Genomic DNA, 72,089 nt, shown 5'->3' on the forward strand with positions numbered 1-72,089 from the left:
TGTAGCACTTCTCAGGGGCCTATACCTACAAAAAAGGCATGAGTTTGGTTGGCATAATTTATGGTTATTGGATGAAAATAGAGGAAAATTTACTGACGCTTCACTCTGCATCATCCACCACAACTGGGAGTCTCAAGCGTAAGATTAGAACCAATTTTGTTGGTCAAGAGACTGTCTACACCATATCTCCCAATCTCAGAAAGCACATCTAGAGGACAGTACTCTAAGGAATTTAGAATAGCCCAAGAACCAGGAAGAAGCTACACTAGAGTCAGGTTCATGTTTCAGTCTATATTGCTGGTGGGTTTTGGTGAGTTTCATGCTGTATCACTTAGCAAACACAAGGCTTCGTACTCACAAGATTCAGATATGGCACAGTCAGGAATTAGCCTGCTATTAACCAGATTATGAGGTCCTTTTTATGTACTGATGGTAAGATCCTATTATTGTAGGCCACACTTACATGTGTCACTAAATAAAAAGTAGAGCTGGTGCCTATCAAGAGCCTTCAACTCTCCTGATTACTCTTTATGGTAGTGGAAGGTACTCTGCTTACAACCAGAAGAAAAAGCTAAAAACTAACCCAGTTGCAAAACCTGTGATCTCCAACAGTGACCTGCCTACAAGATATACTAGTGAAAGTGTAGCACAAATGTTCAGAGTGTGACTCTCCATTCTCTGATTAGATTTAAGGCTCCCTCCCTGGGATGGAACACATATCTTATATTGTTTGGGTAGCCAAGAACCTGAGATTGGCTAGGACATGGGCCTGTGGGAAATCAAACATGGTTCTGCCAAAGGAATGTGTCAAATAAAATTACTTTTACTGGTATTCTGCTATAACCAAAGATTATTTCTCAGTTAGCCACCATTAGAGAAGCTTCCTCCTACAGGAAATGAGAATTAAAAAAGAGACCCACACCTGGGAAATGGCTGAGAACGAGAGGCATTGGAACAGTCCTTTCTAAGTTATATGTCTTCATCAAACCCCTCCTTTCAGGGCCAAGGAAACTTTGTGAAAGAGGAGGCAGAATGATTATAAATTTCTGTGGGAATGGAAAACACCACCAAGGAAGTTCTCTTCCAGACACATCAGGACAGATGCACATACAAGCTAACAGAGACTGTGGCAGCATGCACAAGCCTGTAAAAGCCCAAGCCAGACGGAGTCCCTGTGTCAAAAAGAGGAGGTAAACACTATCCCCTATGTCTAATCAAGAAGCTGTCTCCAACTGATATCTGCTTTCAAAGAAAAATTCATTTTTCTCCAGTGGAGTCTCACTGGAAATATTAAGAAAAAAAAAATTAAGGGGATAAATGTTACCGTAGTTTCCTCTTGTAGACACTTGTTAAAACCTTGTGTGGCAATGTTTTAAGCTTTGTAAGCCATTTATGTTCATATATATTTCAAAATTCGGGAGTGATTTGTCAGTATTTTAGATTGTAAATCTAATTTTCATAACAAGTTAATTATTCCTACTCTGTTTAAAAGCCCTCTTACAAAGTACCTTCAATCAGCAGTTACTTTTCTTTAGGGGTAAGAACATTTAACATGAGATGTACTATCATAAAAGTTTTTAATGTACAACATAGCATTGGTAATTAAAAGTGCAATGCTGATGCTGAGCCTGATGGCCAACTGATGGGCAGAGTGAATGGAATTCTATGTAAGAAGTGGGAAATAGTAAGAGATGGAGGGGACGGGAACTCCACAAGGAGAGCAACAGAACAAGATAATTTGAACACAGGGAACTTCCCAGAGACTCATACTCCAACCAAGGACTATTCATGGAGATGACCTGGAACCCCTGCACAGGTGTAGCCCATGGCAGTTCAGTGTCCAAGTGGGTTACATAGTAATGGGAAGAGGGAATGCCTCTGACATAATTTGATTGGCCTGCTCATTGATCACTTCCTCCTGAGGGGGGAGCAGCCTTACCAGGCCACAGTAGAGGACAATGCAGCCACTTTTGATGAGAACTGATAGACTAAGATCAGAAAGAAGAGGAGAACCTCCCCTATCAGTGGACTTGGGGAGTGGCATGCATGCAGAAAGGGGAGGGAGGGTGGGATCGGCAGGGGAGGAGGGAGGGGCTTATGGGGGGATACAAAATGAATAAAGTGTAATTAATAAAAATAATAATAATAATAAAAGATTTAAAAAAGAAAAAAAAGTGCAATGCTACACACACACACACACACACACACACACAAACAAGCCCCATGTTTAGTTGTAGATGCCAGATGCCAACTATTTCTGTGGACTTTTTATTCCATCAGGCTTTGTTCATGCAGTTTTCAATATTTTTTTTACAATAATTCTATTTTATTCACTTTGAATCCCAGCTGTAGCCATAGCCTCCTCCCTCATTCCCTCCTAATCCTACCCTTTCTGCCTCATCACCTCCCTGCCTCTCTCCAAGTCCACTGATGGGGAGGTACCTCCCCTTTCATCTGGCCCTAGCTTATCAGGTCTCATCAGGACTGGCTGCAATGCCCTCCTCTTTGTCCTTGCAAGGCTACTCCTCCCTCAGGGGGAGGGGAGGTCAAAGAGCCAGCCACTGAGTTCATGTTAGAGACAGTCCCTCTTCCCCTTACTAGGGAACCCACTTGGACACTGAGCTGCCATAGGCTACATCTGAGCAGGGGTTCTAAATTATATCCATGAATTGTCCTTGGTTGGACTATCAGTCTCAGAAAAGACCCCTGGGCCCAGATTTTTTGGTTCTGTTGCTCTCTTTGTGGAGCTCCTGTATTCTCCATGTCTTACTAACCACCTCTTCTTTCATAAGATTCCCTGCACTCTGCCCAAACTTTGGTTATTAGTTTCAGCATCTGCTTTGGTACACTACTAGGTAGAGTCTTTCAGAGGCCCTCAGTGGTAGGCTCCTGTCCTTTTTCTGCATTTTAAATTTTGCCCTACTGGTCTTTTACATACATACTATGGATTCCTGCTTTTTGCTCTTACCAGCTTTTTGTTTCTTTGGTTTGGTTTTGGGCTATTTTCTCTTTCTGTCTTTTTCTCTCTCTGTTTCTTGTATTTTTTCTTTGTTTTTATTCTTGTTTGTTTGGAAATTTTTGTTTGCTCATTTGTTCTCTAAACAGAGAGTGAAAGAATAGGCATGGGATTGCATGGATGAGGAGGATATAAAAGAAATTTGGGTAGACGAAAATATGATCAGACTATATTGGAAGCATATACTAGAAGATACCTAGGTGGTTGTGGCTCAGCTTTCAAAGAGAATACTCCAACTTCAGACCATACAGCACAGTGAGGTTTTTGTTTGTTTGTCTGTTTGTTTTTCTTACTCAGGGTAGGACAGACTATCTTTGTCCTAGACTATCTTTGTTAATGCAGGGCTCCGGTAACCTAACTGGTTTTACCCTAATTGTTCCCATCTCTGGGTTTGTCTGTGCACAGGGCCACTAGGATAACTCAGTGCCAGGTGAGCACACACAACTCTATCTTCTGAGCTATTCTAGCTTGGATTAATGGTAGAATATTTTTTTACAGAAGTCATAGGTTATGAGGTCCAAGCCACATTAAGAAGCTCATACAGATGTAGTATTTGGGACTTAACCTAACATTGTGCTAGTTTAGGTGAAAGTATAATGAAATGTTGTGATCTGGTGAGTTTGTGTGTGAGAAAGGCTGCTCTATCAAAATGGCCAAAGACAGAAACAGTGAAGTTTCTTAATACATAAGAGAACTGTAGGAGAGTTTTCTTAGTGTACCTGGCTTATAGAAAGGCCATAAGCCTTTCTTGGGCTCTGTCCTTGACAGCACACACAGCTCCACTCAACAGCCATTGCTGTTCTTGTCAGCTTTCCGATGATACTGGCATCTCTATAGTGCAAGGCTGTTTCCTGCAACTACTGTGCATCTTCACCCATAGCCTCTCCTGGGGCTCTCTTTAGGGACTCTGATGCTGTCACAGGGTGCTAAGCCTCAGCTTCTCCTCTTGAAGCTATTAAGACTGAGGCGGCTTCTCCTGAAACTGAGGGTGCACTTTCACCAATGGCTCTTCATGATCTCTCATAGTGTTAAGCCTCAGCTGCTCTCCATGACCTCTTTATGCCTTTGAGCACAAGGTAAAGTCCTGGTTCCCTCCGGATCATAGCTTCTGTGCTGTGAACCTGAGAAATCACCTCCCAGAAGATTTTACCTAAATGATACTTCTGTCTTCTTAAAAACGGGAAATTCTTCAGCCCAATCTGACAAGAACTGAGAATTCTTAATTCAAAATATCAAGTGCTACTACTAGTGTCTTTAAGAGATCCCAGATTGCTTCTGAATCTCCGCAAGTCAAGCCTCCACCATTTGCAACTCTCCCAACTTTCCTATCATCCACACTCCCCAAGAACAGCCCAGTGAGCTCTGAAACTCAATGGCTTTAGACCCCAAATTCAAATGTTACTCAAATCCTACCAAAAACACATAGTCATGTCTTTTATATCAATAACTTAATAAACTGGTATCAATATATGCTGTGATAAAACGCCAAAACCAACTTGCAGAAGAAAGTGTTTATTTCCTCTGACAGCTGCCATGTTCCATACTCTCTGTCATAAAGAAAAGTCAGGTAGCACAAGAGAAGAACCTAGAGGCAAGAGGCAGGAGCTAAAGCAGAGTTCACGGAGGAGCATGCTTATTGGGTTGCTCCGGACAGCTGACTCTGCATTTTTACATCATCCACAACTACTTGCCCACAGGTATCACAACCCCTCAGTGAGCTGAGCTCCTCTATCCATCATTAATCTCAAAATGTCCTACAGACTTATCTACAGGCCAATCTGTATGGAAGTATTTTCTCAACCGGTGTCACTCTTCCCATTTAAGTCTAATGAGTCAAGTTGAAAAAAAGCAAATTCTAGCCAGGACATGAGGGTATCAGGGAAGAATATGAAAACATCATTTTTGTGATTGTGATGGAGCTACTCTGACATGGTAAACCTGTAGGTTGATCATGTAAATGTGAGAACAGAGAAAGTTCATTATAATTGACCGTATTTGAGACATCTACACAGAAGAATGGCAGTAAAGCTGCCTCTAGCAACAGCTCACAATGCAGCAGTCAGAGATGGACAGCAGGGGCTTCCACCACCTCGCACATGAGGAGTACACGTAAACACGATCAGCTGCCTGGCTACGCCAGCCGACATAAATAGAAAATATGGGCCCTCTACTGGCTCATCCCATAATAACCCAGAGAATTAGCTAGGCTGGCATTATACCAGTCTCTGTCCAGTTTCTCCCATGACCATATTAGAAACAAAACCAGACAAATAGACAGACAGACAGTCAGGTAGACAGACAATGGACTCAACTGTTTTGTTTTGTTTTTCCTGTCTTGGTAATCACTGCCATTCTCTGGAGTGTCTATTTTTTTTTCCATAATCGCTCTTTTTCTCCTCAATTTTCCACTGTGCCTCAATTTTTATTAATGAAAGCTGATTCCACATTACATACTTTCAGGTAATTCTGTGTCTTTAATTTTTATTGAAGTGAGACAGAAAACTCAGGTTGTTCTCAGGTTGGTGTTTGGGAAAGTTTGAATGTGCTTTACTTAGGACAGATGAGTCTAGGAAAAAAATCTCCTCATCTTTTGAAAACTTTCCAGCAACAACCTGATTTGACTATTATGTGCAGTATAAATGCTTCAAACATTACATGATGCCCCAATGAAACATTTATTTTTGTCTTTTCTGTAAGATTAAAATACAATTTAAAGAATTTTAAGTTTTTGATCTTTGATCTTAGCTATTCTGATGGGTGTAAGGTGAAATCTCAGGGTCATTTTGATTTGCATTTCCCTAATGGCTAATGAGGTTGAACATTTCTTTAAGTGTTTCTCTGCCATTCGATATTCCTGTACTGAGAATTCTCTGTTTAGCTCTGTTCCCCATTTTTAATTGGATTACTTTGTTGGTGTTTAACTTCTTAAGTTCTTGGTATATTCTGTATATTAGTCCTCTGTCATGCATGGACAGGACCTAAAACTCAGAAGAAGCCCATTGACTCAGTCTCCAAGTGTGTTCCCTAGTAAGGGTGGAGCAGAGGCTGTCTCTGCCATGAACTCAATGGATGGCTCTCTGATCACCTCCCCCTGGAGATGTAGCCTTGCCAGGCCACAGAGGAAGACAATGCATCCAGTCTTGATGAGACATGATAGACTAGGTCAGATGGAAGGGGAGGAGGACCTCCCCTATCAGCAGACTAGGGGAGGGGCATAAGGAGAGAAGGGGGGAGTGGGAGAGAGAGGAGACCAGGGAGGGGGCCACAGCTGGGATACAAAGTGAATAAATTGTAGTAAATAATAATAAAAATATTGATATATTAAAGAAAATTTATAGTTGTAAATGTAATAGATGTTTTCATTTTTATAAGATTTCTAATTAATTCATCCTATCTTTGATTATGATGATCATTATGTTCAATATTCACTAGTTTCATAAGTTTTTTTTACATATATTTTAGTGTTCAAAGTTACTGTGACAAATATCTAGTATTTCATTTTATTCTTCAAAAAGTAAGTGAGAAAGATTCTTTGGTCTATCAAAGAATGTGTATATAGATGTTTATATATATGTGTACATATATGTATATATATATATATATATATATAGGTATATCTCAGTGGTGCTCAACCTTCCTAATGCTGCAACCATTAATGCAGCTCTTCTTCCTTGTGGCTACCGCCAACCATAAAACTTTTTCCACTGCTATTTCATAACTGTAATTATGCTACTGTGATGTATAGTAATATAAATAACTGTTTTCTTCTGGTTTTTGCAACCCCTGTGAAAGGGTCATTTGAACTCCAAATGAGTCCTATCCCACAGGTTGTTGTGTACATGTATACATGTATATATTGTATATATCATATATATGCAAAAAATACAAATTTTGACTTTTTCTCATTTTCTTCTCTTTCTTCTTTCTTTCTCCTTAACCTCTTCTTCCCCTCTTTTTTTGTTCATGATTCTCTAACATGTATTTTCACAGGCAAAATTTTAGATTAAAAAATCAGTGTAGGCTATACTTACAAAATTACTTACAAAGTGTGTGGAATGGTGTGGTGGTTTGAATGAGAATGGCCACCGTAGGCTCATACCTTTGAATGCTTGGTTACCAGTTGGGAAGACCACATAGGAAGGATTCAAGTGTGTGGACTTGTTGGAGAAGGTATGTCACTGAGAGCGGGCTTTGAGGTTTCAAAGCACAAATCAGGTATATTCTCATTCACTCTCGGTTTCCATCCTGCAGATAATATGTATGTTACAATCTACTGTTCCATTGACATGCTCACATGATGATCATGAACTAATCATTTGAAACTTTAAGCAAGCTCCAAATTAAATGCTTTCTTTTAAAGTTTTCATTTCAACAGTGGCACAAAGCTTGTGGGAGTAATCAACAAATAACAGATTTGAATACATACTCACTCTAAGAGATGGAACACATACTCAACCTTGCTCCGGTGTCCAAGAACTGGAGAATAGACAGGCTAGGTACCAAAGTAAAACAAAATACTAATGTTAAAGGAACATAGGAACATAATGACCCCTAAAGGCTTACTGCTATCCTTAGCTATATCAGATAATGTTAAGTTGGAATCTTTGTTGTTTTGTTTAACCATATAGGTCCTTTCAGTGTGCATTATGGCTTCTGGCTTTCTATTTGTGTGAAAGTCTTGTGTTGTAAACCATGTGTATCTGTGTCTATATGTGTTTCTTGAGTTTATCTTTTTCTCTTTTGGTTGTTTTAGTATATTCTTATTTATCTTATTTTATTATCATTATGTAGATGTTTGTTTGCTTTCTAAAGAGACAGACCAGATGAGCTGTGATTCTAGGTGGAGGGGAGGTGGGGAGAAACTGAATATGAGTAGCAAGAAGGGAAACTGTATCCAGAATATATTGAATAAAAATTTTTATTTTCATCAAAAGAAAAATAATTTAAAAAATGCGTTGTTTTGGTCATAGTGTTTCGTTACAGTAATGGAACATAAGCTAATACAAATGGAGAAAAAAAATAAATGCATATGTGATGTCAAACGTGAACATGACACTTTCTGGTATTTCAGAGTTATATCTTATGCAAATGTAAGCAAATTCTATTGTGTTTCCAACTAGCTAAAATAATAGTAACAACATTTGCAACACAAGCAAGAGGAAATGACTGCTCTCGGGACACTTTTATACATCTCAGACCCTGATGATGATTGCAATAGGTTGGCTCATGTATTCTCATGGGAACACTGTGAAGAGGGTTTTCTTGTTAGCTCTGGTACTAACCCTTGACTAATATTGCCCAAAAATTGATAATATGGTTTGACCCAATATACAGCTTCAGAGGCAGTATACATAACAACTCAGCTGAATTGCTTTGCATGACACTTAATTTTTATAATATATCAATAAATATTAATAATATCAGCTATGAATCTATACATGTATGCTTATGTGTGAAGTACGTATGCTTATGTGTATATGAGCAGTACAGCCTGGAACTGAGATTCCAAATTTTGTGATCAGTTCTGTTATAAACTCAGCGCAATTTCCAAAGAAGATCTTTGGAATGTGTCCCTTTTCTGTGTTTTGTAGAATTGCCTGCAAAATTACCCTCAGCACACAGTTTCCAAGCATATGTATTGCACTCTTACTGATTGTAAATGCTACAAATTTTATGCTTCTGAGCCTAGTGATCTTTATTTATAAAGTGCATACTTCTCTTTTATTTAGTATATTCTTAATTATATTTTTAAATACCAAATACCCCAAATACTTATCATTACTTCAAAATGGATTTCTCTATAAATTCTAATTGTTTTCATAGGAACAGAAACAACTAGAAAGTTAGACAGCCACTACAGTTGCTGTAGAAAGTTTAAATATCATTTTGTAAGTTTTGAATGTTATCTTTAAATGAGTTATACATTTCTACTGCCAGGAAAAGAAACAAGTGCTCTCAACTCGGTTAACTTTCAAGTAACACTTGTATCCACCTCCCAGAAATACAGATGTGTGGTAGGAGCATGAGAAAAGTTTACAGGATATTAAGCTTTTATGGTTAGAGACAAAACAACAGCTAACCACAGACACATGATACAAACACTTCAGATTTACTCTTCCTTTGTTCACCCCAAAGATTTTTTGTTTGTTTGTTTATTTTATTTTGTTTTGCAAATTATTTGTTCTGTTAATGTTAGCATATGCCAACAGAAATTTTTGGAAATAAATGGAAAAAAATTGGAATTCTAATTCTAAAGCCTTGATGCATCTCACCTGCCATCTTTGAAACTCTCGTTTATATAATTTTACTCACACCAAAGTTTAAAACAACCTCTTATACCTTATTTTCTGTTTATTGTAATTTATGAATAACATTTAGAAAGATTTTCTTCTTCTTGATTTAACAAATCTAATAGTCCTATCCTCCTATTTATTCAAAACTTTCATCAGTCTTTTTAAATACATTTAATCATTTTCTTGAAACAAACAAACAAAAAAAACTATTCCCAACAAATACAGGAAAATATTACTTTCTTAGCTCTCTTAGTTTTAGTTCTTTCTTCTTGAGAAGAATCTGTTTTTACATGTTTTCTAGCTGTTAACATTCTTTGCAAAAGTTCTCCCTTGGCAGGAATGTAGAAAAGTAATATCAGCGATAAGTAGCTGTGAGCAAACTCATTTATTTCAAAATCAGTCACAACCAAATATTGTAAAACTTTCAAGTTTCTTCTTCTGGAGAAATTCTACTTATAATACAGAGTCAAGCAATGACCTGGAGGAACTGGTAAAATTTATTAAATTCATTAAAGACAAGAGGCCGTGCCTTCAAAGAACCTCTACACCCAGAAAAAGACCTGTTACACCCAGGAAACCCAATAGCACCAAATATTCCTAGATAAACAAGTAGTTTGTGATGTGTGTATTCTCTTATAGCTCCTGGGCAAGGCTTATCACAACACAGAATTTTCCTTAATAAAAAATTATGTGTAAATTTTCTTAAGTCTCCAGCCTCAATATGTAACTTCAAAGATAGTAATTTGTGATGAATTTCATCATTCCCATACTTCATGTGACACTGACCAAGTAAAAGTTGATTCCACAGTCCTATGTTGTTATAGTCTTTATTATGGTAAACCAAATAACAATGGAGGCAAATTATCTCCAGGAATTTTACTCTATTATTTAATACTTTATTTTATTCCAACACGTGTGACCTCTAAAAGCTTTATACATGATTGACAATATAAAATGGGAGAGGAAGAGGGACAGACAGTGATGAGAAGAGTTTTCTTTTAGGAAAAAATTAAACCCTGTTCAAGTTGGAGCATACAATTCTTTGTTACCTAAGAACCTGTTTTACCTTATACCCCAGACTATCTTCTCAATTTTGAACACTTGCTTAAACATAATTCATTGAGCATTCTTGAATCAAGTGATATAAAATGCTATTCCACAGCCTAAAGGGACTTCCACCAAAATTAACCATCCTGTCTTAGTTAGCATTTCTATTGCTGTGATAAAACAACATGACTAAAAACAGCATTGGCAACAAAGAGTTTATTTCATCTTACCCTGTGTCATCATCGTCTGACACTGAGGAAGTCAGGGTGAACTCAAGCAGGGCAGGAACCTGGAGGCAGGAACTATGGGAAACGCCATAGAGAACTACTTATTCACTTTCTCCCCATCATTCACTCAGCCTACTTTACCATATCATTGGGAGCCACCTGCCCAAGGCAGGTACCACCTCATGTGAGATGGGTCTAAGCACATTAATTTTCTTTTTTCTTTTTTTTTTATTAATTACACTTTATTCATTTTGTATCCCCCCCATAAGCCCATCCCTCCTCCCCTGCCGATCCCACCCTCCCTCCCCTTTCTGCATGCATGCCACTCCCCAAGTCCACTGGTAGGGGAGGTTCTCCTCTTCTTTCTCATCTTGGTCTATCAGTTCTCATCAAAAGTGGCTACATTGTCATCTTCTGTGGCCTGGTAAGGCTGCTCCCCCCTCAGGGGGAAGTGATCAACGAGCAGGCCAATGAGATTATGTCAGAGGCAGTCCCATTACTATGTAACCCACTTGGACACTGAACTGCCATGGGCTACACCTGTGCAGGGGTTCACCACAGTTACGCGCATGGCAGTCTGGTAGGAGCACTTTTCCATTGTGGTTCTGTCTTCCAGAACGGAATAGTGTGAACCAAGAACCCAAAACTGGAGCCTGGCTTTGTAAGCAATGTCCTTTTATTAGTGCTGTTGCAGCACCCAAATTACAATCTACTTTTATACATTACAGCTATCAGTTGGTTTAAACTGCTCATGATGGTTTTCTATTACCAAATAAGGATTTTGTGTTTTACTGGAAGAATCTAAATTTGGTCTTCTAATTTGCCTTTCAATAACTAGTCTTACAATTCATTGTGAAAGCCACTTTTCCAGAGTATTTTTGCAAGACAGGATGTGATTTCAACTATATGTATTTTGATCATTATGTTTACTTTGTGGAATTATTTATATTTGAAATCTTATATTTCTCTATTACAAAAAAGCCATGATTACCGTTCAGAATATTTTAAAGGAGGTAAGCATAGTTTAGTTATTAGTGTTTAACTATACCCATAACGAATCCAAAAAAATTGTATGTCAATTCTTTTAATTGGATCCATTACATGGATACTTTATTTTGACAGTGAATACTATTCACGTTTAAGCAATAATTTTACTTTTCCTGCTTCTACATAACTAGATTACTCATCTTCTAGTACATTTTATTAACTGAATTTCACGAAATTCATGTTTTAAAGGTTCTACTACCTGAGGTCTAACATGTTAACAACTGTACTCTTCCTTACTAGATCATTACTCTTACCTGCTAATAGAATCTGTCTTAGATGAACAGGAATGTTACTAGCTCATACATTTCTAAGTCTAGAAATGCCCCCTACTAAATCGCTGAGACTTATATGAAAGGACTCTTTTCTCATTCATCTCAGAACTTTTCTTTGTTCATCATCAGCAGAATGCTGGGACTGAGGGCCATCCATTTTAATTTCAGAGCTCATCTCTTACCAAACTATATTGCACATTCACTGCTTGACTAAGAAGTTCAACAATACCTTGCCTACTTGTTTGGATTTACAAGTAGTTCAGTGGTATAAATAATACATGTTCCCTGAAAAGATTCGTGTCAAAGACTTGGTCTATAGTGGGAGGTCATAGACTCTTTAACATGTGGAAACTAATATAGATGTTAGTTGTTAAGCTTTCTCTGTTGCTGTGTTTATGTGCAGAACCTGATACTTTTCATGTGCACTGTCTTGAAGTGGTGTTTCACTAGTCAAATTGTCTATTGTTCCTGCTTTCATCAAATAAATGACAGTTATGTGACAATTTTTGAAAGCTCCTCCCTTGTTCTGTTCAACCTCTTCCCATTATCAATGATTTGGATATTGAATTCCTAAATCTTTATGAAGACTTTAACACAAGCTTCTGTGCAGTAAATATAAAGTCCCATATTTTAATTATTATAATTATGTTATAATATGTTACTAAATTTAATAATAAAGTATATATTTTAATTGTTTCTTTTGTTTTTGAAATAATAATTACATAATTTTCCCTCCATTTCCCTCTCTTCCCTTCAAAATCTTCCATACATACCTACTTATTTTCTTCTATTTAGTCTATATCATGTTACTTCTAGATAAATGTTTAGGGATGAGCATTTGGTGTTAAATAACCAATTGGTTCTCCTCCCCGAGGAAACCATTCTCTTGCTCTCCTTATTCCTTAGTTGCCTATAGTTTTGTGTTGTTTTATTTTTCTGTTTTTGTCCCTGTTCTCTCTCTCTCTCTTTCTCTCTCTTTCTCTCTCTCTCTCTCTCTCTCTCTCTCTCTCTCTCTCTGTGTGTGTGTGTGTGTAGTATTGTGCCTTCAGGGTCTTTTCCCCATGTACTTTGGCATGTTGATTATTATTATTATTGTTCAGCTCATGTTTAAACAGCCACGTTAGTGAGACTATCTGGGTGTAGCTTTTGATACATCTTTAAAAGCATATACTAGACTCTAGAAGCATGGGTGTACTTATGTATCTAAGGTCGATTGCAGTCTGAAGTGGTTTGTATTCTTTAACAACATTTACTCTGAATCCTTTCTACTCTTAGCACAGAAAACTTGCACTTGAACTTGGGACACTGATGACTATTCATTAAAATGATAAATAAGTTATCTATAAACCAGAAATTAGTGTCTTCATTTGCAGTGAGAATTGAGTCATAGAAATGAGAAATTACATTAACTTCTTGGAGTCCTTTTAATAACAAATACAAAAGTTACAAAGAGACTGCAGCTTGCTAAAAATAGAAGGAAAGCATGGGTATTGCCAGATCATTTTAACCAGCACTGTATTATTTTTTGGATCAGGGCACGTGACCTTATCGTGTCCTCAAGAGACTTAAACCTCTTTTTCATGTGTGGAAGTTGTTCTTGTTCCCAGGCTATTTAGCTAGTCCGAGACTAAGTAAATAAGTAAATACCCTGAAACTTTTTTTTAAAACTTGAACCATATAAAATATTTTTAGAGTGTAGATAGGTAATTATCTGACTTTAACTGAGAATATTTAAACTAGTCAAAATGTACTATATTAGGTTTTAAAGTTAATATATTAATTAATTAGTTCATTCAAAAATATTTATTAAGCAGAGAAATGTGCTAAGCACTGATAAAATCAATTAAGGCATGACATTAACACTTTTAAAGGTATTATTATAAGAGATATCAAGTATAGAATGACTCAGAAACTAGTTATGTAGTTATTCTTTAGAGATGGGATCACAGAAAGAGTTTATTACAACTATCTTCATTATTCTAAAGAGATACGAAGTGCTGTTATGCGATTGCAGTGCAAAAGACCCAGATTACCATTAGAAGTTAGATAAAACACTCCTGTAGAAGTGACTTTCAAGCTGAAACTTGTAGAATGAATAGCTGAATACTAATAAGAGCTGATGAAAGAGGCTTTGACAATGTAAAACAGGATCTCTAAGACATCACTTTAATGTCTTTTAAATGATGGAAAGCCAACTGTATCAGTTAGCACTCTCAACCCTGCTCTCCAAACACTATGTCAGAGGTGTCACTTGAAGTCAGAACTTTAAGAGAACTGTGTAAATAAGTAAATACCCTGAAACTTTTTTTTAAAACTTGAACCATATAAAATATTTTTACAGTGTAGATAGGTAATTATCTGACTCTGGTTTATCAGGTATCTTCAGGACTGGCTGCAAAGTCCTCCTCTGTGGCCTAGCAGGGCTGCTCCTCCCTCCGGGGAGGGGAGAGGTCAAAGAGCCTGCCATTGAGTGAAACTTAATAAATGGCTAGAAGGTAATCAATGACTGGATGGAGGGACTTAGTAGGTAGGCATCATGAACGGGCCTTTGATGTTGCTGTTATAGATTTTAGAATTGCTAAGATGGTATGTGAATATCTAGTGAAGTGTTTTGGCCAAATAAGAAGCAGTGCTTTGAAATTTTCACTTTGCTATGTAAAAAATGATGATGAGATGGGGTCAAGATTGGATAGAAATAATTATTACAATAGTTTAGAAAGAAAATACTGTGGTTTGTACAAGATGGAGAGAAATAATTGCATAAATAGATCTAGAATAAAGGCACCATAGAACACTTTCCCTCACTGTTTCTGACATGAACTCGATGGCAGGCTCTTTGACCTCCCCCACCCTCCCCCTGGGAGAAGCAGCCTTTCTAGGCCACAGAGGAGGACTTTGCAGCCAGTCCTGAAGACACCTGATAAACCAGTATCAGATGGAAGGGGAGGAGGTTCTCCCTTATCAGTGGACTTGGAAAGGGGCAGGGAGAAGATGAGGGAGGAAGGGTGGGATGGGGAGGGAAAGAGTTAGTGGGATACAGCAGGGATACAAAGATAACAAACTGTAACTAATATTAAAAAAAAACTAAAAATTAAAAAAAAAAAGAATACCATCCCTCCTATAGACTTCTGACACAGAAATTACTGCACCGGATCTTCTAAAGATGGCTATGAGTTTCCATTATGAATTGTCTGGTTTATGTATCTTATTTTTACTTTAAGGTGATGATGTCTTATCATATAAATTTCTATGAATTTGAATGTTGCTAACTCCCATAGAGTTACTGTAGAAGTTAATAATTTTGTTTTACGGACAGTTTTATCAATTATGAGCCACATAAACTGCAATAATGACCAAAATGGCAATGTATGTTCATGAGTGCCATAGTACCATGAATGTTATGAAATTAATCGACTCTTTTCTGGATTTAAAGCCCACTCCTCAGAAGGAAACATATGCATGCCAGTGTGAAAATGACTAAAAAAAACGTGGTCAAATAATTCACAGGTCCCATGATTCAAACAATTACTATTATTTTGCTAAATAGACATAGTTATCACACCAATCTCTAAATCTATATGTCTATGGCCATGGATTAATATAACCCTTCAGACCTCATCATGGAACTTTATTTTCAGTGATGGTTAATGCAGAATTTGTGTGTCCTTGACCTCTGACTCTTGCGCTCTGTTGCTGTCAGCATGTGGAGAAGCTAGGAAGCAGGTCTCTGGCTCCAGTGAGTACTGCAAGTATAACCAGAGGACAGCTGTTTTACTGAGTGATGGGGCTAGCTTATGTGGCTGGAATCAGGGGGTGAGACAGAAAAAAGGATGAGGGAGGAAATGCATCTAATTTGCATATGCATTCCTCACTGAAGACTGGCAAATATTAGCGACTCAGCAATTCAAATACTAAAGCTTACAAGAGGAGGCAGGAACTTTCCAAATGTAGCAGTTAGATTAGTAGGCTGCTAGTCACATGATTATTTTTCTTCTTTTTTTTTAATTTTATTTTTCTTTTTAGTTACATTTTGTTAACTCTGTGTCCCAGCTGTATCCTGCTCCCTCATTCCCTCCCCAACCCCACACTCCCTCCCTGGTCTCCTCCCTGCCCCTTTCCAAGTCCACTGATAGGGGAGGACCTCCTCCCCTTTCATTTGACCCTGTTTTATCAGGTATCTTCAGGGCTGGCTGCAAAGTCCTCCTCTGTGGCCTAACAGACTGCTCCTCCCCTGGGGGGGGGGGGGTGTCAAACATGATTTTTGAGAAGCCAGTTCTCTAGTGAGATAAACAGAAGCCTAACTGGCTTTACCATGACACTTTGTATGGAGTTGAGTAGGCCCAAGACTGATTTGGGTAAGGAGCTTCTCCACTCCTGTTGTGCTCTCTGAGAGAAATCCAGGGTTTGGACAGTGCTCTACCATCCTTCATCTGGCTTGGAAACTTACAGAAACTCACAAAAAGTTCAAGTGCAGAGAATAATTGACTATGGAGTACTCAGCCACAAATGGGGCATCAACAGCACAGTCCCCTCTCCAGGGTCGAAGACCACCTCAGAACAGGAAATGGGAAGATTGTTAGAGCCTGACGAGAACAAAGCAATGTCCTCTGACCATAACTGAGCTGATGCACTTAAAAGCTTAGTAGCTATAGTCTCCCACACAAGAACTGAACAAGATCAAGTAAAAATTCTAGAAAGGGGAAGAAACATGAACCTCATCTCTAACTGAGGAGATATAAAAACTATGAGGAACTGATGGCTTCTGGGTAAGAGAAAATCAGGTTCCTATAAGGTTTGCCTGCTTGGTTTGTCCACCTTCCAGTAGTTGGCTACTACACACAACTATGTACACAACACATATTGGAGTTGATGGACTATATGAGAAGAGGTTGAGAGGATAGGGAATTGGGTGTATGTAGGAAGAGTTAAAGGAAGAAGTTAAGGTATTATCAAATACATTGTATAAAATTTTCAAATAATTAATAAAAATATTTTAATTTTAATTTTTTTTAATTTTTATAATTACAGTTTATTCACTTTATAGCCCTCCCTCCCTCCTCCTCTCCTAATCCCATCCTCCCTCCCCCTTCTTCACCCATGCTCCTCCCCAAGTCCATTGATAAGTGAGGACTTCCTCCCCTTCCTTCTGATCTTAGTCTATCAGATCTCATCAGGAGTGGCTGCATTGTCTTCCTCTGTGGCCTGGTAAGGCTGCTCCCTCCTCAGGGGGAGGTGATCAAAGAGCCAGCAGCTGAGTTCATGTCAGATACAGTCCCTGCTCCCATTATTATGGAACCCACATGGACACTGAACTGCCATGGGCTACATCTGTGCATGGGTTCTAGGTTATCTCCATGAATGGTCCTAGGCTGGAGTATCAGTCTCAGAAAAGACCCCCGTGCCCAGATTTTTTTTTTGTTGTTGTTCTGTTGCTCTTCTTGTGGAGCTCCTGTCCTCTCCAGGTCTTACTATCTCCCCCTTCTTTCATAAGATTATCTGCACTCTGCCCAAAGTTTGGCTATGAGTCTCAGCACCTGCTTTGATACCCTGCAGGGTAGAGCATTTCAGACGCCCTCTGTGGTAGGCTCCTGTCCTGTTCCCTGTTTTCTTCTTCTTCTGATGTCCATCCTCTTTGCCTTTCTGAATGGGGATTGAGCATCTTAGCCAGAGTCCTTCTTCTTGATTAGTTTCTTCAGGTACACAGATTTTAGTATGTTTATCCTGTATTACATATCTAACATCCACTTATAAGTGAGTATTTTTTAAATAATAGTTTTGCTGGAATTGGTGGAATGTATGTAGGATGACAACAAGGACTTCACCTGGAGAATTTGAGGAAATCCTACCATACTGTGGAATCGCCTTAATCTTCGCCAACCCATCACAGCAACACCTCTTTTGTCTATCATAAAGTATATAATTTTGATCACATTCAGAGAAATATGTAAAGATGGCGATACAATCATGTTCAAGGCAGTACAGCCAAGTTCAAGGAATCAGAGCTTCTTTCCACAGAATAAGCAGTGTCATTATAAAATGTAATTGCATGTGAGGCTTTTGTTCTTAGTGGAAGGAGTGCCTAATAATTTTAGGTGTTATTTGAACAAGTCTGCATATTTCAAAGTTGGGAGTCCTTTTTAAAAATCGCAAAAATCTTCTTCAGGTGTATAGATTTCAGTATATTTATCTTATCTTATAGGTCTATTTAAGTGATTATATACCATGTGTGTCTTTCTGCTTCTGGAATACCTCACTCAGGATAATCTTTTCTAGATCCCACCATTTGCCTGCAAATTTCATGATTTCCTCGTTTTTAATTGCTTAGTAGTATTACATTGTGTAAAAGTACCACAATTTCTGTATCCATTCCTCAACTGAGAGACATCTGGGTTGTTTCCAGGTTCTGGCTATTACGAATAAAGTTGCTATAAACATGGTTGAGCAAAAGTCCTTGTTGTGTATTTGAGCATCTTTTGGATATGTGCCTAGGAGTGGTATATAGCTGGATCTTGAGGAAACACTATTCCTAATTGTCTGAGAAAGCGCCAGATTGATTTCCAAAGTGGTTGTACAAGTTTGCATTCCCACCAGCAATGGAGGAGGGTTCCCCTTTCTCCACAACCTCTCCAGCATGTGTTGTCACTTGAGTTTTTTATCTTAGCCATTCTGATGGGTGTAAAGTGAAATGTCAGGGTCGTTTTGATTTGCATCTCCCTGAGGGCTAAGCAAATTGAGCATTTCTTTAAGTGTTTTTCTGTCATTCTACCTAAAGAAGATAAGCAAGAAAGAGGACTCGGGTAAGATGACTAATCCTCACGGACAAATGGGATGGACATTGGATGTAGGAGAAAACACGCAACAGAACAGGAACCTACCATAGAGGGCCTATGAAAGACTTTACCTAGCAGTATATCAAAGCAGATATTAAGACTCATAACCAAACCTTCAGCAGAGTGCAGGGAATCATATGAAAGAAGGGAGAGTTAGTAAGACCTGGAGAGTACAGGAACTCCACAAGGACCAAATATATTAGGGCACAGGGGTCCTTCATTAGACTGTTTCTCCAACCAAGGACCATGTATGGATATAACCTAGAACCCCTGCTTGGATATAGCCCATGGTAGCTCAGTATTCAAATGGGTTCTCTAATAAGAGGAACAGGGACTATTTCTGACATGAACTCAATGGCAAGTCCTGTGACACCCTCCCCACCCACCCAAGGGAGGAGCAGCCTTGCTAGGCCACGAAGAGGACATTGCAGCCAGTCCTGAAGAGACTTGATAAGCTAGGGTCAGATGGAAGGGGAGGAGGTCCTCCCCTATTAGTGGGCTTGGAAAGGGGCAGGGAGAAAATGAGGGAGGCAGGGTGGGATTGGGAGGGCATGAGGGAGGGGGCTATGGCTGGGATACAAAGTAAATAACCTGTGATTAATATAAAAATAAAAAATTAAAAAGAAAAATAAACAGTAAAAAAACCGCAAAAATTTGAATAATTACAACATAATCACTAATTGATACTCCTGTTAAGAGCTTTTAAAAGTAGAATTTAAGTTAAAACTTTCTTGTAAATAATATCCAGACTTTGCTTTTGCTGGTGAGGAAGATTGAATCAAAATGCCCTGCGAAGCACAGCCTAGCCATGAGTATGTACATACTGTCCTGTTTCAGAAGCTTCTTCTTCAGGCATGATTTGAGATGTCCCACTAGAACCAATAAATAAGGAGAGAAAGTAAGAAGAAAGAAAGAGAGAGGGAAAGCGAGGGAGGGAGGAGAGAGGGAGAGAGAGAAAGAAAGAAAGAAAGAAAGAAAGAAAGAAAGAAAGAAAGAAAGAAAGAAAGAAAAAGAAAGAGAAAGAATGGAAAAACTGGTACAGAGAAAGGATTTATCTAAGAAGAGTGAGGGGTGGGGGGCCTTTGAGAGCCCAAACTTTTGTCACTGTGGTTAACTAATATTTGCAGTTGGGACATTGCCCACTTTTAAAATTTCTGTTTATGTGTTTTGCCTTTGTTGTTTGTACTCTCTTGCTATTAGACACCGAAATATAAAAATTTGGCCGGGACTTGAGAGCCAAAATGCAAGAATGTTGATAAGTACACGCACCCTGGTGTGTTTGCCTTGTTCAGGTTGGGGGCAGGTCTTGTATGTGTAGTGCAGGCTAGATCTACTGCATCCAGTGGCACCGCTGACCCTCGTACCTCCCAGTCTCTGAAACTCCAATAACATAATAGTGCTGTAGTCTTTGCACAAATACCACAGCAACTGCACTTTGGACAACTGACAGAAGATGGAGTGAATGATCCTTCTAAGACGCAGACCTTTAGCTTCTCAGAGACACAGTTCATCTCAGTGACTTCCTACCAAAACACAGCTATTACTCAGCTAAACATCGATCATAACTCCTTTGCCAAAGGCTTTAAAGACAACTTTGATTCCATGAATACCGCTTCAGAAAACAGCAGTTTAACTCCATCTCCAACCGATTCTCCTGGATCCCTCAAATTGTCCCTAGAGAGCTAAGAGGTGAACAACCCTTCCCAGCTGTGGCTTGTCATGCCCTTTAGGAACCTGTGACCAACAAGCTAGTCATCGGGGCCTATGAGTCTGAATACACTTCCAGAACCTTGATCCCACATGGTATTAAGTCCTTGCCCCTCCAAACATCCCATGCCCTGGGCTATTACCCTGACCCAACGTTCCCTGCAATGTCAGGGTGGGGAGGCCCAGGAGCTTATCAGAGGAAGATGGTAGCTGGACTGCCATGGGCATCCAGAATGAGCCCACCAGTGTTTCCAGAAGATCAGCTTGCCCAGGATAACGTTTAAGAAGAAATTGGCTCCTCCTGGATAGAAATCCCCTCCCCCTTCCATAAGTCTCGACACTCCAGTGATTCTGGAGTGTGCAGCAGTGCTTGCAAGAGAACGTGCCTGTCTTCCAGCACTTCCAGAAATGGGAACCCCTCCCCCTAAAGTGTGAGGACATTAACGCAGAGGAGTACAGTAAAGACACCTCAAAAGGTTATTTAAACCTCTAACGTTTTCCAGATGGGCCTGGCGATATTTTGTTGTTTTCATTGTCTAGGTTACCAAAAAGACTTTTGCCTTCCACCTTTGGTGTACCCTGTTTTGTGTAATTCTCTGAGAGAAGGTGCCAAAGCTTTGCCACTGAAGCAGGTAACCAACTGAAGCAAACCTAGAGGTTTTGGGTTTTTTTGTTTGTTTGTTTGTTTTTGTTTTGTTTTGTTTTTCTTCTTTGTAAAATAAAGTTAATGGAGACTCTGGACAACAGAAGAGGGTGAGAACAGGGAACAGGATAGGAGCCTACCACAGAGGGCCTCTAAAAGACTCTGCCCAGGAGGGTGTCAAAGCAGATGCTGAGACTCATAGCCAAACTTTGGGCAGAGTGCAGGGAATCATATGAAAGAAGGGGGAGTTAATATTACCTGGAGAGGACAGGAGCTCCACAAGGAGAACAACAGAACCAAAAAAATCTGGGGTCTTTTTCTAGACTCATAATCCAAACAAGGACCATTCATGGAGATAACCTAGAACCCCTGCACAGATATAGCCCATGGCAGCTCAGTGTTCTCTCCGAGTAAGAGGGAAGGGGGCGGTCTCTGACATGAACTCAGTGGCTAGCTCTTTGATCACCTCCCCTTGTGGGGAGCAACCATAATACACCACATAGGAAGACAATGGCAGCCACTCCTGATGAGACCTGATAGGCTAGGGTCAGAAGGAAGGGGAGTAGGACCTCCCCTATCCGTGAACTAGGGGAGGGGCATGGGAGGAGATGAAGGAGGGAGAGTGGGATTGGGAGATGAGGGAAGGTGCTACTGCTGGGATACAAAGTGAATAAACTGTAATTAATATATATATATATATATATATATTTATATTTATATTTATATAAAGTTTTAAAAAAAGACTGAGACATTGGTTGGTATCTTGCACAGCCATGGTAAAAACATTCAAATCTGAGACTACTTCGTTACTTTTCTTAAATTAAGAAAGAAGCCTCTAGAAGCTTATTCAGAGGGTGTCTAAAGATACATATGTTATTGAGTTTTTCCTTCATTTCCACCCTATTGAAATTATAAAAAAATAAATAAATTCAGAAACACCAAACTGTAATGTTTGATTCTGTATAGAGAAAGCAAAGGGTAGTTGGACACTTTTTAGAAGAACACCATTATAATTTAATATGCTTTATTAAAGGAAGGAATGGGAGGGTTTATATCACCAACATAAGTATCTGTTATTCATTTGTCCACATGAAGTCACTCTTCATTGCCATTTTGTCTGTCCCCTGGGGCTACAGTTAAAGAACAAAATCTTCTAATGGGATTCATGTCTGGTTCTGCCATGCTAGCTCTGAATGAAAACATTCATTTTCTAAATAGCATTCTCTTGCTTGAGAATGCTTTAAGCATCATTCGTTATGCCCACTGCTTAGCGTGTAAACATTTTCAGAAAAATAACATATAAACAGATCAAATAAATTGAAGATATATGTGGCACCCACAGAGCATGCTACATCCACTGAATTACCACAAACAAGAGTAAGTGAAAAAACGGTTCAGTATTCTCTACATTGCTCAGTTAGAGCCTATTGAAAGGAGTAAGCCTGAGGATCTGTGTCTTCACTGGGAAACTTAAATGAATGCAAGGCATACCATGCCTCATGATGCCATATTCAGGAAAATATAATTAGTGTCAGAAGGATTCTTCTAGAATTTGAAACAGCCTTTATTCATTTGTTTGAATTCCTTCTACCAATTGACATAAATCTATCTCCTGTCTTGGGAATAGAAGGGTAACATATTTTATAATGAATTAATATTCCTGAAATGTAGATCCCATTTTCAAATCTGATATGATACCAACACTGCCTTATTGACCCTTTTTGATAGGCACAGAACATATAAATTGAATGCATTTCAGTATACAACTTTACTCAGAAAATCTTACCTTTGACATAAAGCTAGGTGCATGTTTCCACTTGCAGAACCACACACTTGGCAAGAGCTGAGTCATTTGATTACAACCATCACTGAAAAGAACTCAACAGCATTGTGACAAGATTCATAGCCCTCACATTGCAGCTACTCCACTTTTATTGGATTATCCATAGCCCACTCTTATAAGCTTTCTTTCAGCAAAATCACACAAAATTTAAAATATTATACCTTTCTTTCATAGGAAATAAAGAGAGCAATATCTCATTTTTATTCACTACTCTTTCCATCCTCTCTGAGGTGGAAATAGTTTAACAGTAAATAAAACATAAAATAGTTTAACATCAAACAAGATGAGGCACATAACAATTAAAATTTAAAGTACTCTGGACCTTTTTTTTCAGAATAGGATTCTACTACAGATATTTCATACTAACAAAGATTAACTAAGTGATAAGTTGCCATTACATTCAAGGCATCAATTTTTAGTTCTGTAATGAAAATTGAGATAGGAATGGCCTGAACATTGGAAGCCATGTCATTCATTCCAGATTCTTAACAACCAGTTTCTCCTATGGCCTTAGAGTAGTTTTTCTACTGATAGTACTTTGATACTGTAAAGTTGTTTTCTTCTTTCCTCTACACCGGTGGCTCTCAACCGTCCTAATGCTACGACACTTTAATAGAGTTCCTCATCTTGTGGTGACCCAACCATAAAAGAATTTTTTTTTACTACTTCATAACTGTAAGTTTGCTACTGTTATGAATCATAATGTAGAGATCTATGTGTTTCCATGGAGACCATCATGAAAGTGTCATTCATCCCTCACAAGAACAGTGACCCACAGTGTGAGAAGCACTGCTATACACCGATTTTAAAATCCTTTCCTCACATATATGCCCTTCTCAGGTTAGTACAAGTATACCATGTTAATCTCATTTCAACTCTTACCAGGAGCTAATGAAACATTTTTTTTTCCATTTTCTTAACATTCCTTTCCTTGCCTTACATACTTTTTGTTTCTGTCGCGTTTTTACAGATGCCCATATAAGCTTGGCTTCTTTCCCTGATGCTCACTGAATTCTGAGGAAGGACTAAATGTAGTCCAGAGGAGGGTAAGAAAGCCTTGAACTTACCCTACAATCATAAAAAGGCCTGAAGATTCACAGGAATATTCCGTGCCATCTGAAGCAACATTAAAACTCCTTCTTGATACTAATGATATCTTAACGGCTATCATTTAGTGAACACATGGCATGTAGTAGCCATTCACTTAAATGTTTCACATTCATTATTGTTTTTTCTACACTCACCTTTTAACAAGGCCAAGATGAAACCATTAATGTTCTCATCCAGTCCAGAAGTTAACATATTTCAATAAAACTGACCATTATCTATTGAGTTCTTAAAGACCCCAAAATGTTTGAAGTTTCTTTGCTTTGTTGATCATATGCAGTCAATAAATGCAAATCCTATTATTTCTATCTTCGATGTATGCACCATATATGATTCTGCTATTGTTACCTTAGACCAAATAAAGAAAATACACTATTCTGGATTGGATCCTAGAATATAAAATGAATAGTAGTTACAAAAAAAAAAAAAAAAACACAAACAAAAAAACGCTATAGTCTAAAAAGATTTTAGTGTATAGCTATTGTTTTTTTCTCATTTAAAAAATATCACCATATTAATATAAGTTGTTAACCGACACAGAATACTGATAACACAATTACTTCTCTACTACCATGACCATATTTCTGTATATCCAGATTTGTTACAAAAAATTATTTACAATTGTTACAATAAATTAATTAACTAAATTATTATTTAGTTACCATCTTGGCCCTTAATCTATCCCAAAGCTTACAAACGATACAAATATGGGAATAATAGTTGAGTGATCATTCAGGGATAAAGACTATATACTACTCTCTCAGAAGACCTGAGTTCATTTCTCAGTGGTTCACAACCGCCTATTACTACAGCTCCAGGTGATATGGCAGCTTGAGGAAGAGGATGAGCATTTTCTGAGGACATTTGTTCCATTAAGCCAGATCTGTAAGAAATAAATATCCTAACTCAAAAGAAAATATTCAGGGACTTTAATTATATGTATAAAACCCTTTCACATTTGTTGTGTTTTATTGGGAAAGAAAGGAGATTCTGCAGGGAAGAGGGAGAAATCCCTGTGCAAGGTCAGCCTAGAATGTGTCTCAAAACCAGTGTCTATATAAACATTCACATGGCTTCTTGCTGTCATTTAAAAGTTAAGTAGAACAGTCGGGGAGAAGTTGGGAGTTTAGTCTAAACCATGTACCATGCATTAATAATGTTTTTTTTCTTTTCATAAGAACATAAAATTCTAAGTGAAAATGTAAAATGTCTTATTTAATACTGGAACACACTTCTACTTTTTTATTCCTTAAATTTCTATCAACTTCCATTAGTTTTACTTTTTTTCATTGAAATATTCCATCACTCACGGGCTCTCCCCAGGGGACATATTATTTAAAACACATTAAAATAATTTTCAACTGCTATTTGAAAGTGAAAGAGTAATTTTAAAATACTCAAATCATGTGTTTGTGCTTTGTGGCACTTAAGAATCATGAGAGGGAAATTAAAGCTTTGAGAGAGAAAAAAAAGTCATATGCATCTAGATTGGTGAGCAAACATTTCCTTAAATCTTACCTACTTCCCATTCTTTCAAGATGGGAGACCACACACAAGGGCCCACGTGTGCTTGGCTCAGGGATGAAGAAATAGATGATGTCTTAAACCAACATTAACGTTTTATACACGTGTGATCACTTACCCACTCAAACAAGAGGTCTTTAAATATCAACTAAACTATCAGAGCGTAACAAAGGCTTTTATGCCGGTTACTACAATGCACTGTAAATGCTTCTAAATATCTTAGGGTTTTGAGATGTTCCCAGGTTAGGAGAAAATATCTTTCTATTAGGCCATTGACACAGGTACAATTACTTTCACTGTAATGTCTTCCAGAACTGTGATTGACAGGGAATGACCATCAGAATGTTCACTAACACAACACATGTCAGCCACTCTGAATGTGGATTTTCATTCTCTTCTTTTTGTGGAAGCAGTAGCTGACTCATGAAATTTAGTCACTCACATTCGGAGAATAGTGGAGAACTTAAAATGTTGGAACTTTCGAAGAAATTTCCAGCCATCTTTCAGTGGCTCTACTCTTTTTAATCTGAGAATCAGGCTGTGTTTGCAGTTCAGTGACAGAGCTCTTGATATGCATGTTTGAGGCACAGAGTCCCATCCTCAACACTGGAAACAAAATAAAATCAAACAAACAAGGATAAAAATCAAGACCACCAAAACTGAAGCATTGAGAGCTTTAGTCTCTGAAATCTTTTTTTTTTTTTTGGCTGTGTGTATTTTGCAGAGATTCACTGTCTCTGACTAGATGCAAGATCCTCTTTAGGTGGGTCTTTTGCTTATTCATTGCAGCTTTAGTGGAGAAGAACAGACAAAGGGTTTGCACTGCAAATGCTACTGTAGTGTTGTTAACTGATAACAAGAGACTGAGGAAATCTAATCCTTAAAATAATCACTTGAAACATTAATAGTTGTTGAAATTTTATTTTTCTTTGCCCTTTTTTTTCTTGCCCGTTGTTTCATCCCCTTTTTTTAAAATTGAATATTGTTACATCATATTCTGATTACAGTTTCCCTTTTCCATTCCCTTCCAAATCCTCCCCACCCATTCAACTCCACACCTTTTTTCTCTCTCTCCTTAGAGGAAAATAGATAAATGTAAAAATCAAAGTAAGCAAACAAAAATAATTTTTAAAACAGTAAAAAAAAAAAAAAAAGCCACAAGGGGCACGCACACATGTGCACCACATACACACAAACAACACGTGTGAACACACTATTGGGAATCATAATATGCAAGGAAAAGAGCAGTAAGATTAAGATTGAAAAAGCAAAAATACAACAATAGGAATCAAAAACTCTACAAAACACCACTGAATGTATTCTGTGTTGGCCAGCTACTATTGAAAAAGGAACTTACATTTAAATGTCGTCTATACACCAAGTGAAACACTATTGCAGAAAATGATCCTTCCTTTGAAAACAACAGAGCGTCTTGGCTAGGAATGGGAGATTGAGGGGTATCACGTATGGGGTTCCTGTTAAGGAGTGGGCTTTAAATACAATCAGAGAGTGTTTGGTTACTTTTACCACAGGTGTGCCACTATTGCTCCAGTGTATTTTGCAGGCGAGACACCATTGTAATTAACTGCATTTGCAGTGGTGTGCAAATCACACTACTCTTCTGGTAGTGTGAAGTTCACCTGCCAGTACCATGAACACTGGTTGGCAGAGGTGAAGACTAGTCAGGCATTATCTGAGCTTTGTGTTCAATGAGATCTCTAAGTGTTGTCTTCAGCAACAGGACTTTACCATCAGTTTGTAAAGAGTGAACAATAGCCTTCACAATAGGTGGTATTGTCCTGGGCTTTCCATTAGATGCTTTTGGTCAACAACTCAATGAGACGTAATGCATTCATGACACTATAGCTTTCACTTGCTGTAGAAAGATGTCTAAGGGATGATATTTGATGAATCTAATTAGATTTATTTCATATACATATGTATTTTTAGAAGCTTCTACAGTAGTTGGTTTCCATATGACCCTTTAAATGGCCTTTAGCATTTGTCTTAGTTACTGTTTTATCGATGTGAAGAGTCATCATGACTAAGGCAACTCATCAAAGGAAGCATGCAATTAAGCATGCAATTAAGGGCTTGCTTACAGTTCTAGAGAGTTAGTCCACCATTATCATGGTAAGAAACAGATGGGAATGGTGCTAGAGCAGTAGCTAAGAGTTTTACGTACTGGTTGCTGGCAGCATGCAGAGAGAGGGGGTAGAGAGAGAGTGAGAAAGAATGACATGAGCTTTCGGAACCTCAAAACCTGTTCTCAGTAACACTCTTCCTCAAACAAGTCCACACCTTCTAATCCTTCCCAAAGAGTTCCACTAACTAGAGACTAAGCATTTAAAAGCATGAGCCTATGGGGAACACTCTTATTCAGACCTTCACAGTGTTTGGTGTCCTTCTCCGTATTTCCTCCCTTAGACCCTGCTAGCACCCTCTTCATTTATTCCTTCCATTTCAGCCTGCCTCCTGTTTCACCATAACTATATATTATATTTTCTCTTTCTTTGAAGACATCCCCACCTAGTCCTTTACTTAATTAATTACTTCTGTGATTATAAAGATTGTAGCATTCCTATTGAAGATGTAAAAGCTGACCTTCCCCGATAAAAGGATACATATCATGTTTTCATTTTGACCTTTGGATTACCTCACTCAGAATGAATTTTTTTCCTAGCTTCATCCATTTACTTGCAAGTTTCATGATTTTTTTAAACAGTTGAATAGTCTTCCATTGTTTAAATGTGCCACATTTTCATTGTCCATTCATCTGTCCATAAACATCTAGACTGTTCCCCATTTCTGGCTATTATGAAGCTATTTGTTTTTCTACTTTTTATTGTTATTATCTCCTTTTGTAGATATTCTACTTCACATAATATCAACTCATCAAAATCAGAACCATTCTATGGTGGGGAAGTATTAACTCCTGTCAACAATTCTGATATTCTAGTGTCTGAACTATAAACAACCAAGAAAATGTGTTAATGCATAGTACAAATGGCTTTTAACTTTCCTAAGGATGAACACTCCATAATCTGTGATTAAAACTTTTTTTTTACTGTTTTAAGTGTTTGGGAATGAAACCTCTTTTGGAACCTCCATTCACCCTATCCGCACTCTGACACCTACATAAAATTATAAATTTTCACATAAAATTGCTAACTGTTGTAGTAGGTTAAAATTTATAAGTAGCTCTCATAAGTTGCATATCGACATTTTACATATTGTCATAGCATTTTTATTAATGGAAATATTAAGGGAACTATGTGAAATATTGTTGCACACATCTACATAGACAAATATTTTTACATTTTACTGTAATTTTACTGAGGTCTACTCCTTATGTGTAGACTTTATTATCTGATTGTCCCTGATTCCATTTATAGTGCTTTTGCATAACTGATTTATATGCTAGTTTTTTTCTGATTTATCACGTTTGAAATTCTGCGATGCATTAGGCACAATTTCTAAAATAACTAAAGTTTATGTTAAATGCAACTACGGATATTGAATAGTTTAGGATTATTAAACAGAATATGGATCTGTCAAACATTCACATGTTTCAAAACTAACAAAAATTCTAGCACAAACTCAAAAGCCAAGACAACTAAAGTGTAGGAACATGGTAACAAAGAATATTCTGAAGACATGCATATCTAGAGCTTTGCTGAAAAAGAATGCCAGAAGTATATCTTTTAATAAATAAGTTTTTTATACATCATCCTTAAATGTTTCTTGTTTGTAAAAATTCTCTGCTAAACAGTGCGTAATAATATACTTTAGTAAAATAAGGGAGAACATGACTGCAGCATTGCAACATCCAGACTTTAGTAAGAATAGAGATGATGTGTCATCTTTTAAGGCCTCATGTTACCTGCAAATAACATTGTGATTAGACAGGCATTGAAATTTGTATCTTTCAAAAATATATTTCAGATATTCACATATATGATTACCAATGTGATTCTTTTGTCATAATCTAATTACACCTTATCTATGCCCACAGCAGATCAGAAACTGAAATAAGAAAAGAGACACATCAATCTTGTCATTCCAATTATGAAATATATATATATGTATGTATGTATATATATGCATATACTGAACATGTGAAAATGTAACTGAATTGGCATCAACCTCAAGGCAGATAGAGTGTGTGTGTCTATGTCTTGTGTTTGACTGCAACATTTGACTTCATTGACATTACAGCAGAATATTCAGTGAGATGAAACCATGGTGATCATAAACCAACAGAGCCTACTAGATCACAGTTCTTATGTATAAGAATTGAAGCAATAGAAAAAAAGACTTTCAAGTACCATAATTGATATTTGATTTTGCATATTCTAGGACCATATTAGTGTTTTAGTCTCATTGAATTTTATCTGTTTTAAAAGTTATCCACAGTATCTGCTTTGCTACACTGCTAGGTAGAGTCTTTCAGAGGCCCTCTGTGGTAGGCTCCTGTCCTGTTACTTGTTTTCTCCTACATCCAATGTCCATCCATTTGTCTTTCTAAGTGAGGATTTATCATCTTATCCCAGGTCCACTTTCTTGTTTATCTTCTTTAGGTGTATAGATTTCAGAATGTTTATCATATCTTATAGGTCTATATAAGTGAGTCTATACCATGTGTGTTTTTCTCCTTCTGGGATACCTCATTCAGAATGATCTTTTATAGATCCCACCATTTGCCTGAAAATTTAATGATGTCCTTGTTTTTAATTTCTGATTATTCCATTGTGTAAAAATACTCATAACCAAACCTTCAGCAGAGTGCAGGGAATCATATGAAAGAAGGGGGAGTTAGTATGATCTGGAGAGGACAAGAGCGCCACAAGAACCAAATATATAAGGGCACAGGGGTCTTTTATGAGACTCTTTCTCCAACCAAGTACCATGTATGGATATAATCTAGAACCCCTGCTAGGATGTAGGCCATGGTAGCTCAGTATCCAAGTGGATACACAAGTAAAGGGAACAAGGACTATTTCTGACATGAACTCAATGACTGGCTATTTGACCTCCCCTCACCCCACCCCAAGGGAGGAGCAGCCTTGCTAGGCCACAGAGGAGGACATTGCAGCCAGTCCTGATGAGACCTGATAAACTAGGGTCAGATGGAAGGGGAGGAGGTCCTCCTCTATCAGTGGACTTGGAAAGGGGCAGGGAGGAGATGATGCAGGGAGGGTGGGATTGGGAGGCAATGAGGGAGCGGGATACAAAGTTAATAAACTGTAATTAATATTAAAAGAAGTTATCCACATCTTTTAAAAACTTAATTGTTTGAAAATCCCATACATGCATACTATATTTACATGTTTTCTACCTATATCTCTCCTCCTAACTCCTCTGTCTACGCATTCCCTTAAAATTCATTACTTCACCTTCTTTAATCATTAGAGTTTTATATCTCTATACATTATACACATAATAGAAATAGTGCTTGTATGCATGCATGCAAATACAGAAGAATATACATAGATTAATTCATTAGTACAACATGCTACCTTTTAGTCTCTTCAGTTTTGCTTCATGTTGTATGTGTTTAGGGCTGATCACTTTGGGTTAGATAATTTATTAGGTATTCATCCCTGGGGAAGACTGATATTCTCTCTCTTAGTAAAAACCTGTAGATATTTGCCTAGGGAAAAAGTCTTTTGAGAGTTCCCCTCTTTAACTTTGGCAGGTCAGTTGTCATTATGCAGGGGTCATTCAGGTAACTATATTTATATTTTTGAGAGTTCATTAATGCAGCTTTTTTTTGTCATGTATAAAAAACATTGTCTTGAAGTAGATGTCTAGGTTTCTGGCTCTTAAATTCTTTCTACCCTTCTTCAGTATGTCTAACTATGTGCTTTTTATACATTTTGCTACAAAGGATGATGGAACTAAACTTGGTAGCTCATCTTTTTAATTTTCTGCTTTATTTACACTAGGTTCTTCCTAGAAACATCAGACACAATTCTCTCAGTCTTTCTTATCACAGCCTAAGTAGATTTTACTTACAATGAACATCAGGAAGCATAAGATAAAACAGAAAAGAAAGGAAAAGAACAGAAAAGATAAAAGAAAGAAGTTCTGATTAGAAATAAATGTGTTGGAGCATACTGAGGAAGATTAGTTGTTCAAGGTCAGATAGAGCTACATAAATAGTCCAGCTGAAACTTGTCTACTCTAGATGGGATTCTGGCTCAAAAACCAAACACAAAACCATTAAAATAAGATCACATATAGCTGTAAAATATAGAAGTACTGTTAAGGTAGACTATACTTTCAAATTCTTACAATCATTGCAACCCCAGAATTCTTGGCACAGATAGGCAATGAGGGAATGAGGATACACTTATGGTAATCATATTCTTGTGGCTGTGTTAAGCAGGAAGGAATTTTAAGAAACACCTCAGAATAAATACCTGTACTCTTCCTCCTTCATTTAGGACATAAAGAAACCCAGAAGTTCTAATTTACAGTCTCTTGAGATAGGACGAGAACAATGGAAAGAGATCTCAGATCTGCTTAACCATGTTTAAATTACACTGAGTACTATTAAGTGCTAGACATCAACCAGGAAGGAAAAATTACATCTAGCTTTTATATAGTCTTTATGGTTCTCATTATGCCTCATCAAAATGTTAATCCACAAAAGCCTCATTCCCAAGCTCCCCAGGATTCCAGCGTCTGGTGCAAGAAATTGCTCAGGACTTAAAAACAGATCTGTGCTTCCAGAGTGCAGCTATTGGTGCTTTGCAGGAGGAGGCAAGTGAGGCCTATCTGGCTGGCCTTCTTGAAGATACCAACCTGTGTGCTATCCATGCCAAGTGTGTAACAGTTATGCCAACACATACCCAGCTAGCATGCCGCACACGCGGAGAACGAGCTTAATAGTCCACTGTAAGGGGAAACATTTCATTCTCCAAAAAAATTTTTTCCCTCTTCTTCCTGTTATTTATAGTTAGATATATTTTCCATGGGGTCAAAAGGTACCTAAGTATATAATGTGAGTGGAAAAACAGGGGAGAGAAATCAGGTATTGGCAGTTTGTCCATTTTCATTAGTGTGTGAATTTTTAATATAAATGCGAGATGTAGAGCATTAATGCAAGCAAAATATTTCAGTGAACACATTTCAACAGTTCAACTTTAAAACAATTATAAATAAATCTGCTGAAATTTTCTGGACAAAAAGAAAAAAAAAGAGACAAGTCAACATCTTTCATATGGTTAGAATTCTAATCACAAACTAAAATAGGAACCAAATACCACAGTTAACAAGAATCTCTTCATTAGACGTTCAAATCGTGACTGTCTATTTAAACGTTGATCTTATTTTAGGATCCCAAAGACAAACTTGAGGGCTTTGCTAGATCTCTGTGTCCCTCTTGCCAGTGTGGCCACACTGAATAAATCTTAGGTTTCTGTTTTCCACTATGAAGAAGGAGGAGAAGGAAAAAGAGGAGAAGGAAGAAGAAGGTGGGTGTGGTGCCTTTAATATCAGCACTCAGGGAGGCAGAGACAGGCAGATCTCACTGTGAGTTCGAGGCCAGCATGGTCTACAAGTGAGTCAGGGACAGCCAAAGCTACATAGAAAAACCCTGTCTAAAAAGCAAACAAATACACAAACAAAAAACCAACAACAACAACAAAACAACAAACAAAAACAACCAGCAAAAATTCTTAAAATATTTGTATTTATGATCTGGAGTAATCATGGTTCTTAAATATATTAGATGATGAATTTCAGAATTTAAAGGTTAATGTTTTCCTAAATAGATAAAAGTAATTAGGTTGTGTTTATTAAATGAACTTTAGTATAGGATTCATTAAAGAGTTGTGTTAAACTGACCCCAAAATAAACTAAGTTGATAGAGAAAAAAACTGCTAAATCCTTTGCTTTAGGCAGTGTAATTGGACTCAGTCGGTAATTTTATACCAACAAAAAGACATGAAGTTGGGAAGACATGTTTATATCGGATATCCAGAAGAAAGGTCAGGGGAATAACAGTGGGTAATGTGATTAGATAGATTGTATACATATGTGAAATTGCCAAAAAATGAAAATGTTAAATGTATAAAAATATTAAAACATCATTATTCATTTTATATATTTGGAACGTAAACAAAGCTAAATTATTTATCTTCACTATTATCTTATTATATTATCTAAATTATATTATTATTTTTCCAATTATGTTTTAACATTAGAAATTATTTTATTTATATTTAGTTTAGCTACTCTTCAAGTTGAATTGCATGTCAGTGAATATATTAACAGATGATAATTGAGAGGCCTTAGAACCAAGTAAAACCACACAGTAACCTCACATGAATTTAAACCCTCCAACTTTAGGGTACCAAAAGGTTAATACAAATATCTAGTTCAAACTTAGTCTACTAAACCTAGATTAAATGCTTGTCAGAGAAGGACGTTTTCATTTCCCTTCTGGTTGCATTAGCCTATTTGTTGAACTGGGTATTGTGAAAAAAAAAAAAAAAAAAAAAAGCAGAGATTCGTGAGCCTGTTTTTTCCATGTGTTGATGGCAGTTAATCAAAATTAACATAGTCTAAGCCTACTTCAAACTAGCTGTCTATTAGAAACAGGGACTCAAACCTCAGTTTTGGACCTAAAACCAACAAAAACACAAATTGAAAAAAAAAAGGCTCTACATAAATTATTCTGTTTCTGTAAATCATAAAGTAGTTTATCCAAACACCACTTCATTACAAACTATACTTATTAATTTACAAGTCTGACAAACTATTTTGATATTTTGCAAATACCAGATCTTTAAAAAAATAGTTAAATCATTTCACTAGGATTTTGTTTATAAAAGAAAAAAAGAAAGAACTCCACATGGCAATATAATATGAGAATAGCACTTTAAATAGTAACAAATATTATGCATACAAATAGTATGCAAAGTTTCACATTTGACAATACCATCTGCAGGTTAATTACGTCAATATTTTGGATGCCATGACAAAGGTAATGGGTATTACAGATGATGGAAAACAAGGTCCAAGGTCCAAGCATCTGGCCCTTTATTCTCATGTGCATGCTGATTCTCTTTGTTTACTAGTAACTTCACTGTATTATAGGCTTTGACTCTCCTCACCACATGCAGATGATGTCTTCATTAAGGAGGACAGGCTGAGTTATGTTCTTAGTTTAGAGCAAAGATAAGTGAAGCAGATATTAGGACATTGAGCTGAGGGCTCTCATTACTCAGCACTCTATGAGCTCACTGAACAGACCTTTAGTGCCAAGACGCTTGAGGACTTCTACTGTGTTGATGATGGTGAAGGGCAGTCAGGAATAGTGGAAGTATAAGGCTGTGCAATATTCGTTTTAAATCTATTTTTAGGGCCAGGTTTGCCATCCTTTGGTAGGGGAAGTTTAATTATGGTATTAAAGCTATCTACAGTCATTATACTATCCCTTCAGTCAACTGTATAAAGTGCAAAAATCATGTCTTGAAATATTACACTTAAGGTAATGCCTTGTATGGTAACTTAAAACTTCTAATCCCAGCACTTCAGAGTCTGAGGCAGGAGAATTTTCATGAGGTTAAGGCCAGTGTGGGCTACCCAGTGAGTTTAAAAATAGCTTGAGCTTCTAAGTAAGATGTTATTTGAAAAAACCAAAAATAAATAAATAAAAATAAAAATAGAGATCATTGCAAATTGATTGAAGCAATGTGGTCAAATTTGAATGTGGTCAACAGCGCATCCTTTCTGGTGGAACTTACTTGTTTAGATACAATGTAATTACAAACCCTATCAGTTAATTCTGTGATAATAATCAAGCATGATATAGTTAAAAAAAATCATTTTAGACAGGCTGGGCCTTAATGTAACTGAGTGGCAGTGAAAGAACCTTTCTTTTAGAAATGTTCATTATTTAATAGTATTCTTTTTATTTCAAATCCACTTTTTACCTATTTTTATTTTTAAATTACTTAATTAAATTATTTATTTATTTATTACAATTTATTTACTTTATATCCCCTTTGGAGTCCCCTCCTTCATTTCCTCCTAGTCCCACCCACACTCCCTCTTCTCACCCTATGGCCATAGATGTGTGAAGTATACTATAAGTACTATCTATTAAGATTTTGAAGATATTTGAATAGCCATGTGCAATGCAAAGGAAATACAGTTTCTCAGAAATATGCATATTATTTTCAGAAGCCTATATCATCAGAAATGACAAATAGGCGAAAGCATCACCTTGGCACCAGGAGTGACTTCTATTCACTACAAGTTCTGATGTAAAAACTCTGTGTCTTTGATGCAGATGGAAGAACAAAATAAAAATGGCTGCCCCTGCTCTGTGACTGTACTTGTTACTAAGCGTTTTAATAATTGTAATAGTAACTGGTGCTCTAAACAGTAAATTCTATGTATATAAACTGCTTTTTAAGGATTTTTATTATAATTTCACAAATTCAGTCCTGCTTTGTATTTTGATAAACTTTAAAGAGCTAGTCCAATTAATAGGGTTACTTAAATTGCTTTCCCCTCTAAAATTTATTTTAAGCAGACAAATGGAAGAGACAGCAAGTGTCTTGTGTTATATACAGATAAGAAATAAGTCCTCTCACTGTGAATATTTATTTAAAATGAATCACCATTTTAACTGAGATTTTTTTCTTGTGATTTAAATAACAAAATGAAACAAAATGGGAGGTAAAAAATTTTCAATTCAGAAATCTTAATTACAGTTTTACATTTTACATGTGAAGAAATCCAGAGTAAAGACTTATTTCATCCAGCTTTACTTGGTTGGTGACTAAAAGAATACAAGAAAAATAAGTGCATAAAACTGAAGTCTTTACACATGTAGAAAATGCATAATTTACATATAATTCTGCATATCTAAGCTACATACATGTGTATACAATGTATGTATATATGTAATGGTACTATGTATATGTTTGTACACATGATTGCCAAATTTTCATGTGTTATTGCTCCAGTCACTTTTCAAGGCCTGTAATACATTAGACAGAACATGTATGCAATGAATTTAGTTGAAGGTATGTTCTGTTCACCTGAAACTTCATATCTGAGGAATTAGAGCTGAGTGTAAGTTACAAATGTGTATGTTCAGTTATTTAAGCTGGAAAGTTCTTACGTCTGAACAGTGCCCTTGATTGTCAAGGTCCTGTCTGACACATCTTGAGGGGGATTTCGCTTCATCAAGGTCATTTGAACGAAGCCCAGATTTCTCGGTGTGGACAACTGCAACAGGACAGGACTGTGGGAATACTGGAGTTACACAGAATGAGCCTGGTGCTGTGCTAAGATTGCTGAAGGGTCGTCCTCCTGCCGCAGCATTATTACTTTCAGAACCTTCACTACAACCAGGTTCTCTTAGACGAGAAGGCTTCCAAACTAAAATTTCCAAGTTAAAAAAAGAAAATTTCCAAACCAGTCATTAAACTTCCCTTGTTATTTTCTCTCTGAACGTTTATTAAAAATATTGTATTCACCATCCTATTTTAAATAATTTTGCAATTTAATAAAATAATATCTTTCTAGTCAAAATATAAAATCATCTACATAAATAATTCCATATAATGATATATAACATTTGAAAACTATTCCGAATTAAACTGACCATCTTCAATAATTTTTGCGCTAATCATGTCAGAGCTGAAGGGACATCACAATGCATTTTCTATTTTCAAGCACGATTATTGTAATTAGTAATTAAAAATAGTTAGAAATAAAAGAAAATATCTGTCAGAGCTCAGTCGATCTCAGCAGCAGGATGTTGCTATGAATGGAACTACTTATCTATTTAAAAAAAAACAAATAATTTACTTCAATAAGAAATATGAAGCAGATGCTCAACCATTTTCATATAAATATGAATGTAATTTAATAGAAATAATATCTGTTGTTATAAACTAAAGTTTGTTAACTCAGTTTTAGTGCAAAATTAAAGTAAGTGGCTGAGTCAGGGGAAAGAAAACTCCATGAAAGCAAAACATTGTCCTCTTAAATACAAAATTTCATTCTCATATAAATTTGTTCTCACTAAATAAATGAATTTATTCTTTATTCCAGGGTGAAATTTAAGCTAAGGCAGTCTAATTTCAATATGTGATAAATAAAAATATAAATATTACATTTATCAAGTTATAGTTTAATTAGACAAGGTTTAGAGAAACTTATTTTCCAATGTCAAAGCACCAGGGTCCTTAGGGATGACATTTAACCTGAAATATTTTATATTCTGTGTTGCATGAATGATAGTTTTCTAGGAAGAATCCAGGTTTTCACTCTTTTTTCTTCTGTCTAACAGAATGAACAGGAAGAAATGGAAGGTTGATAGTCACTGGACTTACAGAGGCTCCTCAAGTTAAGTTGTAAGACCTGTAAGAACACTATTGTCATTTTATTCTTTTTTTAAAAAATCAGTAAATAGGGAAAATTATTAGAAAGAATATGGAAGGTGAGATATCTAGAGAAGGTGACATGTGGGAAAGTTTACCAAAAAACAACAACAACAAAAAACCAACCAAACAAAAAAGTCCATCTGTTTTATAACACGAGTCCAACTCTCTTGAATAGAGAGTGCTTCATTTCAAAATTTTACATAAAGAGACAGGACAGTAGTTAGTTTTATGGACTTTCTAAAATAACTCCAAAATAGACTGAATGATGGAGGACAGAAATTACATATGTCATATATCAAATGCAAAGAAATCCTGAAAAGCGCATTTTTATATTGATGTACTTGTATGTTTTATCTGTATGCACATCTACTCTGAGCGCTGTACATAGTTAATGATTACATAAACATGTTCTAGACATTCACTTTTCCTCCATCTTTTAAATACAATGCTTTAATGTATATACCACTCTGCCTTAGAAACTGGTGCTATTTTTATTTCCTATTGGGAAATGATGTGACGTAAGGCTTCAGCAACTGGAGGTGAAGTTCATTCAGCATGTAATGATCATTTCTAAGGGCAGCTTGAAGGAAAGAAAGCCTCACTTCACCAGTCAATAGTGCCTGCATCTGGCGATCGCTGGAGCTCTGCTACCATCTACTGGTCCTACTGGGTAAGCGGCTCTAATTCTCGTGTCTTGCATCCTAAATTTCAATTTTCTTTGGTTTTGCTCACATGAAACTGGATCATAAGTTAAAGTGTCTTCAAGTTAACTTTGAAACATCTTTTTAATGTCATACGGAAAAATAAAACTTAACTAGAATCAAACATCTTAGTTCAAGCATGTCTGAGTCCATTTGATGCGAGTCGCTGGGAAAAAAAAAGATGTCCAAACATAAAAATGATGAGTTTCTCAGGTAACTCTATGGTTGCTTGAAGTCCTAGACTTTTCTGGGGCTGTGTGTGTGCATGGAGAGTGTTGCTGTACCTAAGCTGCTGATGGATGTAATTTTAGTGCTTGTTTTGATTTAAAGGAGAGTTGTTTTGTTTCTCTGTTCCTTCATGTCATCTCCCGGTTGAACACACCCAGATTAATCCTGTATTTGTTCCTCCAGCCACTTTGTTTTCTCCCACTCACACCCCATTTATGGAAGAGTGCTTCACTGGGGAACTGAATTTAAAATTTACAACCCATGAAAAACTGAAGTGTAGATCAGCATATCCAAGACCCAATTTAATCCTGATGTGGGATATGGATAATGTATAATGATATTTATCAATATCACAGTGCATCAAACTTGTTAATCAATTAGCTGTCTGTATATCAAGTAAAATAAATATTTTTACATGGGAGTACGAAAGGCATGGCATAGCTGAAGTTTAAATTCAAGCCTTGTATCTTCTATATATAATGTATTATGTTTTTCAAAAACTTTTTATTAGGAAAGCTATACCGGACGCATAATCACTATACAATGATTAAACATTACCTTTACAATTTATAATCACTGAAATTACAGAATAAATATATGCACATTTCTTTTGAATCTTTGTGTGTGAGAGAGAAAACATTAAAAGTGCTTCCTACAAAGCTGTTAGTGATATATACCCAGTTGCTTTTTTATTTTTTTAATATCGTATATATATAAGAAAGTGCAGATGTTCTCAAAAAATCTTGGCATCAGGATGAAATGTCACAAGGAGGGTACTTCAACCCTAGGTGTGTCTCCAGCTGTTAGACCAAGAAGCCTTCACTTCAGTAGGATCCAGCCTCCAATGTGACTTTTCCCAGGGTGGTAGGAGAGACGCTGTGAGCTGTACACTGGGGTGAAGGGCACGTGGAGCTATGGAGGGAAGAAATAGATCAAACCCGAACTAAGCAGATTAAGTTGCGTGGGAGGAGTGTGTGCGTGTGCGTGTGCGTGTGTGCGTGTGTGTACTGCACCCAGCGAAGGCTGAGAGACCTAAGTGTATGTAGGGGTTTGTTGTGTGCACATGAGTATGTGTGGGAGATAGAGACAACAGTGTGAGAACATTCGAGCAAGACCCGCCCCTCCCTCCCCATCCTGCAGTTTTCAAGCATGCAGCAAACTGCATTGTTAATACATGTACAGAATCTGTGCCATGATGGGAAAAGGGGAGACAGCTGTAAATGTCAATCTCCCCCTCCCTTTCAAACAAAACTGCAACGAAAGGGAATAAAAGTTACCGAAAATAAAAAGACACATTGAATTTTACTCATTCAGGATCAGTACAAGGATCCCCGTTATACCTCACACATGGCACAAAGTCTCGAGTTTCAGTATAAAAAATAATGATAACATTTGCTGGCAAAAGTCTGCGAAGGCACTTCATTGATTAATGATCTGAGTATGGCCCTTCCTCAAAATCACATCTGAGAGGGGGGAGCACACTTCTGTATTCTCTAGTTATCATGCGTTTGTTTCAGTTCTGTCCTGGGCGGGGGAAATTGTGAGGATGGACTTATTGGGACAATTATAATGGGAGCCGGGGATATATTTCTTTTTATTTTCCTTTTTCTTTTGAAAATCAAAACAAAGCCACTAATTCATTTTCTTCGTTCCGTTAGAACCTGTATGCTGTCTTCTCCAGAACTTCGAGGTAATCCGGCTTAGTTTGAAGTTTGGCCCTTAAGTCGAGGTAATCACTTTTGGGGGTTTGGTGGTCTGTGAAGCCCTTTCCAGCTGAGAAGAGAAGGGTTTCTTTGAGCCTGGCGTCCTGCTGTAAGTCTGGATATTGCATGCCAGGGGCGTGGACATGAAGTTCCTTTAATTTGGGCACTGTGCCATAGAGACAGTCCACAAATCCCACTGTGCATGGAGCAGGCTGTGGCCTCTCACGGTCTAGTAGCGTACTGCCACCGCCACAACCTCCCCCAGGGGGAAACAGCACCACCCCACCGTTTTTCTCGTGGTGGCGGAACCCAGCCAAGTCGCCCGCAGTCCCTCCACCTACTGCCGAGTGGTGAGGGTGAGGGTGGTGGTGGCTCACCGTCACTATGGTGTTGAGCTGGGAGTTGGAAACCGCCAGAGCCCACTCCTTCTCCTTCTCCAGCAAGGTCCGGTAGTTACTGTGGTTCTCCTTGGGTGTTTCTGCAAACTGCTCACTTCCTAAGAGCACCTCACCCATTCCTGGTGGCTGTGTCCCAGGACCTCCACGTTCTGCCGCTCCTGTTTCCTGGGCTGCTGAGGCAGCCACTTCTTCTTCCTCTCGAGGCTTGTAGATGGGGTTGTTACACATCTGTGTAACTGGGTGAGGGATGTACTCGTACACGTGACCCACGGGAGGAGCTTTCTCAGGCGAGGACAAAGTCGGTCGACCTCCGCCTCCACTCCCACCACCGCTGCCTCCACTGTCCTCAAACAGCCGATGGCATTGCATCTGGATTCCTGTAAGGTCCACACCTTCCTGCCGCTTGCTTCTAAAGGGCAGCTTCTTCCTACGCCGACGGAGCACATAGGCGAAGAGGCCTGCGGCCACGAAGACCGCTGAGAAGAACAGAACCAGAAGGCTGAGAATCAACACCGAAAGTGGCACAGGGCCCCCGGGAGGAGAGAACTCATAAGGTGATGGACTTGTTGGTCCCCCGTTAGGGTGGTAGTCTCCAGGCTGAGGTGGAGATGGTCCAAGTGGGGCGATATGCAGCATCTCTGGGCATAAAACTTCCAGCTCAATAGTGCGCACATCACGGTGCGTGAGGTTCTCGGGGGTCCTACAGAGTACATCACCTACCACGCTGACTGAGCTGATGGTTTCGATCCACTGTTTGAAGGGGACCAGGTCACAAGTGCAGTCCCAAGGATTCTCATTGAGATCTATCTGCACAATGGCATTCAAGTGTTCAAGGACGCCAGCCACTGGCAGGTAGAGGAAGTAGTTCTTCCTCAAGTTGAGCCGAGCCAGTGATGTGCCTGCAAAGGCATCAGTTGGCAGGGTCCTCAGCAAGTTATTGTTGAGAAATAGCAGCTTCAAGTTGGGCATGAGGCTGAAGGCTGCAGGTTGGATTTCCCGGATGACATTGAACTCGAAGTACAAGTAATGCAAGCTCTGTAGACCTCGGAACATACCTGGAGTCAGCTTTTCTATATCGTTACCATTGAGAAAGAGACTCTTCAGGTTGGGAAGGTTGATGAAAGCCCCATCCTGGACATAAGAAATGCGATTGTTTCCAAGGTGCAAGAGATCCAAAGAAGAAAAATTCCAAAAATCAGAGCGATATATCTTCTGAATCAGATTGCTGCTCAGGTACAGCTTCTTGGCATTCAAGGGCCTTGGAAGGAGTTCAGAGATGTTGTTAAATCCTCTTTCTTTGCAGTTGACCGTCAAGCCAAGGTCATTGATATGCAAATTGCATGTGCACCCAGTAGGGCAAATGATGGGAATGGGTGGTCTGGTCTGATAGGGGGCTATGGGAGGTTGATTTGGACCAGGGTATAGAGCCTGGGATGTAGAAGGTGGTCTGGGTGTTCGGGGCTGTTTGGTGGGTTTCGGCTGCTTATTGGAGGATTTATATTCAACAGAAGAAGCAGTGAAATGGACAGAAGACAACATTGAGGAAGGTTTGGTTGGCCAAGCGTTCTCCTTGCTTGATGATAAGTGGGGAATCCCCAGACTGGCCTCCACCTCTGAGTCAGACAACAGTGGACAGAGTTCTGTCTTCTTGATTTCACGGAGATCCTTCCCATGGAAATGGAAAGGTGTCTCACAGGTGATGTCTCCCACCAGGGCTGTGTAAGGAATTCGCTCCAGCCAACTCTTCAGCTGTACAATCTCACAGGTACAGTTCCAAGGATTCTCTTCTAGCTGGAGCTCCATCAAGCTTCTGCCAATGTGATCCAGCATGCCTCGGTAGAAGAGAACCTTTAACCTGTTTCCACGTAGGTCCAGATGGGTTAAAGAAACTGCCTTAAATAAATTGGTTGGAAGCACAGGAATGAGATTATCATTTAAGATTAGAACCCTCAATTTGCTTAGGTTCCGAAATGCCCCACTCTCTATACGTTTAATGACATTGTAATCTGCCTGCAGGTATTCCAGACTTTCTAAGCCAAGAAAAGTGTCATTTCTAAAGACATCTAGTTTGTTCTCATGAAGATATAGTCTCTTTAAAATTTTAAGGCCATTAAAAGCTCCAGTTTGAATGTCCTGCAATGCATTGTTCCCAAGGTTAATGGACACAGCATTATTCAAATGAAGAAAACTATTGGTGTACAATTTTCTCATTGAATTCCTCTGAAGATACAGTTTAAAAGGTCTTGACCAGAACTCAGTAATCTGACTAATGTTTGTAAATCCTTTGCTGTCACAATGTATGTGAAAGAGGCTTTCTTTAACTTCGCAGTAGCATGGGTCAAAACAGGGCTCATCTATTTCCTCTGAGTCCTCAATCAGGGGAATTGGGGTAGTCCATCCTAGAGCGACTGTGCTTAGAAGAATTATCCACAGCATCCTCCCTCTGGGAAGCTTCTCAGCTATGGCTGGCTTCATCATTCGGAGTTGATTACAAGACTGCAATAGAAATAGAGATGCAAATTTTTTAGCTTTTGTACTACTTTAATTAATTCCTATGTCTGGGGTATTTTTTCTTAAACAGTGGTATGAAAACATCAGCAGGTATTGAACTGATGCTCCAAATGAGGCAGCAACAATGCTTAATGTTTAAAGAGTGCCTCGTATTTTCAGTTTAAGAGACTCTGACATATTGCAACATGCAATGACATTTTCCTGAACCAAACTCTGTTCAGTATTATATGAAAAGAACAAAAACAGCTTGCACTGATTTCCTCATTAAAAAAAAAAAATCAAAAACAAAACAAAATAAAAACAAAAACAGAATTGAAACCTGACTTGGCCTTATGGTAACAGACAGATTTAGCCATAAAGGCAATGACTTAGTCATTACACTTACTTGCTTCTTTAAACTAAGATTTGCCATTACAAATCTTTTTGGAAGTCATAGAAAAAAAAAAAAAGATGTTCTTTCAATTGTATACATTAATTATTAAAAAAATATGGTATAACTAAATGATATTAAAGAATATGAAAAAAGGTGAACCTATTGCCCAATATCAGATGTTGAGATGTGAAACAAAAAAAAGTTAATAAACAACTTAAGGTTTCTTTTAAGGAGCCATGAAATGCTACTTAATTACCATGTGTCCCTACTTCTATATTCAACCCCTAACCTTTTGGTCCAAGCACAGAAGATATAAGTATTCTTTAGTTAAATGAATAATTTCTACATATATTCTCATTTGGCTGTTTAAAGCATTAGAATGATGAGATATGCTGAAGAAAAGGCCCATGCAATTGTCAGAGCTAAAGATAGTGACAGCTAAAGGTCGCCAAGCTTGGGAGTGTCTGAAGCAAAACACTTGCAAGAGCTTAGTTTGGAGCCAGGATCTGTGCCTTGGGGATCAACTGAGGAACCATAAAAAGAGGTGAGAAGAGGTATCTGCTTAGAAAAGAAGTAGGTGGTTAAAGGCTGTAAAGGATGGAAATCCCAGCTCTTGCTGATAAAATTGTCTGGCATGTGCAAATATGTCAGAAATGTCCAATGAGAGAAATGAATTCAGAGCTCTGTTCTGCCTTCATCAAAGGTTTTCTTGCTTTGCTTAGTGTCATCATCATTTGAGAATGTGAACAGAAAGACATCATAATATTCCAATTTATTCGGTCTTCCCAAGTCAGTGAGCTATCAATTGAATTCAAGTGGCTGACTTTAATCACTAAAACTAAATCAGAGTCTCCAACATACGTTTTCTTCCCATATAATATAAGTATATCATGGAAATGTTCCTTAACTTGAAACCCAAGGAGCACAAGGAGATAATTTATAGGGAAAGTGGGAAGAGTTTATCTTTACATTCTACTGGCATATCATGAACACAGCTGCAAGGAGAAACTCTTGAGAAAGCAAAGTGGAATCTGCCTCCGGCATGTAATAGTCAATTTTTAGAAACAATTAAATGAAAAAGAGACAGAGAAAGCAGATGAGGATACACTGCATTGTCACTTCGTCTTCCCCTGGTTTCCTTGTAAAGTATTAGACTCTACTTACATCCCTCCTCACCAATTCTAGAAAATGTTTTTCTTGGTTTCACACCTCTGGGTTTTAGGTCACCAGGCTACACCAGATATTTTTGACTTACCTACTTCGCAGAAGATTTTGATTTTGGTTTTTATTTTTTATTTTTTTTGTTTTTTAGCACTGACTAAGAAAAAGAATTAAGGGGGAAAAAAACCGAAAAACACGATGAAATCAAAGCTTGAGTTTAAGGATTCTCTCTTGTCCAGTCTCCTCTTGCTGAAGCTGAAGTCTAGGGGGGCTAGAGGAGAAGGGAGAAGCCCTAAAAAATAAATTAAAAAGCTAGCTTGAGACGTGCAGAGAATGCAATGGGCTCTTCAATGGGCTTCTTTAGAATGCAGGACTGCCGCTTGGCACCCTCAATAGAGGAGGGAGGAGATGAGGCTGCAGCAGGCTTCCAGCTCAGGCTGCCGCTGGGCTAGCCGCCTCCGTGGCTGCTCTCGGTAACCCAACACCATTTGGCACCAGGGGGGAAGGCAGAGGGGAAGGCAGGCTAAAATCACATCGCAGGATTTGGACTTCTTTCGCCATGTATTTCTTTGTTTGTTTTTTAATGTGTGCTGAAAAGCTTCCAGCGTTTCACGTCATGAAAACGGGCTCCAAGGAAGGGAACACGCTTAGCCTTTGGTCACAAGCAAGCACTAAGAAGCTCTGGCTACACAGTTGTGTGTTTTTGTGAGTGTGTGTGTGTGTGTGTGTGTGTGTGTGTGTGTGTGCGCACAAGTGCACGCGCATATGCGTGTGCTCGAGGGAGCATGAAAGGGAGCTAAAAGAAGTACAACAGTCAATAGTATAGATGCTCAAAAGAATAAAGCAAAACCGAGAAAGAGGAGGACCTGAGGGAAACATTCCTTTGAGAGGACCTGGACCGGACCGGTGTGGGGCTAGTACCAGTCCCTGGACCTGTGCTTTCTAGCTATCCTCTCCTGCAGGCTTTGGAAACTAAAATCCTGTTTGAAATGGGCCTTTTTTGAAAAGGCCAGGATGAACTAGATTCCCAATCCCGCAGGTGGACGAGCTGAGTCTCCTTAGTTATAGCTGGGTGTCCCAAATAAGAGCTCACGCACCCTCAGCTACTTGGACTGACTTTCTCCTGCATTTTATTTCCATCCCTCTGCACCAGAAACGTTTGTTGCCGTCCAAGCCTTTGATTTCCCTTGAATCCAACAGCCATGGATTTCTTTCCAACTTTCTGCTTTTCCTTCCCTCCTTCATTTCCTTCCTTCCTTCCTTCCTTCCTTCCTTCCTTCCTTCCTTCCTTCCTTCCCAGCTTCCCTCTCTCTCCCTCTCTCTCTCTCCCTCCCTCCCTTTCCCATTCCCTGTCCCCTATTTCTCTCCTATGGGGCAATTCACACTCATCCTGTGGAGAACTCAGGGGAGGGAGATTTCTGGCATTTTTTTTTCTCCTTTAGTTCATCTTGATGCTCCCTTCTCTTCCATCCTCTTTCTTCCTCTCCCTCTCTCCTTCTCTTTCCTTTCTACGATTCCCCAAAAAATAATAATGACTATCCAAATGAAAGGTGATTGAATGAAAATTTGACAGGTTAGAAGCAACCAGCTGTCTCACAGGCTCCCTCTAAAAGGGATTTTCAAAGACCTTGTGTGCTAGGAGGAAGCACAAGTTGGTGGTGAAATTGGGGAGTTCCAGTCAAACAGCAAGGAGATCTGCTAAGTGGGAACTGTGCAGTGTGTCCAGGACCACCAACTCATTGGTAGGGAGGGCTGCTCTGACCAAACTCCATTGCCAGGGCCTCAAAGTTAGCAGGTGGTGAAGATGATTTCTTTAAAGTCTTTTACAAAACCAAATTGAAGAAGAAGGAGGAGGAGAAAAAGAAGAAGAAAAGGAGGAGAGAGAGGAGGAGGAGGAAGAGCGACATAGGAATGAATTTCTTACCACTCTAAAATCTATTTCATCTAGTTCAGCAAAACATTTCTTGAAAGTCAGTCAGAGATCTAAATGATAGCTTGCATTTAAAATATCCAGGCATCTGTCATTTCCCCACAGTAACTAAGACTGGAAACAGCTATCAGACTCAGTAAGGAGACTGCAAGACTCTCTAACATCCTGCACCCTTCACATCCCAGACCCACCCTTTTCTCAGAGAGGTCTCCTCTGGAAACAATCCTAAACTGAAAGCCAGTGCTCAGGACAGAGCAGTTCCGCCTCCCTCTCCAGGGCCCAGAGCCTAGCACCTTGGTCACCAGCCTGCAAAGGCAGCAGCTGTTTCAGGGATCCTGTGGGAACCCAGGCTCTAAAGAAATGAATGGGTAATCAGGAGGCTGTCCTGAGCTTCCCAAACAGGGTAAATGGCCTCTGCAATGGAGTCCCAGTGGTCTCACGAACTACAATCCTAAGTGCTGGACTTTGGCCATGCCCTGAAGGCCCTTTGAGAAGCTCCTGTTCCTTTATTTTACTGTAGCATGTCAAAAGGGTGGGAAGGGTTCTGAAAGTTAGGGGATGCTGGGCCCCTGGGCTGGTTTCTTCTGCGTCCTGCTGGGAGCGCAGGCACCATTTATTCTTCCAGAGAAGGACAAGAAGCTCTTTCTACCCAGCGAGCCCCTTTCCCACTCCCTCCTCCTCCTCAGTGCTCCCCCTTCATTCCAGATCTAAGATTAAATATTCCAATATGGAAGCAAAACGATCTCCCTGGAACAAATAATTAAAATGCTGCATCATTCATTTTCTGAAGAGCTATGAGCCTTCTATAGAATGTTTTCTAATCCACTGCCGGCAGGCAAGGCACCCAACGTGTCTGTTTAGGGAAAAAAAAAAAATATATATATATATATATATATATATCCGTTTTCCTTCCGTCTTAAAATACAACCCAGTGCTCCACAGGGGGAGGGGTTCTCCCCTTGGCCACCTGGCCTATATGATAGACTTAAGATTTCCTTCCCCTGAAGAAGGGGTTTGAGGTTATATTAGTCTCCCGAAGCCCTTGTTTCATCAATGTCCTTATATCTACAGGATCCAGTTAGGAAAAAAAAAAAAAAAATCCTAGCACCTGTGAGTGTACGGAAGATCCAGCGGCCAAAGTCTATACGTTCTACAGCACATATCCTACATAAGAGACACACTGATTTCAATCAGGCAAAGTAGGAACAGATAGCGATGAATACCTATGGTGCAGACCGCTCAGGATCTCCGAGGTTCGCTCCGAGGGGCTTCCCAGCGGGAGGGGCAAACTCTCCGCTAGGCTGCATTGTATCCGTCATCCTGTCGCCCAGGATCTTCCCCTCTTCTGGCCACCAACTTTCGGGAAAGGCTACCAAATCACGCTTGTAATCCTTTTAGAGTGGTCCACCTTTGAGACTTAGAGGGAAATGGTCGCTGCATAGCGATGGGAGAGCCAGGCGCGCACCTAGCGCGGGGATGCTCGCAGCCGGTCTCAGGACCACAGCTCTCCGTGCTTGCCTAGGATGGCAGGCTGGCTGTTCTAGTGTCCCAGGACCAGGATCCTCTGATCGACAATCTTGGTGCTCTCCCTTCGCTGGCGAGCTCCCCGGTTCCCGAGGGCCAGGGTTCCTTTCTGGATTTCTCTTTCTCTCGCCGAAAGATTGTCTCTCTCACAGTACAATCCCTGCCTGCGGCCTCGGTCTACACGAGGAGATGCAGCTAGCCCTTGCCTTTTCCGAGTGTCTTTGCTCTTTGCCCTTTGGATGGGTGGGAGTGAGGGTCGGTGGCGTGGAGATGAGAGAAGACTGGGTGGGGAGAGAGGAGAGGAGGCAGAAAGGGGGCGACTAGATCTCGGATCCCAGCATTGGTCAGGTGGCGGGGTGGGGGGTGGGGGCGAGGACACAGATACAACAGTATGGCTGTACATACTACATTGCACTTGGCGTCGTGAAATCTCGGGCAGAACACGAAAGGCGGTGCGATCCCGTTGGCGGAGAGTGAGTCCCCTGACAGCCCACCATTCCAGCGCCCTCACTTCTCCAGCCGGAGGACAGAGGGAGGTGGGCAGAGGAGGGGGCCGAGCGTTCCAGGCCAAGGAGACGCTCCCGGCAGCGGCGACTGTGGCGGCGACCGCATCGTTTTCAGACTGACCTGCTTTAAAAGTACCGCTTTGATGGCCTAGGAAATAACTAAAATCAGATTACACGTTACTTACCAAACGTCTGCTTCTAAACTGGGAGCGCCAGGTCGGGGACTAGAAGGCAATATAGAAAACGCAGGGCTGGAACCCGAATGCAAAGCCATCAGCCGCCCCCAAATAGCGCACCGAGGGAGCGGCGCTCCGGAGCCCCCAGATCAGCCCATCGCTCGAGCCTCCGCCAGCTTGTCCCCCCCGCACCCCCGGCCCCTCCTCCGCGCCAACTGTGTAAATCAGCCGCCGCAGTCCTCTCGGAGCGCCTCGCAGGCAAATCCCTGCTTAGGAAGCAAGTGATTCTCTCTCTCTCTCTCTCTCTCTCTCTCTCTCTCTCTCTCTCTCCTCTCTCTCCTCTCTCTCCCTCTCTCTCCCTCTCTCTCTATTTCTTTCTCTCTCCCTCTCTCTCCTTTTCTTTCTCCCTCCCTCTCTCTTCTCTCTCCCCCTTTCTATTTATTGGTCACAATTTGCCAGCTCCACTAAGAGAGATCCTGTCAGGAAGTCAGCATTCTGTATCTGTGGATTGATTTTTAACTTTTGCAAATGAGAGATGGCTGTTTGGAAAATTACAGCCCAAACTGAAGGGGGTGGGGTGGGGAAGATGATCAAATTAAGAACATCTGAACTGTGTCTGTATGGGGGCAGCATCCTTGAATGCCTAGCAGGAGCCTTTCCAAGTGATCTGTAGAAATCGCTAAACGGTCTTGCAACATAGGGGACAATGTGAAAGCACACGTATTTCCCCATCTCTTAACTCTTCCTAACGTGGGGGCATGAGGGGAGGGAGGAGTGATGAAATGCTAGCATGGCTGGAGGGGGTGGGGATTTGAGGGAGAGGCGCCAGAAACCAAATCGTGACAAATGAGATGAGGACATTAGGAAAATCCTTGCACACATGTAAAAGTGCTCCAGTAGCCAGGGGACCACTGCCCCCACTGCAGTCTTGCTAATGCAGTCGCTCAATGCTCCCCCATCCAATCTGCAGTGCAAACCAACGCAGTTCTTTTTAATAGAAGCTGTTCATTGGCGACTGTGTTGGAGAAAGGGCAGCATTCCCACTAACTCCCAAACTGGATAGAGTGAGTTCTGTGGGAGACATCTCTTCTAGCCATTCCTTTTAGATGTGAAAACATTGAGTTGACCAAAAGAAGTGAAATTATGTGTGCATTATCATTGTGAGTATAAAATGAACTTGACCCTGTTTTCAGAAGTTTTCATGGGAACTCCAGCTTATCTCTTGCAAAAAAGCACAGTTTTCTTTTAAGTTATACTTTGACAACCTTTCTGAGACAGGCATGGAGCGATACTTTGCCCCTTATCATGTAGGGTTTTGTTCACTTTCCTTCTTTACAGGAATATGCAATCACAGTCTAGTGCCCATAATACTGTCATTTAAAGAGAATAGTATTGGTCATGCCCAGAAAAAAAAGGCCCTGTTCAGACTCATGGAACACATAGGCACACAATCATCATCGTTGATTCAGTTTGGTAACCATGTTAATATCCTGTAAAGTGGGAGTTTAGAATGTCATACTTAAAATGTTTCAGCTTGTTCTTCAAAATACTCCATGTCCTTTAAGATTATTAATAAAGTATCTTCAGTGACCCAGAACATGACCAAAGCACTGTGACATCAAGCCTGTTCTTTTTAAATATAGTGTTTCAGTTTTATGGGGCAAAATCCAAACTTTTATCAAGTGTTTTCTAGGTCAATAATGCCTTCCTTGTGAGTCTTTGTGTGACAACTTGGGTGTGGAAGGGACATTTGTCATAGCAGTTTCCCTAATGAGATTTCCAAATTGAGTTTCAAAGAGCTTTATCCAGGAAAGGCTGCCAACAGACTGTATCCATGTTATGAAGAAAAAAAAAAAAAAGTCAAATTTAAGAGAAACCAAACTGCTGTAGTAGGCTAAAGGGAAGCTTCAGGCCTTGCTAGGTGGTTGCACAACTCCAGGGGCTGCCATATTCCACGTAGGCAAGTGTGAAATCACACATATGCCCCTTTGCTTCAGGGCTGGGGAATAGAGCCGTAAAGAATCTCACATGATCATCATCTCTAAATTAGCTGACTCTCTTTGACTTTTAGATCTATTTTTACCTTCTTTGATTTTCATGCTTATTTTTTGATAAGAGAACTTCAAATACACTCACATATTTATTGGCTGTAAGGAGCATTGTGAAGTTGAATTGATAGAATGGGCTGCTAGTATTAAAAGTGGACACTACCGGGCTGGAGAGATGGCTCAGAGGTTAAGAGCACTGGCTGCTCTTCCAGAGGTCCTGAGTTCAATTCCCAGCAACCACATGGTGGCTCACAACCATATATAATAAGATCCAGTGTCTTCTTCTGGCGTGCAAGTGTATATTCAGATAGAACATTGTATACATAATAAATAAATAAATAAATCTATTTTAAAAAAGTGGACACTACCCACGGGAGCATTTCAGGCTAGATTTTTAAAAATATGTAGAGTTAAACACCTTTCATGTGCCTTTGCTCTATGTGTTTACTATGAAGATATTTGTTGCTTTAGCTATAGCCAACTTAATGAAACATTCACACTGTGGAAAGAAGAAATCTTCACTTGAAATATGATATTTTTATTGATGTTGCAATATCAAGTAAAGGTAGAGCATAAAAACAATATATATAGGATGTAATTAATTTTCAGACCAACAGAAAAGCCATATAATGCTATCTATCACAAATTTTTAAGACATAAAGATGTGTTTTTGAATAATTTCATGTTAATTATTCTGTCATCTCTCCAGAGAGAAACAATGGAATTAAGATGAATAGCACAGGCATATTTTTGTTGGCTAACTTATATGTTATTCCCTCAGAAGGCTTAAAGTAAGCAAATGTTTTGATATGTGGGACACTGATGGTTTATTGTGAAATGGAATATTTGATCGTGAAGTCCTACCTACACGTAGTCACAGCATGCCCAGATTGTATGTTGCAAGTTGTGATGGACAAGTCCTGTTCCCCTGCTTTAAGGTGTTGCACGAATAATCATGAAGCCAACCACTTTTCTTCACTTTCATATCCTAAAGATTTTTGTACACTACGTGAGCAAAAAGCTAACTGCCACTTTATTTGAGCTACCACCAACGAAACAACTGAAAATGCAGTTATAAACAATGTTTTTTAAGTGAGAATGTAACCTGTGAAAATTAAGCGAATATACATGTGAGAAATAGAATTGTTGGTGGATATCAATATTTAATGAATAAATTTGAGGAATTTCAAAGCTCATGGTTAAGGGCTAGGTATTTAGAGAACTGCTTATTTCTGTCGATCTCCCTGTACCTTCACAGATGAGAACTAGGAAATACCTTTAAATGTTTAAAAATAATTCATACTCTCTTTTCCTCAAAAGCATTTTATGACAACTTAGTGAACATTTAGGATATATTTGTGCTTGGTAGCTATATTACCGATTTTATATATAAACCTAATTGTGGAGAAAGTGTTATATGTTCAATTACTCATTCATCATTTAAATTATTTCACTGAAGAATCTCAAAACAAACACACACACACACACACACACACACAAGAATCTCAGCACTTAGTAGGTTTCCACTAAATAAAACTTGATTATTTTTATTAAGTAGATAAGTGTTTGAATCTAAAAAGTTGAACTCTCTTAAGAGAATAAAAGACTATCTGTTCAGTGTGGCCCATGTAACGTTATACTCGTAAATGTTAAATGCCAACTCAAAGGAGTTATATCTCTCCTAAACACGAGCTCACTCTGAGGATCAACTTTAGATCATCAAGCTTGACAGCAAGTGGCTTTACCCATTGCTGAGCCATCTTATCAGTCCCTGGTAAGATTTTATAGAATCATGGAGCCATTTTAAAGGAACTGGAAAGAATGGCCTATCACAGTGGTTCTCAACCTATGGGTTACAAGAACTTTAGGGGTAGCATATCAGACATCCTGCATGTCATAGATTTACATTATGATTCATAACAGTAGCAAAATTGCAACAATGAAATAACTATGATTGGGAGTCGCTACAGCATGAGAAACATGTATTACTACCGCAACTTGGATTAAAAGGGTTACAACATTAGGGAGGTTGAGAACCACTGATATATGATCAATTACGTAACATTAGAATCATTACTTTCATACCTGAAGTCAAGTTATTATCAAGACAATGTTATAACTATTTCCAATTGAGTACAACATGGTGCATTTCAGGCATCTCATTTTAATGAGATAATATGTGGTTTCTCCTGTTATCAATACCCGTTCACCATCATAAAACCTCTTGTACAAGATTTCATTAAAATAATTACTTATAATGCAAAATACTAATTCTATTTTTTAACACGTAGTTTTAATTTTGCAGCTTTATATATTCAAAGGATAATCTGATCTAAACTACTTGTTTCCCTGTTTTTTAATTTATTTGGGACATTTTTATTTAAAGGGAACTAGGGAAATGACCATTAAGCAATTCCTATCCTACCATTTTGAAAAAAAAAAAAAGACTTCAAAACCATATGTACACAGGTTTCTATGTATAATGGCCCCTCTGTGTGTGTGTTGTGAAGATACAAAATGTAAAATAAATTGACCCCTGTAAAATATTTGCTTTCATTGCTCTGTCTTTAAATGACTTAATGAGTATAATAATGTATGCCTGAAATTACAGTATTGCAGAAACTGAGGTGAAGGAACTGAAGTTCACAGCCACCAAGCTACACTCCATAGTGAGATCTGGTAACAACAACAAAGTATATAGTTAGTCTGAAATAAAATAACTCGCTATAAGTAAGGAATAGGAATGAACTACATTTCTTAAAATATATCTTCAATACACTTTTATTGATATCAGATAGTAATGCTTGCTGAATTAGTTATTTGTGAATCACTGAGAAATATTCTCTTAGATATTGATGAGCTTTTTTTTTTTGGTTTTGTGATCTTAAGTCAATAATATTGATAAAAAGCTGCTTTCAACAATATAATCCATCAAAATTAACTTCTGCTTTATAAGACTTTCCTAACATTGATTCAAACTAATAAGTTAAAATTCTAGCATCTTTTATCTATTTTACCTAAATACACAAAAATATAGACTAAGTACTGTGCACATCTAACATCACTGTCAGTTTGTGGTAACTTTTTGTTCACACAGGAGCATTTCACAAGATGAGCCTAGCACTGCTCCCCAGTACCAGTTCCTCATCAACCTGGACCAGATTCCTGCAATCATACAGAAAACACATGAAGAGTAACTCTTCCATTAATCTTGGGCTTCATAATTTCCTTTCTTTTGGTTTTTGTAGTTTCAATGCTAGTAATACACAATATACCTGTTGGTGTAGAGCTCCTGTTAATCTCTCACTACAAGCCAAGGTTCAGGACAATACGAACTGTAGCTCATTGTGGGGCGCCTGCCACCTAGAATGTCACACAATCTCTAACAGGAAACTCACGAGAATGCACTGAAGTATCAAAGGAATGAATGCTGTCTTTAGTCACTACATCCTTCTGAGTTTGCATTATTTTCCTTCCCTCAAATCAATTTTCTTTGCATCAGCAAGCACAGAGTTCATAGTTACTGCATGACCTTTTAGCTGCAGAACTGGAAACCATTTGACGGACTTCTCTTTCATATGAAACTCTAATTGGACTTTTTTTTTTCTTTCATTAAGGTCAAACAAATCACAGATTTCTGGATAAGAACAAGGTTTATAAATTTTGTGGCCAGGTGTATATTTCTACTTGAATGAAGCTGAGCCACCTGAGAGCATGGTTCATTAGATGTGAGAGAGACATGAGTATCATGTATAACATCACTGGAGATATATCTGTATTGGTGCTTTTCATTGTATCAATTTAATGCATGTACCTTCTGCACCCTTTTCCTTTGCTAACCAAATAACTTCTCTTGTTACACTCAAGTCCTCCACAGATATAGTATGTATCTACAAATTCCCTCTATTAGCCCATGTCTTTGAACCAACCTTCACAAATATAATAGGTTGAAATTAACTTCCTTTGTATAAGCCTTTTCCATTACATATTTAATGGAATATGTCAAAATTCTATTACCTCTTGGCTAGTTTACTAAAATACACAAAAATATAGACTAAGTGTTGTGAACTAACACTGATGCAGAAAGTGTTTTGTTACAAAGACAACAATTTGACAAGTATTTTAAATAATCTCATGGAAAGAAAATACTATTAACATATAGTACATGGTTAAGACTAAACTCCCAACTTCTCCCAGACGGTTCTACTTAACTTTAAATAATAGCAAGAAGCCATGTGAGTGTTTATATAGATACTGGTTTTGAGACACATTCTAGGCTGATTTTGTACAGTGTTATCTCCATCTCCTCTGCAGAATCTACTCTTTGTTCCCAATAAAACAGCAACTATGAAAGGGTTTTGTATATATAATTAAAGTCCCTGGAAGTTTTATGTTGAGTTAGTTAGTTAGTTAGTTAGTTAGTTTGTTTGTTTGTTTTTTCCTTGCCGGTCTGGCTTAATGGGGAAAATGTTCTCGGGAAATGCTGGTCTTCTTCCTCAAGGGAAGGTGTTTACCCAATGACCTTGAAGAAGCAAGCCATGATGAGTTTAATATCCCAAGGAAATGAATTTTGTGACAATCTTTTGGTACTTAAAAATAGACTTTTCCTTAGTCAAATGTCTAGTTTACCTGAAGTCTGGCCTACAACCTTTAGGAACTATGAGGACAGGAAAAATCTGAGATAAATCCAGAACAATTCCTGGCTTAGGGAATGTGAGATGTAATAAATATATTTTGTCTAAATCGGTAGGTTTTTTTTTTTTTGTTAGTTTGTTATATAGCAATATAAATCTAATATAGAACCATATCATAGTTTATTAATAAAGAAGGCATTAAAAACAAAAATAAGTTAATTTTAAAACATATATTATATGGATTTGGGGATATTTCATTAAGATGGATACAAAAACCCCTAATATTTTCATCAGTTCATAAATACTTTCAAAACAGATGTACAGTTTTTTATACCATATCAGTGATCGATAACTTCATTTTTATTTTCATCAGGTAAAATAAAGGTGACTTAATTTGTGACAGATTCCACAATATATAAACTAGTTCTTAAATTAGGTATGCTATTTTGGGGGTTGAGAGTCTCTATCAAATTTACTGTAATATATGAACATGCCCTCCTTCTGTAAGGTATCTCTAACTACACTATTACATTAAAATGTTATATGCATAAAAAGCTAGTCACATCAAAGACTTCTGATGATATTGACTGCATGCAACCAAGCACAGAGCCCTATGTGGAAGTATTGCAGGTAGCAGTGAGCCTTATTTTGTTAAGGTCATTTTTTAAAGTGAGTATGTGGTGCACATGAGTGTAAGCGTTTGCATGTTTGTGAACACAAGTATTCATACAGAAACACAGAGAGCATCAAGATTAATTTCAGTTGTTACCTCAGTCAGTCATGTTTTTTTTTAAATGATCCTGTACAAATACATCTTAATGTCTTTTGCTCTAATAACAAATCATTAATGAATATTATGTAAATTTAGTAAATAAATTAATCTCTGAATAATGAAAAAAATAAAGAAGGCATTTAGAACTCAGTTATTTTGGCCTCACTATATGATTTTGACTTGGCTCTTACACTGTCTTTAAATTTGATGGAAATAGAAATAATTTTCTGTTAAGTCTCACCCTTGTACCATTAGCTCTTTATTGCTAATGGCTACTGGGACTGTATTTTTCAGGATTCAGCATCTAAAATGATACGCATGCAAATACATAGACTCAGAGTGAGCATTGATGAGTTTCAGTATGGTGGGAGTAGACAGGAGGAACAGGAGAACTGAAGGAGAGAGAATGGGAATATTGGTCCAAATACTAAGATACATGCATGAATATCAAAATATTTTTTAAAATGAAAAGAAACAACTTTCTTTGTTTTCTAAATAACTATTTAGGTATTTGTAATATCTCACTCTATTTTCCCTGGCCTGAGTATCATAAAATAAAATTTGAGTTTTCTTCTTAATGAGTGTCCATGAGAACTTCTTTCTTAGACACACAGTCGCCTATGTAAGAAACAACAGGTCACATTTCTTCCAGCTTCTGTCCCAGATGAAGACAGAAAAATTCTCTTTGGTTATGAGATTCACAACTTAACCCATCTTTTAAAAGTTTTCTTTACACACAGAATAAATAATTTATTCTTTTAATAAAATTATTCTTTGAATTTGTGGGAATGTTTGCATAAGCATTGACCATGGAGGCCCAAACATTAGAAATGTAAAAATGTTTTCCCAAACTTATCTACATGCTTCTATTAAATGTTCATGTAAGAGGTTTTGATGAATATTGAATATGAATATGAATATTTGTGTTTATCTACTGTTTCTTTGCCATTTACATATTTCCAACAGTTTCTTCCTGCAATGTTATGCAGGAAATATAAGTCTTTTGGTTGTCTAAGAGTTTCCATGTATCACTAGACATAGTGCAGCATAGAAATCATGTAATTTAGGATATAACTAGCTAAGAAATCCCCATTCTTATACGTCTAGGAGTTGATGATACAGCTACATGAAGAACTGATGATATTTAGATACTATTAGAACATTTTTTCTAGTGTTTGTACAAACTTACCAAAAGTTATGGTTTTAAACATACGCATAGAAAATGTTATTTTAAAATATTTAAGTACATTAGAAAAATGTATTCACTATTGGTATGGCAATAAACAACTCAGTTGAAATACCAATAAAACAAATTTATTCTGTATTTATTCTAATATAAAACATTAAATCCTGACCTAAACTGCGGAAATATTGATCCACAGTAGGACATACCTGATAGGACCCAAATAGGATGCTTATTCCAATCTGTTGGCAATAGAGAAATAACCCGTAATCAAATTTATAAATAGACAGTAAAGGGAAAAAAAGAAGCTTTTAAATATTTGATTCATTTGACAGAGCTTAAAACTTGCTCTCCTTTAATGGAAGAGACTTTAAAGGGAGAATTGGAGGTAATTGAGGACACACTGTTGTAATCTGAAAATCTTTTAACCCCTGGCCACGGGAACTCAGTGAAACTGCTTCTTCTGGTTACTATACTAAGCTGGCAAGTATGTTACAGTTTTACTGGTAAGAGCTGTAGCTGTTTTTAAGTAGAAGCCCATTTTTAACATGCTTCTGTTCTCAGTGTAGACACCAGATTTCTGTTTTGCAAAGCTGTCTTTGAGTTAAGTATCAAAGATGTGGAAATCTCTGGTAGCAGTCTAGGATGGTTATTTTACTTTGTGATGAATCACCAAGAAGTGAAAAATTAAATTGTAGTCTTGTGAAGAATTTATGCATATATGAAATAACAGTATTTTTATTTTATTGTAAAGTATGCAAGTAATAGAATTCATAGAAATTTACAAGGAACAGCATGATGTTTCCTATGAACTCTTCTGATGATTTCTCTCCTGTCTCTCTTTCTCTCTGTCTCTTTGTCTCTCTGTGTCTCTCCCTCTAACTCCCTTCCTCTCTTCCTCTTTTCCATCTCTCCTTTCTAAGTCCGTCCGTCCTTCACTTCTCGTATTTCTTCTTTCTTATTGGCGTCGTGTGTAAATAAAACAGTGTGCTGCTTATTAACAAAGAATTTGCTGACATTTTTGTTCCACCCACAGTTGTTAAAAATTCGCCGCAGCTTCCGGGAGCTGCCTCCAGATGGCGAGCGAGAGTCCATTCTCAGCCCAGAGAGTGGCCAGTTGCCCGCTGCTGAGAATGAAGCTTAGAGCGTCTGGGCTTAACCCAGCTCAGCTCAGAGGTGGGTTTCCGAAGTCTCTGGCGGACCAAGACAGCAAGGCATCACTCACTGTGAAAGTCGTTCCTTTTCCGAGAACGGAAAGAACTTCTGCAGGCGGCACTCGGAGTGTAGATCGCTTTGTAGTATTTCAAAGCAGCGCTGACCGTGGGCAGAGGAGCCGATATGAGCAACAGAAACTACTCAATGGAACTGTGCCGGGTATGAACTCGTCTGATCATCCTTTGTGTATCAAATGTTCTGTGTCCTGAATTGTGCCTATATGTAGAAATTAATTTCATTTTCCCTAAGATCATGGGAGCTTGTCAGAGTCACAAGGTTTCTTTTTATTTTTCTTCAAGATTGATACAATGAAAGCTTTATAAAAAAATGTTTATGGGGGAAAAGAAGACGTAAGTTATAGTCTAAACAACACAAAATAATGATGCTAAAATACTTTACTAAGTATTGTTTTAGTGAAAGAAATAAACCTAAATTGTATTGCTGTAGTTTTTTTTTTTTTTCCTAGACTTTTAAAAGACAATGGAAAGGATTATTTCACTATCATGCATTGAAATATTTCTATGTGCAGGTGTGGGCTTAACCACACCTGTAAAGCATGTATATATTCATAGATGTGCTCCAGAAAACCCATTGTGTACCTGTGAAATCACCATGAAAAATATATGCATGCGTGTACATCTGTATGCAATAATGTTCCCTGAGAAGGTGTGCTGTGTCTGTATACACACTAACGTATATGTGCTCTAGATGCCAAGTTGCCATTGCACGTTACTGCACATGGCTGGACATTTGTAACGTCACACTATATTTCTGCCTAGTAACTTAGAAAGCAGGTCAAACATTGATTAGAAATTAAATGTGAATGAAAAGGATATCCTTGCTTTGCTTTTGTGTTTTAAATTCCCCGTGTTTCATTCAGCTACGCCTTTAGTTTTCTGTGCTCTTAAATTCTGAGAAAAGATTGGTTTTATCTTCTGGATGTAAACTATTGTCTGAGGTGGTTGATTGGAGCAAGTTGCACAGTCATATACATATGGATTCTTTCCATCCAGGGTTATATGTGGTATTCCTGATGGTTTTAAGAATGAGAGAGTTCCCACTGGGAGTTTTGTTACAAACAAAGCAGAAAACTAAAAGTCTCAAAGGTTCAGAAATACACGGGAACAAGTGAGGCTGAGAATTACTTATTACCGTTACTCTAACACTGATGTCAGAATACATTTACGCTGCTACTGATTCCCTGAGAAACTTATCCATTGAGCAGTGAATGAATTTTATACTTTGTCAGTAAAAACAAACAAACAAACAAGAATTATCACCATTTGATCTTGGCGATGTAAATAAAGAGCTACACAGGCAAGAATGTGTGTGAAATGAAGCCCAAGGTGCTATGACAGGTTAGAGACTTTTGAGACTCTGCCTTCACAGGTGCCAGTTAAATCACTTAGTTGGGTATGTTAGAGAACAGGAATACACAATAAATCCAAAACTAAAAACAAATGTTAAAAGGAGCTGAACAAGTATAGGGTGTATTGAATTGGACTAGAGGAAGATACCTGGGTTAGGGGAACTAGTAAGAATTTAATCTCAAAGAATCTGTGAAGGATGATTTGCATGGGTGTAATGAAGCACTAGAAAGGAACTCCAGTCAGGCACTTATATTATGCTAAATACTTTTTTTTCCACGCCAATGGTGGATTGGAACTAGGTACTAAGTTGGTTTTAAATGCCACAGGGTTTTTGCAAGGGTGTTATCATTAGGTTTATCCCCCAATACAGTAAACCACATAAACATTCAGTAGTCTTATAATTACTTAGTGTGGTACATAACAGCAAGAACTGAAAGAAAAGTTCAGGAACTAAAAGTTTTATTTATTTTTTTATCATATCAAGATCTTGGATCTTTTATTGTTTTCTTAATGTATGTTGTCAGGGGTTGGAAATTGTCTGAAAAAGCATATCCCTACCAAATGAGTGAAGGTGCAAAAGAACAAGTAGTGAAATGGAGATACTGTCAGAACTCTGCATTAGTTCTCCTAATTCTTGATGTTCACACATGAAACACAACCTCCAACTTCCATGTCTTTGGAGTTATTGTTTCATTAAAATCAACTCATGGCTCAGGTGGCCCCAAGCAGTTTCCTGAAATCACCATAACTGATTTGGAATTTTATTCCATTTTAACTTCATTTGTTTTTATTAGTTTAGCCTTTAGTTTTTAAAAAACGTGTTGTGAAGATAATTGTAAACTATGTACTTATTTAGGGATAATTTACCAGTTTATCTTCATATCTCTACCAAAGTCACAGTGGGATATGACATGTGTTAATGAGATTAATACAGGGAAGCAGGTAGAGAATTACAAGATTCTTTATTCCAAAATATATTTCTTTGCTTATAAGAACACTTCAATATTTGGGTCATAAATGACTCACTTTAAATGAACTCTCTAAAATTCTTTATAATTATTTTTGATATAAAGTGATCAATTGGGAGGATTTTAACAGTTGGTCTCCGTGTATTTTGGGAGGTTGAATAGCATGATTGGGATTACAGCCCCCGTATCCAAGGGCATTCTCCTCCCCCCCTACCCCCCCACATATTAGCAGTGTCTGTGCCTTGTATTGACACAGCCTCAAGTACGAGAAAGTTAGGAAATAAATACATGTTTTGTTAATTGAGATGATGACACTAAGTGAGAAAGAACAAACTACAGGAATTTATGCATGGGAATCACTCAAAAGCAACAAATGAATCAATATAATGTTATATGAAAATGCCTAATAACCATTAAGAGTGGAGCAAAAAACTTTAGAAAAAAAATATACCCAGAATTGGCTCCATTGCACCAAAGAGAGCTTTCCTCTACAAAGATGATTTATTTGTCTTAATTTATTTTCCTCGACTCAACTAGAAACACACAAAGGTGGAATTTCTAAGGTTAAGACCTAAGTGTCAGTAGAGTTTATAAATGCCAGTCAAATCAACTACAGAATTTCAGTTTCACCCTGAGCTAATCTGCGCAGAGTCAGGCTTTTTCTCCCATCAGTGTCAATATGACAAATTTCCACAATGACTCTGGTTTCCATCTTGCTGGACCTGCCATTCATGCTTTATCATCAGCTGTGTGAGGTGAAGCAAAAAGACTTAGGAGCTTACATGACTCGTTCACCTGACCTTCAGCCCTGGGCACAGCATGGCTTGGATACTAATACATGAGGAAAGTTGCACTGTGCTAATAGCGCTGGCTATTCAGTTTGCGAGAAAGTCAAAGCAGTGTGTGCTGTAGATATTCTCCTTTGTGCTTGACTTAAAACAATACAAATTCTCTATATACACATATATATGTATGTGCACATATATATGTATATTATAACAGCATTGACAAGATTATTCTTGGAGTTTTTAAAGCTTCAGTTCACAAGATCATCATTGTCTATCAGCTAGCAGTTGGAAGAAGTACAGTTTTCTGTAACAAAACTGAGATCTTGTTTGATATGGAAAAGCACACAAAACAAACAAAAACAAAGAGAGCAAACACATGAGTAGCGAATGGCTCCCTGCCCCAGGTACCATACTGTAGTCCTATTTTCCCATGGACAGAAACTACTGCTTCTCTCTCTGTGTATCCTGATGTTAATATTTTCTACATTCAGTGTCACTGAATCTCTTTAACATGATTTTCCTTTAGCCTCTCTGACCGTGCTATAAACTCCATAAAGGCAGAAAGCAAACTCAGTGCTTCCTTTGGCTATACTTGATGTTTGAAACACACTGCCAACCACAGACATTTGCTTACATTTTGAAAACCAAATCAAGATTAAATCCTTATTGTTAATACAAATTAAAATAGGTGGTGTAATCACATAGCAATGGGTTCTAATGGTAATAGTGGAAGTCACTCCAGTGACTGTGTTTGGGGATTTACCACATTTGATAAGTCTCATCAGAAGGAAGCATTTCCCCGTCGTTAGTTAATTATGTGAAATTACCAGCTCTTTAAACATAACATGAAATGGATCTAGACTTCAGAAAGCTATTTAGATATGGCATATATATCTCCTAATGTGGTCTCTGAGGATTTGCATAAGCTCAGGTTAAGATGTTCCCAAGTCATAACTTATAATATTTAGGAAAGTGAAAATTTGTAGCAGTAATAATCATCTCCAGTTGTATACACCAAAAAAAAAAAAAACCAAAAACAAAAACAAAAAAAAGCAACAGATTGTGATGCACAGTTCCAAACCCAAGTCACGCATGGCTAGGCTTAGTAGTTATTAAAGAAAAAATAAGATTTGAATGTTTAAAAAAATTGTAGAGAAGAGAGGAACTAATATGGGTGAGAGGGAGATTAGGAAGGGTAGAGGATTACAGTAATCACTGTGCACTATATATGTGTATGTTAAAGAACACAGGCAGTTATAAAGAAAGAATTATCTACAAGGAGACTTTGAAGCATTGATGTACTCTTGAGCTGTTCCTAAAATAAATGTACAGTTATTTCTTATAATATGCATGTTTATAAGCATGCCAGGAGATGTGTGAAAATGAGTTAGGAGCAGTAACTACTCTTTTTAGCAGGAGTTAGAGGTAGATAATAGGCTTTTAGCTGTATTCTCAATTGCATGTAGATGCTTCTCTGGTATCTGTGGACCAAAGACCAAAAGAAGAGCTTTTGGTTACTGAGATGTGTTTTCCCAGATCTTGGGCTCATTAACAATGGAAGTAGGAGGGAGAGCATATAAATCCACAGCTGCAGCTGTGGGCACTCAGATCGTTTGTCACCTGGCATGAAGTTAGTGTTGGCAGCTCCTGAGCTCCAGCACAGAGCACCAGGGAGCAAATGCCAGCTGATTGTTGTTCCTGCCCAGCTTGCTGGCTAGCTCCTACTCATTCCTCAGATCTCTGCTGAAGTGTTGCTTCCCTGAGGCAACACTTCCTTCCTCTGCCCTACCTCTCTAGAACGCACTTAGCACCTTTCTGTACACTCTTCTTGTCCCTAACTCTCCCCCTGGCTCCCACACTTGCCACCCAAAGTTCTGCCTCTCCTCCTTAGACTAGAAGCAAAGCTGAGCATTGCCCAACTCTGCTGAAGGTCTGTTTCTTGACTGTAGTAGGCTTGAAGTAGTAATGAAGAGTCTGTTACCCAATGCTTTTATTTCTGTCTCCATGTTCTGATCTCAGTAAAGGCATCATTTGATTTTGTGTCATGATTACTGTTTGAGTAATTCACCAAGGATTTATTCATAAGATTTTAATTCATTACTGAGCCAATATTTAAAACAAAAACGTATCTGCAATATCATCATCTCACTTTATATTAGAAATAAAAGCACCTGTAGATCCATTTGACTCCCAAGGTCATAGAGAAATTAGGAATGACAGTAAGTGACATAGATCCATACGTGCCACAGAGTGCTCAAGTACTAAAGACAGGAATGGGGCTACTCTGGCTTTATTGAGGAAAGCTGGTTCTCATGCAAATGGGAAATTAACCCCCACACAGTGAAAAACAGTTTGTTCCCTGATTTCAGAGCCTTCTGTTGCAGATATTTTATTTGAATAATTTCCATGCAAGCCATATATGGTCAGGTTAAAATGCCTCACACACACAGCTCGAGAGGATCTTTATCTGTTTTTGAGCAGCTCAAGAATCGGGCATGTTAGAAACAAAAGAAGCCCTCAATGAGTAATATGTTCCTGTTGGGTCTCAGCCTGAGACAGAAGAAAAAGACAGCAAGCTTCATTTTAGTAGTTTATATCACCTTTATTTTTTAAATTTTATTTACATTGTGAAATAGTTATCCTTTCTCAAATCTTTATTTTAAAAAGAATTTGTCAAAAACACCTGTGACCTGCAAAATAGGGGTAGCATCACTCATAAACCCTTAATGGTTGACAGTACTAACATACCTCCTCCACAGCTTTGGACACAACTATATGCAATTATATGTATATAACCATATGTACATAAGTATATACACATAAATTGCAAGCAGATTTCATAGCATGTGGTGCTTCTGTTATCACAATCTTCATAAAGTATTATTTATTTTTTTCTGAACAATACTGTGCTCAATAACCGTACCATTTTGTTTAAGAATTTTGGTTTTGTCTAACATGCTGCTAATTTGAAATTCCATTGTTTCTGATTTTCACGTATTTGAACAAGCTTGCTATGGTGATTTATATAATAGATGTGCCTCTTAATGACTTATCTTAAATGACTAATTCACATCCATTAATAAGCTTATTAAAGGTGGAGGTGATGAAGAGTAAACAATAAACAGGCCACAGAATGAACTTTAAAGTGGGTTTGTGTTTATGGAAAGAATACAGTAAAAGTGAAATTAGAGTCAGGAATGGGCTAATTTTTTAAATGATCATGGTTTGCTGTGACCTACATAAATCAGCACTATAATCATCATTTTTCTGTGATTAACTGACAAAATCAAGCCGCGTTAGTGCTGCTGAGGGATTCAAGCATAAGTCTTCCTCCTGTGTACTTTTATCTTTTGTGTCCTGATTGTAGACTTCACAGAGTGATGACAATGCTCCTACTGCTACATGCTGTTACTGTAGCCCTCAGTTTCCTCTGAGTAAATCACCAATGGAGTGGTACTTACTACATAGGCTTTTTGTGATGATTAACTTCAATAATATATAGAGAGTGATCCAAAGGAACTATAGTACTATTCAGTGTCAACACTGCTTGAAACTATCCCATAAATTACTTAAAAGAGACTGTCAATTCCCAGACATCCAAGAGACTCACAGAATGTTTTTTATCTGTTTCCTCAAAGACAAACTCAGAAAATGTAGATTCAGAATCCAAGGATCACTGTCTTTGTTTTTAACAGGAACCATTCATGATGCTTACAATATGCTGATTGATAATCACAAAGACAGATGACCTGGAAATGAGGCTGAGAGGGTCACGGAAGTTTTAAGCGACATGACAGTCTTCCAGTTACCACATATCTGTTGAAAGTGGAGAGATTAATACGAAGGTGGTAGTACGCATCTGCAATTCCCACCCCTGGAAGGCTGAGGCAGGAGGATCTCTTGCAGTTTGAGGCAAGCCTAGGCTGCATCATTTTTTTAAATTTATTATTATTATTAGTTACATTTTATTAATGTATTCTGTATCCCAGCTGTATCCCACTCCCTTATTCCCTCCCAATCCCACCCTCCCTCCCTCAGCTCCTCCCTGCCCCTTTCCAAGTCCACTGATTGGGGAGAACCTCCTCCCCCTTCGTCTGGCCCTGTTTTATCAGGTATCTTCAGGACTGGCTGCGAAGTCCTCCTCTGTGGACTAGGAGGACTGCTCCTCCCTTGGGGGGTGGGGAGGTCAAAGAGCCTGCCATTGAGTTCCTGTCAGAAATAGTCCTTGTTCCCCTTACTATGGGAAACCAGTTGGTTACTGAGCTACCACGAGCTTCGTCCGAGCAAAGGTTCTAGGTTATATCCATATATGGTCCTTGGCTGGAGGAACAGTTTCAGAAAAAAACCCTGTGCCCATATATATTTGGTCCTTGTGGAGCTCCTATCCTTTCCACATCATATTAACTCTCCTTCTGCCGAAGGTTTGTTTATGAGTCTTAGTATCTGTTTTGAAACGCTGCTAGGTAGAGTCTTTCAGATGCCTTCTGCTGTAGACTCCTGTCATACGTCCAATGCACATCCCATTTGTCTTTTTAAGTGAGGATTGATAATCTTACCCTGTGTCCGCTTTCTTGTTTATCTTCTTTAGGTGTATAGACTTCATTATGTTTATCATATCTTGTAGGTCTATATAAGCGAGTATATACCATGTTTGTCTTTCTCCTTCTGGGATACTCTGCTCAGAATGATCTTTTCTAGATCCCACTAGGCTGCATCATTACTGCCAAGCTGGCCTGGGTTACAGAATGAGACCTTGTCTCAAAACAAATAGGCAGAGCTATGCTGGAAGATTATGCCTGGTTAATGTCAAAAATACAACAAATACTCAAGACCTGAAGGCTTCACTTTATCAGGTTACATACAATGCAGCTACTCCTGATGTAATCTGATAGACTAAGATCAGAAGGAAGGAGAAAAGGACCTCCCTTATCAGTGGACTTGGGGAGGGGCATGCGTGAAGAAGGGGGAGGAAAGGTGGGATCGGTAGGAGAGGAGGGAGGGGCTTATGGAGGGATACAAAGTGAATAAAATGTAATTAATAAAAAATAAAAATAAAAAAGGAAAATATATAAAATTGTAATAAATCTAAAATATAGTAAGATAACTGAATAGAAATTTCAGACAGTGACAGTTTTGGAAGGTAGGATGTGCTTGGGAGTGGCAAGTTTATGAAAAGAAATGCATGGACACAACTGTGCTTGTGTACCATAACTAATGTACATTTTCTTATTATCTAAATGCACACATGTAGTGTTAATTTGTGAATAGAAACTAGGACTTTTTGTGGGCTGGGAAAACACCCTACCACCGAGATAATCCTTAACATTTTTAAAAGCAGGATGTTACAGGATTAGTTCTTTCCTTCCTTTTCTGCATTTCCAGGTAATCCTCTAGGATGTCACTCTGAGGAGCAATTGATAAACCAGTGCTTGTCTGTTACACTAGGATGAAGAGTGGTGGAGGTTAAGTCATTTAAGAATGATGATTTGTAGATAATTTTTTAAAATAAATTGCTTTTCAGTCCATGTCATCATTATTTTTTGTCCTTTTTATAAACATTTCATACCATCAAGAAAGCTTTCTTTGTACGACAAAAAAATTACTGGTATTTTCTAGTAAAATGATGCCAAAGTTTCGAGGCTAACCTTTTGGCTTTTGTTTTGGAATATACGTTTGGTATTGCAGCAAGCACTGTGCAGAATATACCTGCATAGGATTTCATCCCTGTGACAGCTTTAATTATGGACTAGAGGTGGAAATTCACTCTTAAATTTGAGGGCAACCTGGTCTATAGAGCAAGTTAGAGACCAATCAGCCGTATAGCAAGATCCTTCATACCTTCTTTCCATAGGGGAATATATAATGATGAAAACACTGGTACTGCTGAAAATCAAAACCCTCCAAAACATTTTTAAAGACATGCAAACTGCCTGACATTAATGTATTTACTATTATTAACAAAGATATTAAATTAAGTGTCATAACCTGTATAAAAATATTCCAAATAAGTCCCACTAATATTTGCAGATCTGTTATTGAATAATAAAGTTGGGACAAGCTTAATGTATTTTCTAATAAAAAAAAGTGATATTTATAGTTCATTGTTAGAAAAGCATGGTCTGGTTAAATATAACCATTAAATTCTCATAGTAGTAGCATTGAAACTGATATTAACCTGCAATTTTAAAATATAGAGGCTTGAAAAATAGCTTAAATGTGTTATTTACGATGAAATTTAAACAATCTTAAAACATGTCTTTATTTTATTGTATTATATTTATCTGTGGCTGTGTGTGTGTGTGTGTGTGTGTGTGTGTGTATGTATGTATGTTTGGAGTATGTGAATGTAGGCATATTCCTAAGAAGGCTTGTGTGGAAGTCAGAGGACTATATTTGAGAGTGGTTTTCTCCTTCTGCTGTGGGGTTGAACTCAGATTGTCCAACTTGGTGGCAAGTGTTTCTACATGTGAGGCTTTTTGCCCAACTCTTAAAACATTTTTAAAAGACCCATGTCCAACTTCTCTGTTAACCCACTTTCGCCCTCACCATTGCTTCACAACTGTTGTTTACATCTTTTCCTAAAATGCCTCCACCAATGTAGAGATTAAGAGAAGTTGGCCATTCAGATATGAAAAAACTGAGTCCTACCTCCAAAAATACACAGACAGCCTATGACTGCCGGTGCTGCCGCGACTCCCACCTCTGCTCTCTCATGCTGCATCCTACACAGCTGCAGGAAGGGCTTCCTAAATTGTAATTGTCAAATAAATCTTCCTTGGTTTTGTGATTTATGCAAATTGACTATTTTTTTAACTTGAGTTTTTTCCTTGACTTCATTCACATGCCTGTTCACCTTCTGCTTTTAACCAGACAACTTCAGAAACAAACAAACAAGTGAAAGTTAAGTCCGTAAGAAGCAAGTTCACAGTATGATTTTATGTGAACTTAAGTACATTTCAGAGATACTTGTACAGAGTTTAGTACCAAACAGTGAGGATATAAAAAACAGGAAGAGTCAGCTTTGATTTTGAAGGTTGTCTAATCCCAAGTAACAGCTCCATCATCATCTACTTGCTGTGCCTTTAATGATGGAAATTACACTAGTGTAAGCAGTATTACTCAGAGAACTAATATTTTCTGGAGCTGGAAAGGTGGTTCTGTCAGTGAAATGCTTGCCCTGCATCCCTGAGGAGCTGACTTTAGATCTCCAGCAGCCACATAAAAAGCCAGTTAGGTGTCCTGTACCTGTAATCCCAGTATTGGAGAGGTAGGGGACAGGAGATTCCTAAGGCCTGTTGGACAGACAATCTAGCCAATCACCTAGTTCCAGGTTCCTTGAGAGACTGTCTCAAGCAACAAACTGGGGTGGGTTAAACATGTGAGTCATGAAAGGGGAAAAGAGAGTGAAGGAAAGTTAGAGACAACAGGTAAGACTGAGAGACTTGAGAGAAGGAGAATCCGTTAAAACATATTTTGCTCAGGAAGTGGAATAATGCTATCAAATACTTTATGTGCTAACTATAATTCCATGAGCAGCAGAGCTTGGGAGATGGCTCAGTGGACAAAACCCTTGTCAATGAAGTATGAGGAGCAGAGGTTGAATCCCCGGCTTCTAATGAAAAGACACTGTAAATCCCGTCTTCTGTCTTGGTGGAAGAGGAGTAAATGATAATGCCCGAGGAGAAGAGGCCCGCAGCAAGCTTCTTAGATGGAGTGTGAGTCCATGAGATCTGGTTCGCAAAGAAACCCCGCCTTAGTAAGTAAGTTGGAGAGGGAGAAGGAAGAAGGCAGCTGTCAACCACATTTAGCTTCCCATACACATGAATCCAGTGCATTCACACATGCAAACACATAGTCACACTTGTATGCATGTCACCCAGCACACACGGAGTTAAATGAATGGATGAATAATGTCTAAACCAATCAAGGACGATGCCTGACACTGACACCTGCTCTTAACACATGGGTTCCCAGGTGCTCACAAAGTACTGCTGGATGTTCAGGGTGATTGTGTCAATTGATTTCTTTTCTTTCATTATTCTATTTATTTATTTATTTATTGCATTTTATTCACTTTGTATCTTGACTCTAGCCCCCTACATCTCCTTCTAATTCTACCCATGCCTCTTCCCTAATCCACTGATAGGGGACCTCCTCCCCTTCCTTCTGACCCTACCCCATCAGGTCTCATCAGGACTGGCTGCATTGTCTTCCTCTGGGGCCTGACATGGCTGCACCCCTTAAGTGGAGGTTATCAAAGAGCTGGTCACTGAATTCATGTCAGAGACAGCCCTTACCCACCTTATTAGGAAATCTACTTGGAAACTGAGCAGGGGGTCTAGGTCCTTTTCATGCATGGTCCTTGTTTAGAGTATCAGTTTCTGCAGGCCTCAATGGAATATTATTCAGCAATTAAAAACAAGGAAATCATGAACTTTGCAGGCAAATGGTGGAAGTAGAAAAGATCATCCTGCATAAGGTAATCAAGAAGCAGAAAGACACAGGGTATATACTCACATATAAGTGGATATTAGACATATAATACAGGATAAACATACTAAAATCTGTGCACCTAAAGAAGGTAAGCAAGAAGGAGGACCCTAGGGAAGATGATTAATCCTCATTCAGAACGGCAAACAGGATAGACATCAGAAGCACGAGAAGACAAGTAACAGGACAGGAAACTTCCACAGGGGTCCTCTGAAAGACTCTACCCAGCAGGGTATTCAAGCAAATGTTGAGACTCATAGCCAAACTTTGTGCAGAGTACAGGAAACCTTATGGAAGAAGAGGAAGATAGAAAGACCTGGAGGAGACAGGAACTCCACAAGAAGAAAAACAGAACTGATTTCTAATTGATGACCTTTTCCTCACTAAAACAACCTCTTCAGTCCTGTGGTTGAGAAATTTTACTCTGTCCCTGCTCCTGGAATGGTCATCTCCTGTGCTGATTGTACTCTGAGTTTTTATATGTAGCTCCTATTAGCAAGAATTCCATGTTTCTTTTCTGTGGCTTCCCAGTTTCTAAGTCATCTTGTATTCTGGCATAACTATGGATTTTTTTTTAAGTTTTAAGGTTTATAGAATGTAATTGATTACCACTTTCTACAGAGAATCTTTTAAACAATGTCAAAGGGAGTTAATTATATGGTGCTTTGAAATAAAGGATGCTAGATTGACTATAAGATAGAAATGGTGAATTTATATAGTAAATTAGATTAAATTAGACTCAGTATAGATCTTTACAAACCATTTACATGTGAACCAATTTATTAAAATTAATAAGTAATTTTGATCCATTGGTTTGGAAATGTACTTATTATTTTCATGTCTTAATCATATGATTATTTTTATATTGAATGTTACTTTTAAGATAATATTTACTCATTTCTCCTGTTTGTGCATGAGTGTATGTTTGTGCACCAAAATGTCTTCAGGAGCCCATGGATATCAGAAGATGTTGATGGATTTCCTGAAATTGAAGGTATGGGTCATTGTAGGCCCTTATATAGGTGCTGGGAAGAGAACTGGATTCATCCTTTGAAAGAGCAGCAAAAGTTCTTAAAGTACTGTGGCATTTCTTCATCCCTTTACTGTTACTTTTTAAAGTGTATGTTTTCAGTTATACAAACATATATATGTGTATATGTGTATGTATATGTGTATGTGTATATGTATATGTATATGTATATGATGGTTTGCTTTGCTTCCTTAAATGTGTCTGAATACTTAGAGAGGAACTTGGTCCTTGCTTTTGTTTGTGTATAATTCAAAATTGGGCAAATCACAAAAGGACAAAGAGATGGTGCTTTGAGCTTTCATGTGAGACAGTAAAAGTACACTGCAAGTCCGATGGAATTATGCTCAGTGTTGAGAAGAGCAAAATGTCTAGGTTTATTTATAAGGACTTTAGATGAGAAAACTGTTG

The 72,089-nt window shown here is 38.2% G+C and overlaps 1 protein-coding gene and 1 pseudogene across 3 annotated transcripts; one reads left to right on the top strand and one right to left on the bottom strand.

The window, feature by feature from the left end:
* Positions 1-11,152: 11,152 nt before the first annotated feature.
* Positions 11,153-20,932, top strand: LOC129668524 (eomesodermin homolog; annotated as a pseudogene).
* Positions 20,933-39,763: 18,831 nt separating this feature from the next.
* On the bottom strand, positions 39,764-49,348 carry Slitrk3 (SLIT and NTRK like family member 3). 3 transcript variants are annotated; one of them, XR_008718941.1, is made up of 2 exons: positions 49,193-49,348; positions 39,764-39,813 (listed from the first exon to the last, which is right to left on the bottom strand). XR_008718941.1 is itself a non-coding variant. In XM_055596658.1 (2 exons), exon 2 carries the CDS (start codon positions 43,478-43,480, stop codon positions 40,556-40,558), a length of 2,925 nt encoding a protein of 974 aa, XP_055452633.1. In that variant the 5' UTR covers positions 43,481-43,498; positions 49,193-49,348. The 3 variants fall into 3 exon arrangements, 2 of the variants coding, with proteins under 2 accessions (XP_055452633.1, XP_055452634.1); XM_055596658.1 differs by lacking the exon at positions 39,764-39,813 and adding an exon at positions 40,556-43,498; XM_055596659.1 differs by lacking the exons at positions 39,764-39,813; positions 49,193-49,348 and adding exons at positions 40,556-43,498; positions 48,201-48,317.
* Positions 49,349-72,089: the final 22,741 nt, after the last annotated feature.

The sequence above is a fragment of the Psammomys obesus genome, unplaced genomic scaffold (assembly GCF_907164565.1).
Source record: "Psammomys obesus unplaced genomic scaffold, mPsaObe1.curated_primary_1811, whole genome shotgun sequence".
Lineage (NCBI taxonomy): Eukaryota > Metazoa > Chordata > Mammalia > Rodentia > Muridae > Psammomys > Psammomys obesus.

Excerpts from the sequence above, each read along its gene's own strand:
- Slitrk3 (XM_055596658.1), bottom strand. The coding sequence starts at position 43,480 with ATGATGAAGCCAGCCATAGCTGAGAAGCTTCCCAGAGGGAGGATGCTG.